General features: G+C 34.6%; 5 protein-coding genes and 2 non-coding genes across 8 annotated transcripts; 2 read left to right on the forward strand and 5 right to left on the reverse strand.

Annotated features, from left to right (window-relative positions):
- The first annotated feature begins 947 nt into the window (after window positions 1–947).
- On the forward strand, window positions 948–1,675 carry LOC110107276 (histone H2B.1). Its single transcript, XM_020837480.2, has one exon. The coding sequence runs from the start codon at window positions 1,029–1,031 to the stop codon at window positions 1,482–1,484; it is 456 nt and encodes a 151-aa protein (XP_020693139.1). The 5' UTR covers window positions 948–1,028; the 3' UTR covers window positions 1,485–1,675.
- A 331-nt stretch (window positions 1,676–2,006) lies between these two features.
- On the reverse strand, window positions 2,007–5,747 carry LOC110107237 (short-chain dehydrogenase TIC 32, chloroplastic). Of its 2 annotated transcripts, none has more exons than XM_028693548.1 (8): window positions 5,528–5,747; window positions 3,502–3,730; window positions 3,338–3,417; window positions 3,102–3,255; window positions 2,860–2,938; window positions 2,648–2,732; window positions 2,512–2,558; window positions 2,007–2,374 (listed from the first exon to the last, which is right to left on the reverse strand). In XM_028693548.1, exons 1-8 carry the CDS (start codon window positions 5,646–5,648, stop codon window positions 2,201–2,203), a joined length of 969 nt encoding a protein of 322 aa, XP_028549381.1. In that variant the 5' UTR covers window positions 5,649–5,747; the 3' UTR covers window positions 2,007–2,200. The 2 variants fall into 2 exon arrangements, with proteins under 2 accessions (XP_028549381.1, XP_020693092.1); XM_020837433.2 differs by having other exon boundaries at window positions 3,502–3,733; window positions 5,528–5,746.
- Window positions 5,748–15,803: 10,056 nt separating this feature from the next.
- LOC110107255 (uncharacterized mitochondrial protein AtMg00810-like) lies at window positions 15,804–17,069 on the reverse strand. The gene has a single exon (XM_020837457.2). The coding sequence runs from the start codon at window positions 17,067–17,069 to the stop codon at window positions 15,804–15,806; it is 1,266 nt and encodes a 421-aa protein (XP_020693116.2).
- Window positions 17,070–24,581: 7,512 nt separating this feature from the next.
- Window positions 24,582–38,670, forward strand: LOC110107247 (probable ADP-ribosylation factor GTPase-activating protein AGD6). Its single transcript, XM_020837446.2, has 3 exons — window positions 24,582–25,669; window positions 27,936–28,025; window positions 37,914–38,670. Exons 1-3 carry the CDS (start codon window positions 24,863–24,865, stop codon window positions 38,397–38,399), a joined length of 1,383 nt encoding a protein of 460 aa, XP_020693105.1. The 5' UTR covers window positions 24,582–24,862; the 3' UTR covers window positions 38,400–38,670.
- A 1,123-nt stretch (window positions 38,671–39,793) lies between these two features.
- On the reverse strand, window positions 39,794–39,990 carry LOC114579393. The gene has a single exon (XR_003700334.1). It is a non-coding gene; the product is annotated as a U2 spliceosomal RNA (small nuclear RNA).
- Window positions 39,991–41,305: 1,315 nt separating this feature from the next.
- Window positions 41,306–41,379, reverse strand: TRNAV-AAC. Its single transcript has one exon. It is a non-coding gene; the product is annotated as a tRNA-Val (tRNA).
- A 2,782-nt stretch (window positions 41,380–44,161) lies between these two features.
- LOC110107261 (ACT domain-containing protein ACR9) lies at window positions 44,162–48,397 on the reverse strand. Its single transcript, XM_020837463.2, has 6 exons — window positions 48,015–48,397; window positions 47,130–47,345; window positions 46,924–47,029; window positions 45,553–45,895; window positions 44,508–44,792; window positions 44,162–44,434 (listed from the first exon to the last, which is right to left on the reverse strand). Exons 1-6 carry the CDS (start codon window positions 48,166–48,168, stop codon window positions 44,288–44,290), a joined length of 1,251 nt encoding a protein of 416 aa, XP_020693122.1. The 5' UTR covers window positions 48,169–48,397; the 3' UTR covers window positions 44,162–44,287.
- Window positions 48,398–55,446: the final 7,049 nt, after the last annotated feature.

A 55,446-nucleotide genomic window follows, 5' to 3' on the forward strand; every position in this document is an offset into this window, starting at 1 on the left:
TGTGTCTTACCTTGCGTACAACACTTTCTCGAACAATCTCGTCGGACGAAAACAGCCCGGCGTCGCCCGAAAATCAACTTTTCCAATCTTTCTCTCGACCTTCTCTCTCCTCAAACTGATTTTAGATGTTTATTTGATTTTCTCTCTCTTCAAAATGACTGAGTTCGTTGATAAATAAATTAGATAGATTTAGTTTTTGTCTAATAAAAGATAAAAAGAAAGAATTATTTCAAATTGGATTCTGTGGAATGACAACTAATTCGTAGGATGCTTAAGCTCGACTCCTTAAAAATTTATGAGCTCAAGCTCAACTCGACCGTTATGCTCGATATCTTAATTTTAAATTAAAATATTTAATTTGTTTTAATTTTTTTAATATATAATTAATTAAAAAATTAAAATATATAATATAATGCTATTTTAAATTAATTATTTAATATATTTTAATTTAATCATCTAATCGGGTCACTAACACCTCTAATCATCTTTGACAATTAGCATAAAAAAATCACCACTATCTCTATAAAACTAACAATATTTAACCTTTTTTTTATATATCAATATTATAATTCAAATTCTAAAAATAAAGTTCTATTATTGAGTGTTAATTGCCCCTTTATAAATACTTGATTTCTACAATCTCTTTTTGCAAGGTTTGTTATGAAATATAAATACTTAGACTTAAAAAGTTAAAAGTAATTTAGTTTTAATTTAATTTTTAAATAAATATTAATAAATAAAAACTAATATTTGTTGTAATTAAATCACGCGGCCGGAGTTGCCCTTCCTATTGGGAATCCTTTCTTACGCCGAAAACTAATAATAGCCGTCCGATGGGTTATGTAGGAATCACTAGATCACCTTCTATTGCGCCGATCCGCACCTTTCACTTCAAACCAATCAAATTCCAAGTCCGCCTCCTATAAATATAAAACAAAGAGAACTCTTCACCATCGTCAAAAACCTTTCCTTTTCTCGCTCGTCTAATTACGTTTCCATCTTTTCTTTCTGTATTCGCGGAATTCGACATGGCGCCCAAAGCTGAGAAGAAGCCAGCGGAGAAGAAGCCAGCGGCAGTTGAGGAGAAGCCGGCTGAGAAGGCTCCGGCAGAGAAAAAGCCGGCCGAGAAGAAGCCCAAGGCGGAGAAGCGTCCGGCGAAGGATGGCGCCGCCGGTGATAAGAAGAAGAAGAAGAAGGCGAAGAAAGGGACCGAAACCTACAAAATTTACATCTTTAAGGTTCTGAAGCAGGTCCACCCTGACATTGGGATCTCAAGCAAGGCAATGAGCATCATGAATTCCTTTATCAATGACATATTCGAGAAGCTAGCTCAGGAATCATCTCGCCTCGCTCGCTATAACAAGAAGCCCACCATCACATCTCGCGAGATCCAGACGTCTGTTCGCCTTGTTCTCCCCGGTGAGCTCGCTAAGCACGCCGTTTCCGAAGGAACCAAGGCTGTTACGAAGTTCACTAGCTCTTAAGCTTCGCGTGATTCATTGATGCGGTTTGTTAGAATCTGAGTAGAATTTGGTTTATGTTTTAATTTTGTAGTTTTTTCTTAATGTTATGGAATCAATGTTATATGTCTCTGTGGCTTAATTTGATAATCCGGTGTATGATAGCTTAAATTTGTAATGAAATTATGCAAATAACGATTGCATCATTTGCTCTATGATTTGGCTAATAGTCTACTTTGACGAACTTCTTTTTCCATGATTTTTGTTCGAGTGAATTTGATTCCAAATTTGCAAAAAATAGTGATTTTTGGCTCAGATTGTAACTTGAATTGAATTTCGGATTTTAAAGTGGGATGAATTTTGATAAATGCGTGATCCGGTTTTTTCAAAGGTGAATCAACCATGGTTGAAACATTAAAATTGCGAATTAAGACTGTACGGTATTCTTTCTCAACGAATCTCAAATCTTTCTCTAGAGAAGTTGGGGGTCAGGGTTTAACAAGTTGGACATCTATAAAAAAAATGATTTCACTGATTTGATAAGAATTTTTCTGGAATATAATTCCATAAACTTGCGCATAGCATCATTTCACTAGGATCAATTGTTAACATATATTACATCATCGAATACCATTTTATTATGTTCTTATAACCTCTAAATGGATTTAACAAGTTGGTAGGGAAAGAACCGATTATTGATTAATAGGAATTAATGCTCTGCTCTTTTATAACTTCTAACATCACAGAGGCTGAGCTGATTTCACCAACTCCTCGCTGAAAGCCCATAGTTGTTTTGCAAGCTTTTCATTTTTCGCAAGATTGCTTGGCTCCTTCTCGTTGCAATCTAGAAAGTATTTCCCTGTTATGCCTTTGAGGCTTGGATGCAGAGCCGCATAGCAAGACGTAGCTGCTCCCTGCAAAATGTCAATGATTTCACGTGGATCATTTGCTGGTGGTAAAAAAAAAAACTCTATCTTTGAATCTTTGATTTTGTATAAATTAAATTTAAAGACTTTGAAACCGATTTAAATCTTAGAGGTGAATTTCGAACCTGTTGAACATTCTTCCAGAACATGTAGGTAAATATTTTTAGCACCTCTACAAAATAGAAAGGAGTTTCGTTTTTAAAACTTGAAAACTTGGATTTTTCACAAAGCCAGAAGTTTCAAAATGCTTATAGGTTTTACTCATTTGAGTTACAGAGTGCCGCATCAGATTTGTCATGATTAGTCCTGGATGAACAGAGTTTACTGTCACATTAGCTCTTTCTTCCTGCAAATGTCAAGATGAGAAATTTATTAGCATCCACAAATCAAGCTGAAAGATGAAGTAAATAAATGAAACAAATTTAGGATTTGTAAATTTCATTGGAATTAAGTTTATTTATGACAAAAATTACCTGCAGACGTCTCGATAGCTCATTTGCATGCAATATATTAGCAAGTTTGGATTGCCCGTAAGCCTTCTTATCATTGTATCTGACAATAAAAATGAAGAAAAGAAAATTCAACTTTTCGAACGCAGGTTACATCTCTCATCAAGAAATTTAAGCCCATGAGAGTTAGCTGAGCTGATTCAGGAAGATGAAAGACAAAACCGTTCATAAATGGCATAACTACTTGAACTTTAGTGTCTACACACCTGGATCGGTCATTAATTCCATCAAATTGTATCCCTTCTGGATAAGTATGAAGGTGAGCTATCGATGACAAGTTCACAATTCGGCCTTCAACCCCACTCTCTTTTGCTGTTCTTTTGATTTTGTCAAGGAGAAGGTTGGTCAAGTAGAAATGGCCTAATCATACAAGGAAACGATGAAATTAACCCATCCAGATATTGTTAGAACCTGTTCATGTTCGTTCAGATAATTTACTAACCAAGATGATTGGTCGCAAATTGCATCTCCACGCCATTCTCTGAAAGTTGGTAAGGACAGAACATCACACCAGCGTTGTTTCTGAAATATTTTAAAAAGGCCTTAGATTTAATCCTAAAATGTTCAAAACAAGGCTAATAAATGCAGAGAAACAATATATCTTACATCAAGATGTTTAATGGAAGGCCAGTCGCGACAAAATTATCAGCAAAAGATCTCACAGACTTGAGAGAATTGAGGTCTAGTTTCATGGCATCAACACGAGCTGCTGAATTGCTGGAAACTATTTGCTCCTTTGTTTCATTAGCAGCTTCCATATTCCTTGCAGCAATAATAACATGGGCTCCTCTAAGCGCAGCTACTCTCGCCGTCTCTGCACCGATCCCGCTTGCTCCTCCTATATTAACAATATCATCATTTAATGATAAAATTTTCGTACTATATTTATAGTTAAGTAAGATTTTTCTTAAATTTAGGAGCTGTGAGAGTTCATCCACAGATTAAACTGATCTAAATTATTAGGAACACTGCATGAATATCATCTAAGATTTTATTTGGGATTGCTGTAGTTTTTAATGACAATGATTGTAAAGCTGTTGTGGAGTGTAATTTTTTTAGAAGTTGCTATAAAAACAACTTTTTAATATATAAATTTTTGTAAAGCAACAAAACATATTAGTCAAATAGAATTATGATTGTGATATGACAAGATAAAGCTGGAAGAAAGTTATCTAAAAAAGATCCAAATTACGACTGTTTTCTTATCGATTGTAGCGTCTTCTTTCTCATCATTTACTAAACACCTAAGAATGAATTGCTAGCAAAATAGCCATTTATAAATGATGATGATGACCTCCATTATCATATCACAAATAAATATTTTTTTCTTCAATCACATATGCTTAGCACAATAGTAGCAAACAATAACTGTAACGAACCACTTAACAACTAATTTTTTGCTAGATTGGATATAACTCTGCATAAGAAGAAATAATCTATGCCTTATTTGCACTTTTACAAATATGTTAGGATTTTTTGGGGAGGAAGGAAGCTTTCTTGAGCTTCATGGATGAGCAAATTATTACGTCCGATGTCTGGATTCGTCCGGACACCAATCCAGACGCGTCACATCACCAAAATATATCGGGTCCCAATGTATTTGGGTGATATGGCGCATCCGGATTGGATGTCCGGACGTCCAGTGACCGGACGTAATAATTCGCCTCTTGGATGAGAGCGAGGAGTGAGAGAGAAGGGTAAAGGGAGAGAACAGAAATCAGAAATTTTATTGCTTAACCATGCCTTCCATGCCTTCTATTACAGCCTATACGTTTATATATAGACACAAATGGTTATATCAATAGCAATATAAGCCATACAAAAAACTGAAAAAAAAACACCTAAAGCTAACAAAAAATACACAAACAGAATAATTTTGATCACAAAAAACTCCAATAATAATATTTTGAGAAGATATTAATTATTTGTTGGTATCAACTAACACTTCTGTAAGAAGTTAGACGAGTAGCTGAAAGTGGGCCAATCTATGTTTAAAGAAAGGAAATGAACCATCCAACTGCTGCAGAACAAAAGAGGAAAGCAAAAATTTGTTATTAATTAAATATAGTTAAATAAAAAAAAATTTCATGAATAATCTCTAGTTATCATTAGAAGAGATGGGAAGGGATTAGAATCAGATATCAAAGAGTTGCAGCAACTGAGATTCTGGAAGAGGAACAGATGCAAATGAATTTCAATGAGGAAATGATACCAAAATCTACCTGAAGAATCATATTATGGCTTATCTGATTTCTCATTAGTACGAAAATATGTTTTATAAAATGACCAAATTTGCTTTAATTGTGTCATTTTAGCAAACAAAATGAGTCAAAACTAGCACTCTTAATCAAATTTTTTATAAGTAGATTCATGGCGATCAAAATTTTCTCTAAATTTAAACCATTACAAATGCACTTGCTGAGTTGTTCTACATCCTACCAAATGAGTCCTCACTTGAAATTCAGAACAGTATAGAAAAAAAGTAGAAGAAATAAGCAAAGGCAAAACAAAAAAAAACCATCATAAATTTAACTAAAAAGCCTTCCAAAAAATCCAGTGAAAAACGTTTAACAGAGAAGGAAAATAGCTTCATTCGATTGAAAATTTGAAGGAAGACAACAACAAAAAATACCTGTAATTATGACAGTGAGATTAGAAGCATCGATGCCCTCAGTAACTTGCTCGGCTGTGGTTGCTGAGCCAAAGCCGCTCGGACCTGGCCATCCAGTCACCAGAGAAAAAATTCCTACCATTTTTATTTTCTCAATTTAAATAAATATTGCAGAGCTCCTGTAAAGAAAGATTGAAGAGAGTGCAGAGAGAAGAAGAAGAAGAAAAAGAAAGAATGTGGGGAGATTATGGAGAGCGTGAGGAATTTATGGGCCGAGAATGGACGGTTGGAGATGGCTGGCCGCGTGAGAGTAATTAATTTGGTTTTTTAATAGTTAAAAACTTAAAATAGCTAGATATAATTAAGTTTCTTTATTTGATTTTTAAAACATGCTATATGAATGATATTAAATTCTTATGAATATTTAATGTAATATTTGTATTCTTATATATGATTTATATATAATCAATAAACATATAAACTTCTATTATTCTTCAATACACTCATTAAAAATGTGCTAGATGAAATTGATCATTTTAACATAAATATAATATCCATTAGAATAATACATTAGTAATTAAAAAAAATAGAGTCATGCAATTGGCAAAAAGTAAAGAAAAGAGTAGCAAAATAATAGGTCAAAAGTTGAAATAAGGATGTAATGATAATTCAATCATTTCGTAAAAGGAGTTGAGTGGATTTATGATAGCAAGAAGTCACAAAGAGAAGAAGAATTGGAGTAGAAATTATGGATTTTAACAAAACAAACCCTTAACCTTCTTCATTCGGGCTAGGGACCGCCATTAGCGATTTTTTTTTGATAATTTTATTATATAAAAAAAATATTTTTTATATAATAAAGAAAAACATACAATCAAGAGCATATGATATTCATACTCTACTTACATGTCACATATAGGAATTCTTTCAAAATTGTTCTTCATGAAGAGACCAGTGAGCCCCTATCGTGACTCCCGATCCAACATGAACAATATAGTAGCCCATTGCTAAGGGTGTTCGTAGGGCTAGGTAATGTAACATTTTACTCTAAGTTTGTAGTAAATATATAATTTGTTGGATTCAATGCAACCACTCAAATCGTAAAGCTTGACATTTTGCAAATCTAGCTCAAACTGGAACTTATGCGGCCACTTAGCGTTATCCATTTTCCTGAAAGTAACATATATCTTGTAAAACTTAATAGAAAAAAATTAAGTTCATGAGCATTTGAAGATAAAATAATAAGTGAACATGAGACTGCATGATGAAACATTTTCTAAGGGCATCTCCAACCGAAAATGTCATTTTTCACTCCAAAATGCAGGGAAATCAAAAAATGCCGTATTTCATCTCCAATCCAACGCCATTTTGCCGCTAAAATGGTTGTTTTCGTTCGCGCCTTTCTTCCCAAGCTGTTCGGTAGAGAGAAAAAAATGCCGCAGATGAACAGTGCAACGCCAATATTGGCGTCGCACTGTTCATCCGCGATCAAATGGCGTCAACAATGGAGATCGGTTGGAGCAAAGCAAGAACGGCAAACAAGTGTTTGCCGTTCGGTTGGAGATGCCCTAAGGGACTACATGAATATAATGCATTGTAATATTAGCTTCATTATCATTTAAGACTGGCACATATTTGAATAAAATTGATATTAGAAGGTAACAACCTAAATGATATGAAATTGAATAAAATGATGATAATAGGAACATTACCAAAATTTCTTGAATTTATGTAGCAAAATACTGATCTCTTTAATATTGTGTACTTATCAAATTAAAATTGCAGAGTTAATAGTACCAATAATTTCCACTAACATCATACACTTTTTTTTTCCTTCATAAAATTAACACAATAACACCTAAATGTTTAATGTGAAATAAGATAATCACAGGTATATGCATAATACAACTAATAGAATACAACAACAACAACAAGCCTTTATCCCACTATATGTGTCCGACAACATGACTCATTTTTTTTCTATTATGTTCTGTTAATAATCAAATTCTCATTTAAATATAACAAAAATGTCATTTTTTAATATTTTATAACCAAGTTGTTTTTAAGTCTATTTCTACATTTCTTAATATAGACCAAATCGAATACATATACTCTCCTAACTGAGTCATTGGAAGGCCAATATTTTATGTGACCAAATCATCTAAGGTGACTCCTCTCTCTAATCTTATATGCTACTAGAGCTACTCTAACATTTTTACGTATATACTAGTTTCTAAGTGTCTTTAAGAGTGAAGTTACTCATCCACTCGAGTAGGGGCGGAACCCCATTGTGTCGAGGGGGAGCAAATGCCCCCCACCCCCCCCTACTAAAATATATAATATAAATTTTAATAATTTGTCTAAAGAATAAAAATTAATATTTTTGAAAATTTTAAATATTATTTTACCATAAATTATTAAAATAGAAAGGCAAAAAAAAAAAAAAAACACACACACACCCAATACTGATTAAAAATATTTTGAAAATCATAAATTTGCCTCCACTAATAAAATTTTATGGCTCCATCCTTCTTGGGAAACTTTAGTCGGGTGAAATGATGATCGGGAGATCATAGTATGGCGATAATGATCAAAGGATTGTAGTCAAACAACAGTGGTTGGAGAACCATAGTCTGGTGATGGTGGTCGAAAAAATGTGGTTGAGTGATGGTAGTTAGAGAAATTTAATTAGCCAAGTAATGATGTTCAAAGGACCATGGTTTGGCAATGTTTGTTGAGATATCATAATTGATCTATGGTGATATGGAAAACATAGTTGTGTGGTGGTGTTTGGAGATCATATATTTAGATGGTAATGGTCGGAGGACTACAAAAAGATGATGGTTGTCAGAGGATAATAGTTGGATAACAGTGGTCGAATGATTATAGTCGGGTGACAACGGTTGAAAGATTATATTAAAATAATTGTGGGTAGAGGGTTGTAGTCAGATGATGGTGGTTAGAAGGCCTTAGTTGGACGACGACGATAAAAGATTCATAATTGGGAGAGAATGATCAGATGGCTGATATCTAACAATGGTGGTCAGATAGTAAGGATTGAATGACAATGTTCTGACAATAGTGGTTTGACGGTTGTGTTTGAACTATTTTTATTGGGGGTCGATGGTTAGATAATAGTGTATGTTGATGGCAATTTGACGTTGGAGCTCTCTCCGATTTAGAACCCATCCTCTTTCATGTAGAGAACAAATACCTATTTATAATTTTTGGGATTGACATTCTCTATAAATACACCAAATCGAGTTTGTTGGTTTCTTCTTATTGAGACCCTCAATCTGATTATAAGCTTATAAGATTTAGAAATCATTTATTCGTGTATGTAATTTTTCTAAATACATTTTATTTGGATCTCTTATGTGATTTGATCTAATTTTTTATTTTTATTTTTTCACTCACTGTGATTAAATAAGATCTCATCTATTTCTCAACGAATAGGTCCCTCTCTTAAGGATCACAAAAACTTCGGCATTGTCAAAGGCTTGAAGGGTGACAGCTGGTTTCCATAAATGTTTAACTCCAATATTTATTTATTGGAGGCTCAGAATTTATTCACATTTGAAGGTCCACCATTTCATTTTGTTCACATTTTCAAGATAATATAAGAGACAGCACCAAAAAAAATATGCTACATTTCACTATCATTTGAATAAATGAATCATAGAAAAAACTTAATAAATGCCAATAAAATGTAAGAATAACTGCTTCTATAATTATTTTGAGTTATTTTAGCTTGAGTGGCTTCACAACAAAATGAGAAACTAGTAGATACATGAAAAGGCTGAAGTAGCTCCAGTACTGATAGTTAAGGTTAGAGAGAGTCGTTTTAGATGATTTGGTCAAAATTAGGGGTGTATAAATGGGTCAACGAGTAACGTATTGGCCCAACCTGAAATTGACTCGACCAGAATCCAATCAACCCAAACCCGACTGGTTTAATAAATTGATAATAGCAACCCAAATCACCTGAACCCGACTCGATAACCCACTTTAATTTTTAAAAAAATTATATATAACTTTTTAACTATTGATTTTAGATTAATTAATAAAAATAAGACAACCATATCAACAACAAAAAAATAAGAAAAAAAAAAATTATTTGAGGCCAAAATTGTGTTCGCGGGTCAGCCTACGTCTTAATAAACAATTCAGAATTTTGAACCCGAACTTGACCCGTTTATTAAACGGGTCGACTTGAACTTAGATTTTTTGGGTTTGCTTCAAGTCGGGTTGGTGGGTGGTTCGGGGTCATTTTTTGACAGCTCCACATAAAACATAAGCTTTCCCATAACTCACTTAGGAGAGTAAATTATTAGACCTTCCCCATGTTAAGAAGGTAGATGCAAACCTATATGGAATTGGCTAGAAAGTATTAGAAATAATTTTTTTTAAAGATTTAAATGAGAATTTAACTTAGATTGAAACGTGTGATAACTTGCGACAGTGAAGCAAACTGTTGGTAGGCAAAGCATCTCTGAATAATATCCACAAGAAGAAATATTCTCTGGGATGCAATTTGAATTTTTTGATCCAATTGAATTGACACCTAACTCCATCCATCAGTTTTTGCCTGAGTGGCTATCCTCGTGATGGTCAAACTTAGGCTTTGTTTGGGACGGCTTTCTTCCTGCTTCATAAAGCAGTTTTTTAGTACAAATTTTTTAATTTTTGTACTAAAAAGCTGCTTTATGAAGCAGGAAAAAAACTGTCCCAAACGAAACCTTAGTTGAGTAAGCTCAAAACTATCCATGCCATGATTAGTTTGGATGGTTAGAATTCTCCCCACCAACTCCTCTCCAAAGCAATTCTTAAGAGCTTCAATATCCCAATGGAGGTTTCTATCAAGGAAAAATCTGCCACTTTATCAATTGCTTATCCAAAATCCATCAATCGTCCCATACTTTGCAATTATAATTTATTATATATATAATTTATCTTTAATAAAAATAAAGAAGATCAACATGGTATTGTTTCTCTTAGTGAGTTGTCATCAACTACATATGGTCCATCAATTTATTAATGTCCTCAGAATGGAGGTGTAATACTATAGGAAGAAGTTGATGGCATTTTAAAGAGCATGGCCCTCATAATTTCAGTGTGATTTGATCTATCCTTAGCTGGAATATCTTCAAGATTATCAAAAATATATCTAATTCAAATACTTTTTCAAGCAAAAAATAAAATAAAACGTTGGTTAGAGTCTTTTTACTGTTAATATATGTGGCCTTCATATTCATATGAAAAGGGTTTAATTTCTTGATAAATAATTTAAAAGATTAATGAGAGGAGGTGGAGGTCTGCGATGTTTGGAGGAGGCTTTAAATAGATAGTGACAGTAGATGACAACATCAATATTTAAATATTGACCATTAAAAATGGACATAATTGACATCTAATGGTGACATGAAAAATTGTAGAAATAATTCCGTGCGGAATCCGGACGGGAAGAATCGTTCTGACTGTGAGTGTACACGTTATGTACAAACAATTTTACAAAAAGTTGATACACATTGTGTACAAATTTATACACAGTGTGTACACTTACATATCCAGATGGTTGTTCTTGTCCGGACTCCGCACGGAATAATTTCTCAAAAAATTGAGAGCCTAATTGTTACTAGGCAAAGAACTGAAGAATGCGATGGCAGAATTAAAATACAGTACTTAGTACTTGTTAATTGGGTGAATTTGCATGCAGTAGAAATCTTTCCTTATCTAATTTACCAGAGATTAAGAAAAATTTTATTGGCTGATTATTGCATTAATTAGGAGATTTGATTGTTGGCAAAATTGGGAGTTTGAATTTGTACTGATTAGGATATCATTAATTAGTCTTCTTTGTTTTGTTTTATTTCAAATCTATAGATAGAGACTTAAGAAAGATTGTAATGTATGCAAAGAAATAAAGATCCAATTGTTATCCTGTTTGTTTCTCCATAATAGTGAAATCATCTTCTTCTCATGAACGTAGTCATCTTCACCGAATCATATAAATCGTCGTATTTGACTGTGTTTGTTCTTGTCGTTTTCACTGATTTTGCACAACATTGCATGCATGTTCCTGTGCATGATCAATACAGATATACAGAATTGCATGATCTTTCTGGTATTCAGACTGCTTAGATTTTTTTTTTTCCCTTACTGGTAGGTGAAGATCTAGGACAATTTTTCACATATTTTTACTGATTATTTTTGAACTGAACTCCTTACAGAATATTTATATACCAGTGATATAATTTTCAGCATGTATAATCAGGAAGAGCTACCCATTATCATGAAGTACTATTCAATCCAGAAATCACAACCACTTTTTTTTAGTACCTTACTGTCAATGTTTTTCTCCCCCTTGAGCGTGTCACTTCACATGCATGTCCTTCTATTATATATAAATGATATTTGCCTGTTGTTATGCAATTAATGCAGTCACCAAAGCTGGACATTTATCTTTTATACAAGTTCTAAGATAAGAACAGCAGGCAATTCAAGTTAAATCTCTCTCTCTCTCCCCCTCCCCCCCTCTCTCTCTCTCTCTCTTATTTGATAAATTGAATGCTTGTCTAGCTTACTGAAAGAAAAACATTATCTAGGTGAAAGTTCTCTTCTTATTAAGATACGTCTAAAACTTCTTAATTTGTTTTTTCTTTGATGGGAGGAATTTTAAGGAATACCATATGATCTCCAGGCAAAAAATTACTACTCCCAAGGATAAAAAGGATACAAGTGTATCTTCTATTTTCACAATTTGAAAATGAAAATGGTATGAAGAATGTTTGATTTCTCCTATTAGGGGTGTAAATTTTGGGTCACTGGTCGGGTTTGGGTCGAACCCGAAACGGACCTGACACTATTCGGGTCAAACTGAACCCGACCCTTTTCCGCCTGAACCCGGCCCGTTTCGCCGAACGTGTCAGTTTTTGGACCCGAACCCGACCCGCTTTGGGTCCTAGTCAACCCGACACAACCCGAATGATCCGGGACGGACTAAAAATTGCTAGTTTTCGGATAAAAAAATAGGTCATTATCCGATTTTCAGGTCAAAAGCGGGTAAAAAATCGGGTCAAAAACAGATTTTCGTGTCAAAATGGGTAAGAAACGGGTCAAATTTTGGATTACTTGATCAACCCGATCCCGACGCGGTTTTTGAAAAGGGTCAATTTGCTGAACCCGAACCCAACCCGATTCGAGTCCGGATTGACCCTAACCTGAAATTTTCGAGTCGGATTCCAGTCGGATTTTCGGATCGTGTCAAATATTGACACCCCTATCTCCTATCTTCTTTTTAGATGGTGTTGGAAGGAAACTTTGCAGGCTCCTACTTGTGGAAAGTGCTTAAGAATACTGCCACTTATTTGAAACACTGGCTATCCAATAGTAATGTCTTTCATTTGTTGATTGAAGCTTGGCTGAGTGGTTGTCTCTATATGAATTTTTGGGGCCTGGATGCTTTTCATGATTGAACTTGTTCACCAACACCATGCTTAATTACATAATGGACAATGGAGGAAACGTGAGACTTTGACATTTTTTAACTCTAACTGTTACAATGCTATGATAAATCTGACCATTGCTACAGGTCCGGTGATGGGATCTTATTCCGATTATCAGAATTCCCACATTCAGAGTCCCAACTCTTGAAACAAAATAAAACAATTGCAGGAAAAATTCTCTCTCGGCATCTCTGCATTAGCCTCTCGGCATCCCTGCTAGCTAATTCTCTTTATTCATAGCTTTCAAAAGAATTACAATAATACAATGTTCAAAATAGAAATAAAAAATTGGTTACAACTGAAAAAAAGACTCTAACAACTAAACAAAAAACTATTCAAAACGAAACAAATTATCTGACATATTACAATACTTAAACTAATTACAGCTTATCTTGCTTGTGCTCTGTGTTCGGTGACTTTAGTATTTGGGTTCATATCAATTTGATAGAATTCTTTGAAAATTGTAAAACAATTTGTTTAATTTCAAAGCCAAAAGGCTATTTTTTGTGATCTCCCTACTGCTGGTTGGTCTCATGGGATTAGCATTAATGGATTGAAAATAATGGTAAGTTTTTAGCTAGAGATTTTTCAGTTGAATCTTTGTGCAAATTTTGTGATCTTAATGATGAAACACAATCAAATCTCTTTTTTTTTTTTCTACTTGGATCGTATGGCCAATAAGAAATGTGTTCCTGACTGATTTTTTTTTTCTGGTTAAGCCTTCTTTGTTGGAGTTTCTGCAAGCAATGTTCAGGCAGGAGTCCGTACTAATGTGTGTGCAGTCGTTTCAAATTTGGATAATGTCACTTCAATGCTGCTTGTCTCACCTATTAATATTGCTGATGATGATTCTGGTGTTCTTTATTTAGTCGGTAATATTGTTGATGATTCTTGTATCAACGGGAAGGGTGTCATGGTGGTTTTTTTTTTGGGACATTTAGGTTATTTAAGGCAAATTCACACACACAACGCATACACATAGACTCGAACCCTGAACCTCTTAGTTGGAAGCCTAAGCTCTCAACCAATAGGTCAAGGAGAGTTGTGTGAGCTCCATGGTTAATTGTGTTTCTTCTCCGACTCCGTTTCCTAATGCGGGAGGTGATGCTAATGTTGTGGTAGATTATAATTCTATTTCTTTGGGAGTTGTGGGCCGTGAAGCTGATGTTCATTTGGTATCTTCTGCCTCGAGTTTACCGATTGAGAATGTTAATGATGGGCTTGCTTTGCCTCTTATCAATGATTCTGATAGGTTGAAAGGGGGAACTTCTGGCCCTCTCTTTGATGTCCCAATATCTCTAACAAGGAACGATGCTTTGTTTGCTAAACTGGCTGCTAATGGGATGGATTTGGAGTTGGCTGAGGGTGACTAGTTGGATGATTGTGATACTCCTATGTGGGGTGCTAAGATTGACTTTGATGTGCATGAGTCTATGGGGATTTATGATCTTAATGTAATCTGTGTTGTTGAGACTGACTCCTCAAAAAAAGCAGGTTTTCGAAAACGGAGGAAATCTAACAGAAAATGATTTTGGGTGTTTCTATATGGTCGCTTGTAGTTGCTTTTGGACAATGATGTGCAATTTTCCTACACGCCCCTAGGACGGCCTAGGCTTGTTTGGCAACCTTGGTGGTTGGTTTTCTCTCAGATTTCGTTGTTTTTTATTTTTGTTGGATTTATGCTAGTGCCTTCTCTTACTGTTTGGATGGCCCAAGCTTGACATTTAGGTGGCGGTCTGAGTCCTGCTACTTTTGGGGTAGTATTTATTTATCTTTGTTTAGACTATTTGGCCTCACTCCTTTATTGTTAAAAAAAAGTGTTTGTTTTAACTAAAAATTACTAGAAGATTACATCTTCTTATCACATCTTCATCAGTTTGTATGATTGGGCTAAAAAAAAATTAAAAAAAAAAATGATAGGTCTTTTTTCTTCTCTTCTTCTTCTGAAACGTGGATCGCCACACAAGTTAGAATTCATGTTGCCTATAAATGCGCAAGCGAAAATTTATAGATTTTAGTTCATTGGGGTTAGAAAGTTGCTTAACACAAGCAAATTTTGTTAAATCTTTCCAGTTTAGCTGTTGGATTTTCTGTATGAGATTTTATCTTCAGATCTTGAATTTGATGTGATTTTGGGCATAATCTAGACTATGCAGTTTTGGCTTGATCTCTATATTAAATTATATATGTGCTCTCTGGATCATAGTATCCTTTGCATTTTATCCTTTAGATGCTTCTCTCATTTAGATCTCTGTTATTTTTGTTTTTGTTCTATTTTTTATCTCTTATTCTAATGTATTTTCAATTTTGTTTTTTCTTATATTTTGAGCTATATATTTACAAGTACATGAAATTGAATGGTTCTATTTATTGAACCACATGTATACATATAACCTTTTTTGTCTTATACATATAAGCTTTTTTGTTTTTAATTTAAGCTTCATTCGAAATGGCTATTGTATTGATTTTAAAGTCTGAAAACGGACGGTGGTAGAAGAGTTTCCCAAATTTTCTCATTTTCTTTCTCTCTCCCTTTCATGTGAAGAATGTGAGTATATTTATATTTTTGAGAGTGTCATGACAAGTAAATTTGGAGAAAATCAAGGCTAAGTTGGGAGTGTTCTATGTGAGAATGACAGGAGACGGGAGAGACCGAGAAAGGCAAACACGGCTAACAGAAATTGAAGAATAGATTTCATTAACGGAGCAGAGTGGTATTTAATACCGTATAATGGCAATTAAGTAATAACTAGATACAGAATGTTTAAGATATGCTAATAGCCTCCCGCAAATTAAGCATTCGAGGATCGAATGGTTAATTTGCTGCGTAATTCGTTGAACCGTGGCGGTGACAAATGCTTGGTAAGTATGTCCGCAATTTGTTCTTTGGATGACAGATGAGTGAGTTGGATTGCGCCTGAGCCGATGTGTTCACGGATGAAGTGATAGTCAATCTCGATATGTTTCGTTCGTGCGTGGAAGACCGGGTTCTTCGCAATGGCCATAGCAGAGGTGTTGTCGCAATGAATGATGGTAGGTTTTTCCTGCGGTAGATTTAGCTCGGCAGCTAGGCGGCGGAGCCAAATGACCTCTGAAGTGGCTGCGGAGAGCGATCTGTATTCGGCTTCAGTTGAGGATTTGGCGACGGTGACCTGCTTTTTGACAGTCCATGAGATGAGATTTGGACCGATGAATGTGCAAAAACCGGAGATTGATTTCCGGTCGCTAGCATCAGTGGCCCAGTCAGCGTCCGTATAAGAGTGAAGTTCCAGATTTTCGGTTGTAATAGGGAGCCCGTAAGAGAGAGTTCCCTTGATGTATCGGAGAAGTCTTTTAAGAGCTTTGAAATCCTGGTTGGAAGGATCTTGCATATGTTGACAGACTATGTTAGTGGCGAAAGCAAGGTCGGGCCGCGTGATTGTGAGATATTGCATTGATCCTGCGAGCCGTCGATACACGGTGGGATCCGAAAATGGAGTCCGGTCGGCTGTTTTCTGCTTGGACGGAGAAGATGTCGGGGTGGGGGCGGGTTTGCAATCCGTATAACCTGCATCATTTAGAAGTTTGGAAGCATAATGAGTTTGATTTAAAAAATAACCGTTAGAGGTTCGGAGAACCTGGATCCCAAGAAACAATGAGATATCGCCAAGCTGTTTTAGCGCAAATTGGGAGCGAAGCTGTTTGAGGAGACGGGTGATAGCTGGTTCGTTGTTTCCTGTGACAAGAAAGCCATCAACATATATTAGAATGTAAATGTGAATGTTGTCTTTGTTAAGAATAAGTAGAGAAGGATCGGAATGACTAAACCGAAATCCTTGATCTTGAAGAAAACCAGTGAGCTTTAGGAACCATTGTCTCGGCGCTTGTTTTAAGCCGTAAAGCGATTTGCGTAGTCTACAGACGAAGTCTGGATGCTGCGGGTTTTGGAAACCAGGAGGTTGACGCATGTAGATATCATCTAGGAGGTCTCCGTGAAGAAACGCGTTCGAGACATCCAGTTGAAGAAGTTGCCATTGGCGGTTGAGTGCGAGAGTGAGAAGAAGTCGTATGGTTGGCATCTTGGCGACTGGGCTAAAAGTCTCGGTGTAGTTGATGCCGAACTTTTGATTGTAGCCGAGGGCTACAAGGCGGGCTTTGTATCAATCGACCTTACCAGTCGGAAGAAGCTTTGTTTTGTAGGTCCATTTGCAGCCCAATATCGGTTTGTTTGTAGGAGCGGGATCCAAAGTCCATGTTTCTTGTTTCTGTAGAGCATTGAACTCGTCGTTCATAGCCGTTTGCCAGTGTGGGAGTTTAGCTGCCTGGTTGTAATTGAGCGGTGTGGTTTGCGGGTTGAAATGTGTGAGGAGGTTGAAGAATTGTTTTGGTTTGGAGATGCCAGATTTTAGGCGCGTTTGCATGGGGTGTGAAGGATTAGGAATGGGCGGGTATGGTGGCTGTGCGAATGCAGGTAAGGAGTGAGTGTTGCTGGAGTTATATGTGTGTGTAGAAGTAGAGCTGCTGCTGGCCGAGTGATTTGGTGAGAGAATAGTAGGAGAGGAATTAGTGTTGCCAGAAATGTGAGGAAGGGATGAGTTGGGTTTAGTGGTGATGGGGGTAGCAGTGGAGTGAGGAGTTAAAATCAGAGGCGGGATATTGGTGGGAATATAGGATGTTAATTCCGTGTGGGGAGGTTGAAGATGTTTGTAGGGAAAATGATTTTCATAGAAAACCACGTGACGAGAAATGAGAGTTTTACCTGTGCTTAGAGTGGAGCATTTGTAGCCTTTGTGCTGAGGCGAATAGCCAAGAAAAATGCATTCGTGTGATCTCGGGGCAAACTTGTTTGGTGCATAAGGCTTCATCCAAGGAAAGCATAGGCAGCCGAAGGTGCGCAAGTGAGAATACGACGGAGGTGTACCGTGCAGACGTTGAAACGGGATTTGGAGAGAAATAGATTTGGATGGAAGGAGATTGATATGATAATGTGCTGTGGAGAGGGCGTCGGTCCAGAACTTGATTGGGAGATTAGCTGCGTGAAGGAGAGCTCGAGTCAGATCAAGAAGATGTCTGTGCTTGCGTTCAGCAAGGCCATTCTGTTCCGGCGTGTGAGGGCAGGATAATTGTTGTGTTATTCCACGTTCTTGGAGAAAAGCCTTGAATGAGTTGCTAATGAACTCACCCCCACCGTCGGACCTAAGAATTTTGGGATTAGTTTGAAATTGCGTATTAATAACGTTACATAAGATTTTAAATTTCGACAACGCTTCTTGTTTGGTATACATGAAATAAATCCAAGAAAAACGTGTGTAGTCGTCGATAAAAACAATATAGTAATGAAATCCATCGATGGAAGGTTGGGGTGCCGGTCCCCAAACATCTGTGTGAAGTAATTCAAATGGTGCAAAAGTAATGGAAAAACTTTTATTAAAAGCTTGCTTGTGGCTTTTAGCCACGTTACATGATGAGCAAATAAAAGAGGAGGGTAAACTAGAAATCTCCGAAAATCTGTTAGCAAGAACAGAGGTGATGTCGTTGCGCGGATGTCCTAACCGGGCGTGCCAGAGATGAGAGGCATTGGTGGTGGCGGAGAAGGCAGTCGGCTTGGTGTCTGGAGCTACTTGTATTTGATATAGACCTTTATGAAGGCGTCCATGAAGCAGTGGACGCTGATCATGTATATCCTTAATAATAAAGCCATGTGCATCAAAAGTTATGGAAACAGAACTATCTGGAGTGAGCTTTGAAACGGATAATAGATTATGTGTTAAATTCGGTACATGAAGAAGATTATGAAGACGAAGCTTACGAGACGTGTCAGGAAGGGGGAGAATTCCTTGACCTGCGTGTTGTATAGGCAGAGAAGAGCCATTGGCAACGGAGACCGAGTCGAGGCCCTGGTATTGCGCGGGGTACTGGATGTTCTGTACATCAGGTGTAAGGTGTGTTGAGGCCCCCGAATCTACAATCCATTCTTGAGATGTGGTAGGCGTTGGGTTTGCGAGAAGTGCCCGAGGTTGACGAGGATCGGTGGGGGCATATTTGAAGTTGCACCTATGCCAGCAATTGAGAGCTACATGACCGATCTTGCCACAGATTTGGCATGTCGGTCGAGCCTTGTTGGTAGCAGCCGGTGTCGTGTTCGGATATACCGTCGTGGGATTGTTGTTCAGTGGATTCTTGTTCTTGATAAATCTTTTGTAGTTTCTTCCTCGGTTTTGAGTGTTTGGCGCGGCGTAAAGAGCAGTGGCCGCGTGTGTCGGCTGCTGTTCTTGGAGAATATCTTGTTGGAGATGAAGATCTTCATTGCAGAGGAGCGCATAGAATGTGTCAAGATCTATGGGTTGGAGGGAGTTGCGAAAATTTGATTTGAAGGAGTTGAACGTGAGTGGCAGTCCATTCAAGATGTGAAGAATTATGTCCTCAGGATCAATCTGAGAACCAGAGGCGGAAATGCCGTCGACGAGAGACTTAATCTTGGTGAGATATTGCTGGATAGTTTGATCTTTCATGCGAACGTGATACAGGTCGTTTTTGAGTTGAATGACGCGAGATCTGCTGGACGGTTGAAGGCGTTTTTCCAGAGCAGACCAAGCCTCATGGGTGGTCTTGGAGGTAATGATGTAGGGAAGAATTTCTTGAGAAACGGTGGAGAAGAGGGCTGAGAGGAGGTTACTGTCGATGATAGTCCAGTTGGCGTGATCGGCGGAAGCAGTGTTGACGGGAGCCATGGTGGAGCCGGTGAGATGACCGGCGAATCCGTTCGCTGTGAACTGCTGTTGGAGCTGTGTTCGCCATATCATGTAATTTTCTGACGTGAGTGAGTGCGGTACCAAGTTCTTGAGGTTAGAGACAAGAAATTTGAGTGGTTGGGGAATGGAGATTTGTGCAAGATAGTTGCCGATCTGGGTGGAAGAGGAGGAGGAGGGAGGAGGGAGGAGGAGGAGAAATGCCAGAATCTTGATCTCCCCTCATGGCTCTTGATACCATGTGAGAATGACAGGAGACGGGAGAGACCGAGAAAGACAAACACGGCTAACAGAAATTGAAGAATAGAGTTCATTAACGGGGCAGAGTACAGAGCAGTATTTAATACCATATAATGGCAATTAAGTAATAACTAGATACAGAATGTTTAAGATATGCTAATATTCTAATGGACGGTCGATATTGGTTATTTTGATCATAGGGCTTTATTCAACATTTAAGTGTCTTAATGATGTCAAAATGAAGCAATCTTGGGCTCGTTGGATTCCTCTCATCGAGACGCTTCATTTGACTATATGCATGCACATTCATTTGATCATCCAATTAATGTTCTGAAGCTTCCAAGAGTATTTTGGTCCTTCGATTTGGGCTTGGATTGAACTGAATTTGGTGTCATTGGGTTCATCTTCTCAAGATGTTCAATTTAACTATAACCTTGCTAAAATTAGAGTTTGGATGATCCATAATTTTAATTGAAAATTTTCCAACTTGGGTGTGCCTCGAGATTCATGTCCGATCAAGATAATTTTTAATGAGGTATCAAAACTAATATGACAGTATCTTTCATAAGCCTTTTTTACCTGCTAAGCAGGAATTCAACAAAAATGAATGAAATTGTGGCATGAATCTTATTTCTTTCTTATCAGCAACAATACAATATTATGTTATTTCCACATCAAAATGCGGCATTCAGTCCTTATAATAATATCTGTATTATATTATATAAGTTCATCATATTATTATTATTATTATTATTATTTTAATATAATTTGATCATGGAATTTTACTATACTCATTATTATTATTATAAATAAGACAACTCAAACATAATGAAATACTCAAAATAAGTCAAGATGTCTTTTTAAATAATAATTGTTTTTTTTTTTAAGTTTTTTTAAGTGTTTCAAATATCCCCCATCAATCATTTATCAATACTTGTCAACAAGTACTATTCAATGCATACAAGCTACTTATGATTGACACTGATCTTCTCATCTACTTTGTCCCTCCTGTTATCAAAAGAATGATCAGCCAACGGATCTTTCACGTTCTTCATTGTTCATCATCCAAACTTTTCTACCAGTTATATTTTTTTATAATTTGAAGTCTTTAAACTTTTTATCATATAGTTATTAAGTTAAGATCATTTTCAACCGAACTGTATATCATCATATGCCGTCCGTCATTAGCTGCATTTGAATTCCAAATCTCACGCCAAAATTAGGTAGGTGAACAGTGCGACGCCAATAATGTTAAAAAAAATTGGATTGCCGAAGAAGAATCCGAAAGAGGAGAAAAGTGTGCGAAAGGGGAGAGAGATTGTTACCTTTGAGAGCTTTGAGGAAGGAAAAGCAAGAACCTGGAGAGAGCACGGAGCACGGTAGAGAAAAGACAGAGACGAAATAAAAGAAGTAAATCTTGTATATCACAAACTAGGTACAAAGGTGAGTATTATATAGCCAGACAAATGGCAACTAAGTAATAACATAATGGTAAATACAGAATATATCTATACGTGCTAATAACCTTTGCAGGAATTGCAGTTCGATTGGAGATGAATTACGGCATTTTAGAGTGGAAAATGGGTTTTTTGGGTTAGAGATGCCCTAAGGCTCTCTTTCCATCAACTTTCTTATTGTTTTGTTTTTCATATTGTACTCATAATTTCTGTTTGGTTATTATATTTTTGCTTCTTTTATAAAAGTTGTATGGTATGATGCTTTTTTTTTTTACATCAACTAAAAAAAAATATCCTTCCCATAATTGTATAAGCACTTTTTCAAAAAAAAAAATGTAGCAGGCTCTAAACTAAAAATATTTGTTTTGTAGGCTTTAAAATAAAAATAATTATAAAACATGTACCCACCTCATTCATTTCAATCAATGAATACGTTGATGCTTCTTCAAATCGTTAGGTTGTGAATTTTGATTTAAAAACCGTTCTAAATTTTAAATTGATTAGTGAATTTATTTTTTTTTAAATATTAAATCAGTCTAATAAATCTGATTTAATTCAATTTAAGTTACATTTATCCAGCTCAAATTCAATTATATATTGTTGCGTTATGGAGTATTCACGGCGGTAGAGAAATATATAATTTAACGTCTTAGCATTGCACGAAGATCCATCACACAAGCAGATTAGATAGAGGGTGTAGCATTCATAAGAGACACCAGAGTTTTTACTTGGAAACCCCTGAAAAGGGGGGGAAAAACCATGGGGCTTGGCCTAATTTGAATGAATCAACTAGTATTTGCAATCGGTTACAAATGAGCCCATTCTTAGGGAGAAGGCCTTGGCTTGATGTCACTAATGTACGTCATATAAAGCGCATTATATGGTGGGAGTTACAATAATCAACATAGACATGTTTGTTTGATTGGAAGGACCATAGTCGGCACGAGACAGGTGTCCGAAAGATTGTAGTTGGCAAAAAACCGGGGTCAGAAAGACCGTTGTCTGGTGATGAAGGTCAGAAATATCATAATCAGCAGGAGACAGGGGTCCGAAAGAACGTAGTAGGCAGAAGATCGGGGTCAAAAAGTCTGTTATCTATTGATGGAGGTCAGAAGGACCATAATAGACATGAGACCGTAGTAGAAGGGCGGTACTCCGGGAGAACTCTTGGCGTCAAGTGGTGGCCCGACAGAAGTCCGAGTCTCAGGTTGTGGTACAGTAGAATTAATTCGGGCCTCAGGTGGCGGTCCGGTAGAAGTTCGAGACTCAAGTGGTGGTCTAGCAGAACTTCGGGCATCAGGTAGTGTCCTGGTGGAGCTCAGGGCCTCAAGTGGTGGTTCGATGGAAGTCCGGGCATCATGTGGTGGCCTGGTGGAGCACATAGCCTCAAGTGATGGTCCAGCAGAAGTCTGAATCTCGGGTAGTGGTCCGGTAGAAGTTCGGGCCTCAGGTGGTGGCCTGGTAGAGCACAGAGCCTAAAGTGGTGGTCCGGTAGAGCAACGACATTAAGCGGTGGTCCGACAGAGGCGAGGGCTTCAAGCGATGGTCCGGCAGAGAAACGACATCAGGCAGTGGGGCGGAGGTGAGGGCTTCAAGCGGTGGTTCATCAGAGCAACGACGTCAGACGGTGGTCCGGCGGAGGTGAGGGCTTCAAGGGATGGTCCGGCGGAACGACATCAGACGGTTGTCTGACGGAGGTGAGGGCCTCAAGCGGTGGTTCAACGGAGCAACGACGTCAGGCGGTGGTCCGGTGGAGGTGATGGCTTCAAGCGGTGGTGGCGGAGGTGAGGGCTTCAAGGGGTGGTCCGGCGGAGTAACGACATCAGGCGGTGGTCCAGCGGAGGTGAGGGCCTCAAGTGGTGGTCTGGCGGAGCAATGACGTCAAGCGGTGGTCCAGCGGAGGCGAGGGCTTCAAGCGGTGGTCCGGCAGAGCAACGATGTCAGGAGGTGGTCCGATAGAGGTGAGGGTCTCAAGTGGTGGTCCGGCAGAGGTGAGGGTCTCAAGTGATGGTCCGGTGGAGTAACGACATCAGGCGGTGGTCGAGGAGAGACGAGGAGGCAAGAGTGATCTCTGATCTCTCTCTTGCTATCTTGCTTGGAGCCTCCTTTTTCAAGAGAAAGGAGGGGAATATTTATAGATTTATGGAGTGACATGATCTATAAATATGTGAGAGATCAAGGGTAAATGGGTAGTGGTTGGATGGACGGCCGATATTGAATCCCTTGATCATGGACCATTTGTTAGATATTTGAAGATCTTAATGATGTTGGAATTCGGCGATCTTGGGCTCGTTGGATTCATCTCGTTGAGCCGCTCGATTCGACTTTAAGTACGTAATATTTGGAAACCGTTTAGTAATCCAAATTATGGTTCGAACCTTCCAACAGCGCTTTGAGTCCTTGATTTGGACTCATTTGAGCTCGGATTGAGTCAAATTTGATGACGTTCGGTTCATATTTCCGAGATGTTCAGTTTAACTATAAGTTTGCTAAAATCGGAATTCGGATGGTTCCAATTTTAATTTTTGAAGTTTCCAACTTGATTTTGCCTCGAGATTCGCGCCCGATCAAGATAATTTTTCTATAACGTATCACATATAAAATTTTGGGGGATTTACATACATACCATTCCATACAACTCTATTTACATATCTAAAACTTAAAATTTTATTAGTACATACATATCACCTATAATAATAATAATAATAATAAAAATACATATCACCTATAGTTCAATTTTATATCAAATATGAGTAGTTGAAATGAAATATATGGGTGGTATGAATGAAATATGATTGATATATTTCATATTAAAATGATATAGGATGATATATATGTAATATTAAAATTTTAGGTATTAAATAGGTAAATAAAATTTTGTTTCAAGGACGGCTTGGAATTAGATTGAATGCCTTCAGCTGATTTGAGCTGCCTTTGAATGGACTCTTAGTCAGATTAATCATAATTATTATTAAATTTACATAATTAATAATTGATAATTTTTTGTTTATATAATCTTATCAGATCAAAATTATGGATCTGCAAAATTTTGTTTTATTTATTTTTGTATAATTTTAACGGAGAAGTAGGCTTAATCCTCGAGAAATTGCCACTGATCAATATATTATCGTCCCGACTGCTGAGCGCACCCAATGGTTTATAGGTGGATTCGGAGCAAACAAGACCCCACTCCCCCGGCGGAGAGAGAAAGAAGAGGAGGCCCGGTCCCAATTGCAATTCTTCAACCTCCTCTCCTTTCCTCCTTTCTCCTCCGCCGACGCCGTCTTCTGTCGCCGGAATTCTGAACCCTAAAACAGCGGAAGACTTTGTTGCGAATCAATCGATCTAGGGTTTGCCTCCGATTTCTCTTCCCTTTATCTTAATTTCGAACCGGAGATCTAGATCCGGTCGATCGCCAGAACTTTGATGGCGGCTGCGGCGGCGGCATCGGCGTCGAGACGGCTGCGAGAGCTCCAATCGCGTCCGGGTAACAAAACGTGCGTGGACTGCTCGCAGAAGAATCCTCAGTGGGCATCGGTTTCCTACGGCGTTTTCATGTGCCTCGAATGCTCCGGCAAGCATCGCGGTCTAGGTGTTCACATCAGCTTCGTTCGATCCGTGACGATGGATTCCTGGTCCGAGATACAGCTTAAGAAGATGGAGGCCGGCGGCAACGATCTTCTCAATGCATTCTTGGTGCAGTACGGTGTCTCAAAGGAGACTGATATTGTTGCTAAGTACAACACGAACGCTGCTAGCGTCTACCGCGACCGGATCCAGGCCATTGCTGAGGGCCGGCCGTGGCGCGATCCGCCGGTCGAGAAGGAAACGATCGGTGTCGGTGCGAAGAAGCCGCCGCTTGCGCAGTCGGTGAATTCAAGCAACGACGGCTGGGATAGCTGGGACAGTAATGACTATCGCTCGGTTGATATGAGGAGGAATCAGTCGGCCAACGATGTCAGACCTGGGACTATTGGAGCTGGGAAAGGTGGGGTGCCGTCAAGATCTAGATCTACGGAGGATATATACACAAAGGCGCAGCTGGAGGATTCCTCCGCTAATAAAGAGAGCTTCTTTGCTAGGAAAATGGCGGAAAATGAATCCCGCCCGGACGGAATCCCGCCATCCCAGGGAGGAAAGTACGTGGGGTTTGGATCAACTCCACCGCCATCGGCCCAGCGGAATGGCACACAAGGGGATGTGCTGCGCGATACGATGTCCGTTGTTTCTCAGGTGAATTCTCTAGTTCCTTGGCGATTACTACTGTATGCGTTGAAGTCATACTTTTTATTATGAATTTATTTATTATTTAATGCATTTTAACCCTGCTGTCATCCCTAAATAAGAAGTTATCGGTAAACGATTTGTAGAAGTAATATGCGAATGAAAGTGAGAGCAGCGTATTTAAGTAACATATGAAGAAAGTTTATGTGATCGTTTACTCATCAGCAAAGTATCCTGATAAAATTTATGCCATTGTATTGCCGGTCAGAAGTTTCTTATCAATCTAGATGCTTTCAGCCATCAGGAGGAACTTGTACGCGCTATATATAATTAACTGGTGTTGGGGGGCTTTACTTTTTTCTTTTACTTCTATGAAAGCTGAGGCGCTTTAAAGTACTTAACATATATTGATAAAAGAATGGTCTTTTATCTTCTCATGTAATTGGTTGTGCTGTTGCTCTTTAGGTTTTATTTCAAACAGGACAAAATGGGGGACTTACTTTTGAGAAATCTATCTTGTAGCACAGTAATAATGCAATCTGCTGGAGATATGCTAAGCAAACGCTTGAGATGAGAAACCTTTTTTTTGCAGGTTATTAAATAAGAGGCGTCCATCTTAAGTCACACAACAACAGTTGGTGAAATGGTTGGAGAATTAATGCAACTGTATATATTTGAAACAACTGTGAGCCTAGTCTGGTGGATTTAAATTCTTATTCATAAAATGAATATATACTATATGTATACATGCTAAGCATATATTAATACCATTTGTTTGTTGATAGAAATCAAAGGTGTAAAAAATTAAAATAAAAAGAGAGGAATTACATATGTAACACTAAAAACTTTGTTAAGTTACAAAACTAAACCCCAAATGATTTTTTTTGAAATGTTGAACCCTTGCATTTGCTCGTGCCACAATTAAACAGTTGAGAATTTGACAAAAGTGAAAAATACAAGTCAGAGTTTTGTTTTAAATTTTAATATTTAGGCGATAATTTGAAAGAAGGATGTAACAGAGTGTTAGTTTTAAAAATAGCCAAATTTTAGAGAACGCTTTTGTTAATGTCTGATTGATTAATGTGAATATATTCTAATTTTTCAAGAGAGCTCATTTGGTAGTTTGAAGTTAGAAGTCATGTTTGAAAAATGATGAAGTTTTTTAAATTCATCATCTGGTTGGATGTGGATGGACACCGGAATTGTTTTCAAATGCTACAATCCTTCTCAAAATTCCTTCAAAAATGATGATTTCATTTTTATAAATGAGTGAAAATGAATATGTAGTTATCTAAAGCATAGTTTTATTTTAAAACAACAAAATGAGCTCTAAAAGAGAAATAATTGTGCTTTGGATGTATTTGTATGCTATGCAAAGTTCTTGGTTTGGAAAGGGCATTTATAAGAATGATTTTTTGATACCTTAGAAATAAAGTTTTTTTTTTCTAGACCATCTTTTGCCTCTACTTTATTTATATTTTCTATTCTCTTCCTTTCTTTGTTTGTACTTGTGCATGTCATTTCAGAATTACTCCTCATCATCAACCCTTCATTTATCATTAAATTAATAGTAATCCATTGATGCATTGGTAAAATGAGAAAGAGTTGAGATGAGAGGTTAAACAAAACGTTTATATATATATGCATGCATATGTGTGTGTTTGCATTTCTCAACCAATCAAAGCAAATTATAACTAAAAAAAAGATGAACAACTCATGAACTAGAGGAAATGCGAATTTGTAGTTTGTTAGCAAATTTGTGAGTTTTGTTTAGGATTTGGATGTTTTAGTTGTCAATTTGGTTTGTAAGTTTGTGATACATAAGTGATATGCTTTGGAATTATAGCTTATGTTTGTTAGTCTTAATTAACATTCACTCATTTCAGCTATGCTTTTCATGTTTTTAAAATCAGTGTTTGAAGAACACTTGAATGCTCCTTAACTTTTTAAATGTCGTTCATCATTTATTTTATTTTATGCTTTATTGTGATGCATATTTCTAAGCCTCCTCATAGTGTATCTTTTGGTCCTAGTTTTATTATTTTATTTTGTTCATTTTTAATCTACATGGTGATCTATCTTTAATTTTCACATTATACGGTGCAAGCACATGCATTCTTTGGTGAAGAACTTTTGGATTATTATATGATGCATTAGCACACCTTTTTTGTTCATCTGTCAAGTGCATTGATTCATTAACACATCTTCTTTTGTGCTCACCTGTCAAGTGTCTTGATTGAGGCTTAAATCTTCTAATTGTGATTCACTTTGCTAGGGCTTTGGTCGACTATCTCTGGTTGCAGCTTCTGCTGCACAATCTGCTGCAAGTGCCGTCCAGGCAGGAACAAAGGAATTTTCGTCAAAGGTACTTAACAATTCTTCCCCTTTGTTAAGATTCAACATTTCCTTGTTTATTTTGCATGTTAATTTCTATTGTTCGAGCATGCAGTCCTGCTTGTTTCTTAATTTAATAGGGTAAATATGCATACCCAAACTGACAATATCGGGTTTCTAGATTTCAATAGTCAAATATCCCATCAGGTTCATGTTTTGATCAAGTTTGGGCTTATCATTTTTGACTAAGGATAGATGGGTTTATACTAGTACATGCATTCGCCAGCCATTTGCTATTTTGGTGGTGCATATTCTTGTAAAAAAGTAAGTCACGTGTCAAGCCAACTCTAATCTCGGTCAGCTTTGAAAAATCAATTTAGCATCACACAACTTAATAAAATACTAATATTTTATATAATTGCTTGAAAGCTATTATGTGATAGGTTGAAATTAGGGGCAGAGCTAGAAAATTCTCTTATTGGTGGCATAACTTAACGATTTTAAAATTACCCAAAACCTTTTTCGCTTGGGCTTAGGGTTGACATTGACAATTTTCACAAACATAATTAAACAAACGAGTTTGTTGACTTATATGATGAGCTTTTAAAATTTTGTTTAAGTTTGTTCAATTATATAAATAAAGTAATAAACAAATATTAGCATGCCTTATATGAATAAGTATTGAGCTATTCATCATATGCATTCATTTATAGCCTAAGTAGATTAGCTAATTCAAAACTTAAAAAGTTTGTTCACAACTCATTAGTGAATTTGAGCTTATTAATATAAAGCTCTCTATAATTAGAAAATGAGCTTAATAAGAGACCCTTGTTTCATATTCATCATCATCGATCAAATACCATAAATATCAAAGCAAAAATAAATCTTATTGAGAGGCTATTGGTTGATCGATTATGATAAGAGGCCCCAAACTGTGAGTGTGATGAAGATTTGAAGCCCATTAGATCCCACCTAAACAAGAATAGCCATTTAACCACAGTAGGGAGCAATCGCTGACGATTTTCCAGCTCCACTGGTATGTCAAGGACACAACATGGTTAAATTTGGCATGATCTTGACATCGATAATGTTGGTCAAAATGCTTGAGACCGCTGTGTTGTCATTGGAATCTTCATTTTTTATTGCTTTAGCCGATGACTCGAGCTTCTATAGGAGAGGGGCAGTGATTTACGCCCTTTGATGGAGATTTCATCTTGATTGGAAGGGATTTGGTGATTTTAGGTTGAATTAAGGAAGTTTCGACGGGTGTATGAGCTTGAGAAAATCTTTGGTTTATCTATTAGTTATGGAGCAATGTTGTTTATACTAAATTTAACATGGAGGCATCATCGGGTTTTGTTTTGCTTTTGTGAGGCTCTACGAGTGATGACTATCCTTATGTTTTTTTTTTTGTTTTTTTTTTTGTGAGCGGGTGGGGGGGCCAAGAGAACGTGAGTTAGGATTTTATAAAAAAAAAATAACTTAAACTACTGGACTGAACCAATGTGGCCAGGGGCAGTTGGAATCACATAAACAACCCCTCTAAAATAAAGATATGGATGATATTGAGTCGAGTTTCAGCTAGTATGTCTAAGAGCAAAACATTATATTTTGAATTTGAGCTGAGACATGTCAAAAGTGGTCAATTTTGTTGAGTTGATTTGAGTATTTTATTTATTTATGAGCTATTTTTAGTCACTAATAAAAATTACTATATTTAAGGGGGGGGGGGGCAAGAGAACATGAGTTAGGATTTTATTAAAAAATAAATTAAACTTAAACTACTGGGCCGAGCCAATGTGGGTAGGGGCAGTTGGAGTCACATAAACAACCCCTCTAAAATAAAGATATGGGTGATATGGAGTCAAGTTTGAGCTAGTAGGTTTAAGAACAAAACATAATATTTTGAATTTGAGCTGAGATATGTCAAAAGTGGTCAATTTTGTTGAGTTGATTTGAGTATTTTATTAATTTATGAGCTATTTTTAGTCACTAATAAAAATTACTACATTTAAGGGGTGGGGGTGGGGGGTTTAGAGAACATGAGTTAGGATTTTATTAAAAAAAAAATTAAACTTAAACTACTGGCCTGGGCCAAGCCAATGTGGGTAGGGGCAGTTGGAGTCACATAAACAACCCCTCTAAAATAAAAATATGGGTGACATTGAGTCAAGTTTGAGCTAGTAGGTTTAAGAACAAAACATAATATTTTGAATTTGAGTTGAGACATGTCAAAAGTGGTCAATTTTGTTGAGCTGGTTGGAGTATTTTATTAATTTATGAGCTATTTTTAGTCACTAATTAAAATTACTACATTTATTATAAATATTCAAACTTTATTTATAAAGGTAAATTATCATATATATATATATAATATTTGTGTTGCATAATTTTGAGTATATATACTTGCATTTTTATATGATTTAACAAATACACATATGTGTATGTATGTCTATTTTGATTTCATGCTAATTAAAATTCCAACGATTTTCAACTTTCAAACTAAATTTATCATCATTGGTTGTATCCAACTATTTGTGGTTGATGTTATGAATCCTTAATTTTCATTCGTTCATATTGAATGTTGTTTGAGGTGTTAAACTCGTACTTCACGAATCATTTTAAACAACTTTTATTTATGTCACCTTAAGTATATACCTTTTACTTCTCAATCTGCTTATACTAATTTTACATGCTCATATGATAAACACATTTTTCTATTTTTCATTATACATTTCCAATCCATCAAAGTCTATTTTTTAATATTTTTTCTTTTGTGTGGAGGATTTCACTCCAGCATTTTCTCTATTGCAATTATTTCTTAATTTATTACTCTTAGTTTTACTATATCTCTATCTTAATATTCTCGTTTTTGTCACACTCAAACACTCAACTTAGAAGTCAATGAATTTTTCCAGGCCGAACATTTGGATTTATGCGACATCATTAGCCTAATGATATTCTTATAAAATTTATCTTCAACCTTAATGATATTATATTCTTATAAAACTTATCTTAAGGCCTTCATGATATCTTCTTTTCACACAAAACTCACATACTTCATTGTAATAATTGAAACTTAATTTTAGAAGTTATATCTTCATATATATCTTTATTCTTCTATATAATTGATTTAATATATTTAAATCTATCACATCTATGACATAATTACAAGTTATAAAGGAAAGTGCAAGGTTGTGCGTCAATCCCTCTACGTGTCTTGTATCAGCAGGATCTCCATCCATCGGATAATATCTTTATATGATATGCTTATTTTTTTATAGGTATATTATTTTCTATTTGTAAGATTAATTTGTTTATAATTTGATTTATTTTAAAATAATATATTTTCCTTATTAAGTTTCAAAACTTTTGAACGGATCAAGGCTAACGGAAAGGTGTAGATGCAACGAAATATCTTATTCTTAGTGAGTAGTCATGCCAAATCACCTAAATAGGTTCTTGGTCAGGTGACCTGATTAGATGTGCAATACTAGACTATTACATGGTAGAACATCTTGGTTTATTTATTCAAATAATTTTGTTGATGTGTTTCCTTTGCACTATCGGATTGCATTAGACTATTAGATAGTTTACACTTTTATCTAATATTTTAGTTTCTGTTTTCTATTACTCTACCTATTTGTTTTGACTCCTTGAGAGTTTCATTTTTGGAAATTTTACAGGTTCAAATAGTATATATATAAGATCTTTTTTATCTAAACTAATTTTTATAACAAATCTTCTTTTTTTTTAATCTTTTCTTGCATATTTTGATTCCACCACCAACTATTTTTACTATTAGAAGCTTTTTTCTTTGATACTCCAAGCACTTCTTTTGCAACATTCTTAATATCACTAGTTACTTTTTCTCACATAACATTAGTTTCTTCATGCACAAACAAAATCATAAGATTTAGAATCTTACTCTCAAAAATTTTTTTTTTTGTTAATGTTTTATAATGCTCCATGTAATCCTAGAATAGCATTTTACTTTATTTTTTATTTTCTACCCTTTCATCTTAAAGTCCAAAACTAATAAGCGATATTGGGTACATAAACTTTCACTCGGAATAACTTTACAATTTTTGCAATCTAAATGATCTATTTTTCTTATATGAAAAATAATCAATTCAAGTTTTACTATATTCATTCTTATAAGTGATGAGATGCTTATCTCTTTTTCTTAAACAAGGAATTAGCAATACAAAATCATAGGCTAATGAAAAATATAATATGATCTTATCACCTTCATTAGTCGCTCCAAATTCGTATTTTTAAAATCATTTACTTCTCTACTAACATGTTCATTTAAATCTCCTTCAATAAAAACTCTTTTTTCAAAAGATATCTTTTTTTATTAAATTTTTAATTCATTCCAAAATTTTAATTTTGAACATATATCCAAATTTACTTGAGTATAAGCACTTATAATATTAATAATCTTAACATCAACAATGTTTTTTAAAACTATAATTATATCTTCAATTTTATTAATTTTTACAATATTATCCTTCAAACTCTTACCTATAATCACAACTACACTATTTTTAGTACGACTCATACTAGAATATCATAGTTTAAATCATTAACTATCAATCTCTTTAGTCTTCTCTCCAACTCATTTAGTTTCCTGAATATATAGAATTTGTTGTTAAAAGGTAAATTGAAATTATCAGTTCAGCTGAACTTGATGTTAGATAAGTTGGTTAATTTCATTAAGAAGATCGCCCCTAAAGTTTTAGGGGAGTCTAGGAATAATTCATACATTAGTAAGGAGATTTGTTGGTGGTGGAGGTACAAGATATTATGTAGGAAAATAATGTGCTATTAAAGAAAGGCAAAAGTTAAAATTCTACTGAAATTTAGAATTGTTACAAGAAAGCTAAATGTTTTGTAGAATGGATGGCGTACGAAACAAAAGTTATAGTTTTTGATAAATATTTTCAAGAGGCTTATTATCAAAGATGGTGAAAAAGAGATATATAAATAGAATAAAATCCCAAAATAGACCCCAGACTAATTGTGTGGCCAATTATGCCCCATAATATGATGCTACTTGAATTTAGTTCATTGCCTATACAAAATTGATCTAAAATGGCCACTCATGTTGTAATTGTGATATAAAATTGATTCCAATTTTGTCCCTTGACTATATAAAATTAATCCCAATTTAGTTCCACAAGGACCATTTTGGATCAATTCTAAATTGTCGATAAATTAAATTAGATATTTTGGGATTAAATTAGTCATATTCGAATAGTCAAAGGACTATGGTTAAGACAATATATAAAAGCCTTGTTCAAGATTGATGTCTTAGTAGCGAAAATAATAGCATAATATTAGTTAAAGATGAAAATATCAAAGAAATATGAATTAGTTTTGAAGAAATGATATAATGCAAGTTTTATGGAATAAATTATTTTTGAAGAGCATTTTGAATAACATAATGAGTTATATATCATGTATTTATCAAAAAAAAAAAAAGCGGATTTAACTCCAATGAAAATACATTAATATAAATCTTTAAGTGCATGAGATACTTGTTATTTGGGGAGTTATGATGTATACTTTAATGGATTGATTAACAACCTGCTCAGTGGAAATTTGACTGCTAAGAAGATGCCAATTGATTAGTGAGGCATTAAGTTGGTGCCAATATTTGCCAGCAAAAAGGAGATTTTAAAGATTATTAATTATTGAGTAATGAAATTACTGAGTCGAATAATGAAGCTATAGGATTGAGTAATGGAAGATAACTTAGAAAAATTGTATCAATTTTAAAGAATTAATTTGATTTCATGCCAAGACGATGTACCATGTAACTGAATTTTGTTTAAGTCAATTAATGGTAAAGAATATAGAGTAGAAAAGGGTTTTCATATGATTTTAATTGGTCTTGAGAAGCATACAATGGAGTACTACGAGTATTGCTTTAGTGTGCATTAAGCAAAAAATGTGCGGGTGCTGAAGTTATAAAATATTTGTATGATGGTGCATTGACTTTTATTATCAACTGTGGAGTGATAAAAAGTTTCAGGTACAATTAGATTTTATTAAGGATCCACAATGAGTTTGTATCTTTTTCGTGTTGGTGTATCATTTGGGTAGTTGACATAAATTTTAATTGGTTTAACATATGTTGAAATAATTAAGAAAAACTCTAGAAGGTGGAGAGTTCAGAATTAGTGAAACAAAAGTTGAATGTATGGTATGCAATTTTTAGCATATGATATTAATTATTATCAGTTAATGTTATAAGATACAAAGTGATATTTATGTATGATAAGATTTAAGTATTTGGATATATTATACAGATAAAGATGGATATAGATAATGATATATGGTTAAAATGGAAAGGTGGAGAGTTTAGAATTAGTGAAACTAAGGTTGAATATATGGTATGCAATTTTTAGTATGTGATATTAATAATTATCGGTCAATATCATAAGATGATACAGTGATGTATATGTATGATAAGATTTAAGTATTTGGATATATTATACAGATGAATATGGATATAGATAATAATATATGGTTAAAATGAAGAAGTATCTTGGGATTGTTATGCGATTAGGGGAATCTTGGAGACTTAAAGGTAATTTAATAAATTTATAATCAGGAATGGGTAGATAAAATTAATGCAAAGAGTCTTGGCAATTTCAATTTTATGTTGTGGAACGCAAGTTGTAGCTCCAGTTGAAGATAAGATTAGAGAGAGTTGCCTTAGATGGTTTGGTCACATAAAACTGTGGCCTTCTGATGACCCGGTTAGGAGAGTAGAGGTATTAGATTTGACTTATGTTAAGAAAGGTAGAGGCAGACCTAAAAAGACTTGGTTATAAAATATTAGGAATGACCTTTCTTTATTAGATTTAAACGAGAATTTGACTTTTAATATGACACAATGGAGAAAAGAGATTAATGTAGCCGACCCCACGTAGTGAGATAAAGGCTTGATGTTGTTGCTGTTGTTGTTGTTGTGGAGCGCAAGTAATCATAGTCATTTATGAGATTGTACTCAAAGATTTTGCCTTGGTTTAGGCCAGGAAGTTGAGGTAAATGCAGCTACTATTCTTTCTTTTTTATCTTTTATGTTAGTCATATTTTATTTCGCTTTGATAGTATATTCACATAGCCGCAAAGGAGATGGCCAAAGAAGCAATTGAATTGAACTTATGTTTGCTCGAAAAATATAGGTTATGTTTCTAATATGTTAGAGGGTTAGCCTGCTTCATATTTAGACTATTTTAATTTTCTCAAGTTCCTTAATTTTTGGGTGGCTATTGGGGTGGGGCCCATGTTGACTCGACCTTAACACACAATATGCTTGGATTATTTAATTTGGGCCAGCCAGTAGGGTTGGTTTTGGGCAGTAGGGTTACTTAATTCACCCTAGCCCAACTGATCCGATGCCCAAGTCTATTTGGTACTAATGCATAAAGACAAATATGATGCTTAGGATGTGATAATTACAAGAGAATCAAACTTATCATATATACAATAAAGTTATGACAGAGTAATAGAATAGACTTATAGATTTATATTATTGTTCAAATCCAATTGATTTTATGCCCTGAACATTCACGAGAAGGCAATTTTTTTGCTATCATAATATTAGTGAGCAATATTAGGAACAAAGAAAGGATCTTTATATGATTTGACTAATTTTGAGAAGGCATGTGGCTGAGTATTATGGGAATTGAGAATTAATTTAGTGTGTGTTAAGGAAAGTACGGGTCATAGTTTGTTGAAGTTATTAGATATATATATGATAGAGGATTTACTAGTTTTAAAAGTAGTTGAGTGAGCAAATAGTTCCCAAACATAGGAGAATAACATCAAGGATGAACATTTTGTTCTTTTTTGTAATAGTAATGAAGATAATAAATGATACTCAAGGTGAGATATCTTGGTGTTTGATTTTGAAAATTGATATAATTGAAGGACCTTTGTCGAAATGAGTCCCAATTAGAATTAGTTGAATTATATAGTTTGTTGTTTTAACTAAGTTGATATTATTTAAATCAGCTTACTAATAATAGATGAAAAATTGACATCTAGGTTCGAAAGATTTAAGTTCCGTGTATTTTTTGATGTAGAAGTATAGGAATATATATATAATGATATAACTTTAGAAAGAAGGTTTGGTAATTTAAATGGTGAAGCATTGAAAGACTACAAGTTGTTAAAATATATCATAGAGAAATGATTGTATTATTTGGATGCAAGATCATTGGATGGTGAAAAATCTACTTATGTGGCTGTGTTTTACAACAAATGGTAATAAGGTAGGTATATAAAATTACCGTTATAGTATTAAGCGAACAAATATTTGCACAAAGCGAACATGAAGAATGACTATCCATAAAGGCGGTCGCAAATAGTTAGAATAAGCCAGATGATGGTGATGAATATGATAGATAATTCATTATTATGTGCAAATATTAGACAAGCTACTTATCTGTGGCCACATATGGTTTTGGATTGAAATTGTGGTCAAAATGGCTAAAAAATTTTCTATTGCTGAAGCACATGCAGCTATTGAAATTGAAGGAACAAGAACTTATTGAGATTAATGTGTCTGATAAACCTAAAAGCAGACTCACCTTACTATGTGTAGCTTAGGGTTCTGATAAGCCCGATACCTAATATGATGGACGGACATAGGGATCCGAACAAGAAATCCTAGTTGATTGTTTGTGTTGATGTTGATTAATTAGATTTATTAATATATTTAAATTTGAGTAGTTTAAACCTAATAGAAGCTGTGATTAACATTGAATTTTGTTATGCTCACACATCAATTTACTTGTATATGAAAGGAAATTATATAGTTCAGATGAAATTGTATTAACTTGTAGTATTCAAACCAACTCCCAACCCACTCCAATGAGTCGCTAATCTGAGCTTAGTTGACATGGGAATGGGGCTCATATGTGTGTCTAGATTTGTAAAAATTAATTTGTATGGAATTAATAATATATATCCTGAAATCAGATTAGTTTTAGGACTCATTGGTTGCTTGAAATATAACTCTTTTAAAATGTTATGATTTTGTTTTTATTCATTTCGTGAGAAAATTATATAACAAGGTTTATTATTCTAACTAGCTTTTTTAAAAAAAAATTATTTCATTAAAATGGTTGGTAGAAGGATTCACAGTCATTTGATACAATGTGAAGGCAACTTTAAAATACTGGAAACTTAGGCTTTATTTGGGACGGCTTTCTTACTGCTTCTTAAAGCAGCTTCCTAGTACAAAAATTAAAATTTTTGTACTAGAAAGCTGCTTTATGAAGCAGGAAGAAAGCTGTCCCAAACAAAGCCTTAGTTGTTCTCGTACAGGTGGTGCGATAAAATCTCCGCTCTAGCAAAAGGCTGAATTGTATTCTCGTCACTTCGTGGGGAGAAATTATTATGTGCGGATGCAGAACGCCTTTTGGAAACCAACCAGAATGAGCCACGTCGGTACTGCGGCATAGTACTGCTAGGTACTGCTCGATAACACGGCTCGGTACCGCTCAACACCACGCTCGGTATTGCTAATATGGCTCATTCTGGTTTGTCTCTGGATGTAGAGCTACATTTGGCGTTCGCACAAAATAATTTCTCCTTCATGGGAGACTTTCATGCGAGAATGTTTGTATGATTTACATGCCATGTGGAGCTTGTTTCTAGTATGTTTGGGAGTCTATGCGTTTAATATTAAATTTACTGCTTAATAAATGCCTTGTTACGCATTAAATTTTATGCGGGCCCCTTATTTCATTAAAAAGTAAGATCTACTCTCATCCTCTAATCTGTTAATACGAGACTTCTTAACTTGAAACAAGTTTTGTGGCTCCTTGCCTACTACTGAGTTGAATTTCAAACTATTTTCCTCGTTTACATTCATTAAATCGGAAGTTCTGTTCAGGTGAAGGAAGGAGGATATGATCAAAAGATGAACGAAACAGTTAGTGTGGTGACAACAAAAACCACTGAGATCGGGCAGAAAACATGGGGAATCATGAAAGGTGTCATGGCAATGGCTTCACAGAAGGTTGAGGAATTCGCAAAGGAAAGTAACTGGAAAGCTGATGACAGGCAGCAAAATGATGGGCTAAAGAACGCCTATTATCAGGATTTTGGAGGGAAGGGTGGTGATAGTTGGGGTTTTCCAAATGAACAATCTAGCCTGCAATACAATTCTGCCAGCTCCTGGGATGACTGGGATGAGAAGGATCGAAAAGTCGAGTCCGGCAAGAGTCGGCAAAATGGTAATGACTGGGCTGGGTGGGATGATGTGAAGGACGATGACTATGAGGACGATAAGCATCACCACAGCTCGCCGTCGCCGGCCAAGGGTTCCAATCAGCCCGGAAAATCTGCTTCTCGGTGGACCGATGGCGGTTTCCTTTAGTAGTTTAGCTTCTCCTCTCCAGGCTTTTCCTTCTTCATACAAGATCTTTGAGAAAGGATTGTGTGCTTATGGGAAATTTATACTGTTTGTTTAATTAATATTGGGTCCAATAGACTAATAAATATTGTATATGGTGCGAAACTTGGTCTTCTACTCTGTTCCCTTATTCCATGACTTCATTTTAAATTTATGTTCTGATAACTGAACGTCCATGTTATGGTTTTTGCTTATATTTAATTATAGCTTGGTGCTCAAATTGGCTGATAAAAAATTTGTAATTCTGGATTGTTGAATTTAATGATTGTTGGTTACAGCTTTGCTTAATTTTTTTTTTCAATAATTACGCTATTTGGATGGCAGCCTTTGGACATTGGCATTGGTTTTTTTTTTTATGTCTATGATTGATCATTAATTTGTATTAATAAAAGTTACAGGAGCGATCAAGGATTTTTTATTACATGGAGTCTGTATAAAGGATCCATACAAAATTGTCATATTCTGTATTGAAGTATGAATATTATTGTAAAAGATATTAAGTAATTCTTTTTTTGTTTTTTTATAAATATCATAGTTTTTATTAATCTTATTTTTACGTGTAAATAAAGATTGTAGCAATTTATTATAGCCATGAGTTAAGTGAGACTAAGGCTTTTGTTTGGGACAGCCTTTACTGTTTTTTAAAATTGATTTTTAATTTATTGTACTTCAAACAAATACTAGTGAAACTATTTTAACTGGATGTGATCCCATGATTTTTCCTCTTTTAAAGTTTTCCTTGTAAAAATCCTGGTGTTACAATTTCTCTTTTTTTTTGTACTAGATATTCCTAGAACATTAAGACAGAAATATTTTAATTCTATGGCCGCATATATTCTAGGCCGCAACAAGAGTATTTAAAAAAAAATTATATTGTTTTTTAAAATAGCAATTTATTTTAACGTTGAGAAAACTATTGATTAAATGTATTTATTTATTACGAAAGAACGCACGAGATATCAAAATTTTTTGAGTAAATTATTAATGTAAGGGTTCGAACAATACTTAATTGAATTTGCACATTTTCTATTTATAATATATTAATATTTGATATTTAAGATATTCTTAGTTAAAATAGACCTAAAGAAGTAATAATGTATTTAAGAGTAATTTAATATTTTAAGCCAATAAACAAAAATAAGATATAAATTCGTACATTAATTAAACATTCAATTGTGTATGAATAGGGTTGCGCCGATCCTTCATTTCTAGTTATAATATGTTCTCTATAATATATTCTTAGTTAAAATAGACCTAAAGAAGTAATAATGTATTTAAGAGTAATTTAATATTTTAAGCCAATAAATAAAAATAAGATACAAACTCGTACATTAATTAAACATTCAATTCTGTATGAATAGGGTTGCGCCGATCCTTCGCAGCAGTGCAACGCAAAGGCGACACTCGAAGGCCCCAATAGCAAGCTATTGTAATGGGCCCTCACCCAACAAAAAATAAATTTAATATCAAGTGGGCCCTTGGCCCACGTATCAGATATTAAACTGATAAGAACAGATACTTCACTTGATCTTAGCCATAAGGCCGAGAAAGGTATGAGTTAGGCGCCGTAACTCCTGTTTGTTTTAAAGCCTGAGCTAACAACAATGTAAATTCTTAGGCCATGTGGGACTATATTTTTTTACAATTGCGTCAGAATGGTAAAAACTCTACGTATTTTTAATTTATCAAATAGGATTGAAAATTATTTACATTTTTTATTAAATAGTGGTCATTGTTTGGATATATTTGGTTTGTATTGTTAGAACCTTATTCGAAGTTATTTATTAAATATTTATTGAATGATTATATTATACTTGATATCATCAAATTATCTTGATCAAGCACGAATCTTGATGCAAATATATATTGAAAACTTTTAAAATTAATCACCACGGTCCTTTCGACCATTGTCGCCCATCTACGGTCCTTCCGACCACTATCACTCGTCGACTACGTTCCTTCCAATCATATTCAACCAAGTATGATCCTTACGGTCACTGTCGCCCTACTACGGTCCTTCCAACCACCAACACCCGACTTTGATCTTTCAACTACTATTGTTCGACTATGATCTTTTTGGCCACCATCACCAAACTACGGTTCTTTCTATCACTGTCGTCCGCTGACTGTGATCCTTCCAACCTCTGTTAGCTGCTGACAATGGACCTTTTGACCATATTTGCCCAACTACGATCTTTTCGAGCACCATCGCACGACAACAATCATTTTGACCATATTTGCTCTACTACGGTCCTTCCGACCATCGTCGCTCGACCACAATTCGTAAAATGTTGCTCGACCACGGTCATTCGGACCACTGTCTCCCAAACTACGGTTTTTTCGACCAACGTCGCCTGACTACGGTTCTTCCGACCCTCGTCGCCCGTCGACTACTGTCCTTTCGACCACCAACGCCTGACTACAATCCTTCCAAAGATAATTTAAATTCAAAATTTTTTTTAATATATCTTATAAATTTGAGTAGAAGGATGTGTTGAGTTAAATACTTTAGTTTCAACATGCGTTCATCTTCCTTTTATTATTATTATTATTCTATACATATAAGTTCCATGAAAAATGAATTTGAAGCTTTGGTAGCAGAATCAAATATGAAATTAAATAAATTAATTTTAGGGGGATAACTTATTGTTTGTCACTAAAAAATTGCTTATATTTATATTATTAAGTTATTAACTGCCTTTATTTTTAACAGTATCATTAAAATCCAAAAAATAAAAATTTAAGTCATATTTTAATTTCATCAAATCATTTACAGTGAAATATTTTGTTAATTTATTTTTAATTAAAAGTTGTTAGTTATTATCCATACAAATAAAAACTTTGAACGCTTTCAGAAAATTGACTGAAATTGGCGTCGCCCGGGTTCGAACCGGAGACCTTCAGTGTGTTAGACTGACGTGATAACCAACTACACCACGACACCAATTTGTGTGGATGATTATTTATTAAAATTATTAACAATCAAAACAACAAATTTTTTTCCTTACAAAGCAAAATATAGTTTTAGCACTGTTATTTTTTTAATTTTTAAAAAATAATTTTTATCATCATTTACTTATTTTTTTAAAAAAATATATTAATAATGCCTGTTCTCCTTTTGTTTTTTAGTTAATTATTTCACTATAATTTTATGAAAAATATGACTACATTTCTCATATTAACTTCATTTCTTGTATTTTAATATTCACATCTTCACTAGTTGGATTGGAAGATTTTGTTAATTGAGATATATTTATCTATGTATCAACAATTAATTTGAAATTATTCATGAGTCCAACTTAGTCCAAATTCATAACAATTCATATAGACCAAATCATAACATAAAATAAATTTCCCATAGTCACAAATGTTGGAAAATAGACAATGTTTATAAAAAAAAAAAAAATCAAACTCATTTTTTACTTTGAATAACATAATATAACATAAAGTTTAGGGGTTCAAAATGAGTTGATAAGTTAGTTTTGGGTGCAGTTCAAAATTGATCTGATCGGATTCATGTCGATCCGAATTTGACCATTTAATAAACATGTCAAAAAGGTGGATCCGAACTTAGCTCGCTAGCAAACCTAATGACTTGAAACACGATAACTTATTTTGATTAAAAAAAATTTAACTTGTTAACTATTAAATTTAAATTAATTGATCAAATAAATAAAAGAGCAGACAAATAAAAAAAAATCAATCAAGTCAAAATCAAGTTTTTGTGCCAACATGGATTATTTCACCAATTAAACTGGTCAGATAAAAATATTTAAATAGTCAATCCCTTATTCCCTTAAATTAGCCACCGATCAGCTAACATTACTTCATGCCGCTCATCTTGATTTATTGATAGAAAGTTTTAGAATAATTTGTGGGTTTTGAAGTACAAAGTGATCTATATTAGTTTGACTTAATTTATTTAAATATTTCAAAAAAATAAAAAATAGAGCTATCTTTACTTCGCAACTCTTTCACCATAAATATTTCACTTGCCGTATAAGGTATCTTTGTAAAAGTGAAAGGCATCTTTGATTTCATTATATAAGATAAAATTATTTGAAAATGAGCCCCACCATAAAATAAAAATTGAAATGTCTGATTATCTTTCATGCCATCAAACATTCAACGGTCGCTATGATTCCGACTCAGATAGATAATTAATGAATGGGCTGTAATTATCTGCTAATAAACGCCAACGGGGCCCCACCCTATCATCATTTTTCAGCCACGTTTTCTAATTAATTAAGCACGAGAAACATCGCAATTCCATTCTTCAGAAATGCGAATCTTTCGGTTCATCGCATCATGATTAAAGTTTAATCAACATAAACTTTAAATTTTATTTTGATAATGATATGTCACCATTAAATTTACCTCCATAAAAAAAAAATCTTTTTTAATAAATCTCAAGATAATATTTAAATTATTTCCGGTATTTATAAATTTATAATTGAACTAAATGCCTTTATACGAGACAGATACAATGATACAAAAAAATTCTAATGAGAGTCTAAATCAAACAAAATTGAACATTTGAAAATTTTGTGGCATTAGTTAAATGATCGAATGGTCTATGAAGTTTTTATGCTTAGATGAATACACTTAGTTCAAGATCATACAATTTTGAGGTTATTACATAAATCAAATGTTAAATAAATAATTTATGGTCAAAGAATTCAATATCGATTGTCTGATAAATTGTAAACAAATTTTGGCCAAACTCATGAAAACCCAACTCTCAAAATATCGTAAATACCTTTATTTTTCACAAGAAGGAGACCTAAACTTAAGATCGAAGTGGACTAAGAGATTCAAAGAACTCTAGAATTTCACTTGATGTTTTCGGCCAATGATTGTTACTGACCACCATCATTCGAATAAAGTTGTTAGATTGTTATGTGACGCCGGAGCTGAGTCGTTAATTGTATTAAACTTCAGCCTATATTAAGTTCATTTGGTATTTATAGGGCTATAGAGGTGTAATGCTTTCTTATTTTGTATGTAGCCTATTATGATGCTTCCTTTTTGGCTATAAATAGATAGTCAATGCTTGTAATAAGAGAGATTTTGGAGATTAATAAAATTAGAGTTTTACTCTCTTTGTGAATTTATATATCCTAAGATTGTTCTTAGGTGGTGGTTCTTGCTCCAATGAGTTCTTGGAGTGGTGTCCGGCGACCGCCACTGGATCATCAACGTGGATTCATCGAGCCCGCTCCGATCCGGTGTCATTATGGCCCAAATGTTATCGTATTATTATGATTTTCTTATCACAATTGCATCATTGTCCTAGTCCATTCGCTATTATAAATCTATCATTTTTTTTTTTTTTTGAAAATTAGGGACTTCAAATATGAGCCATCAGAAGAAATTGCTTCGCTTCTATCATTATTCGATTGCTATCGCCTTTCTGCCTTGGTTTGATAAGGTCATTCAAGCAGTATTACCAACTAAGAGCATTTACAACCGAGTTTTCCCAAAAGAACAAACTGTGAAGAATGAGGACAAGTCCAGCCAAGATAACCATATCACGTTTAATAAAAACCATATCTTTGCCTTTTTTTTTTTTGAGAGGATGAGCCTTAAAATTGTTAAATTTATTCTGAGATATCTACTTCCATGGATCATTCGCACGTCAAATCCAACAACTAGAGATGCTTCTGAATGGAGAAATGCTCGCGGGAATGGACGGATAGGAAAAAAAAAAAGTTGAAGATAGGAAGTGAGAAGCTCTAAATAGATTGATATATTAGATTAATAGAAATTATTCTGCTACAGCTGATTAATAATAACTCTATTACTGTACAAACATGTATTAGTTTTGTAGGAGAGCGAAGAACCAGATTTGTTTACCAGCCCATCAATGCTCGTCGCACGCCATCGACAATCTGGTTTCTGACTTTTCTACTTGAGAGTGGGAAATCTCGCCTTTCCTCCAGGAGAAATCTGTACACTTCCCACTGCCTCTCTGCAGTCCTGTGCTTGCCGATCTCAGCCTGTACAAAAACCAGACGATCAGTCATGAATAAAAATCTTACATTGGCCAATGGATTTGTTTCTGTTTCTTACAGAGAAAATGCAAATGTCGAGCATTTTAAGGGCTAAGGTGACGTCGAAGAACACGCGCGGCCTTCCCCTACCGCACAGCTCGACGGAGTTGGCAACCAGGAGTTCGGTGTCTGGGCCGCGGCTGACTATGATCACCTTCAAAGGATGAATCACTTCCAGTTTCATTTTGGAGCACAAAGCATCCTGTTTTTCTGGATCCAAGATCTTCTTCCCGTCAGTTTGTTGGATAAAGAGGTCTATTTCTCGATAACCATTCATGTCCGACAAGAATCTCCCATAAGAGATCTGATGTCAGGAACCACAGTACAATTTGTATCAGAAGACAAAATTGGCACTTCAGGCGTGAAAGTTTTTATAATTTTACATATGGTAAGTTAGGCCGTTTGTAAAGAAAAGCGGAGACTTACAAAGTAATGCAGTCAGCATCAAATCAATTTTTATTTAGCAAGTTGCTGATAAAGTTAATCAACAAGTGCTTGTACAAATGCATAAACAAATCTTCTACAACAACAGCACGAGGCATTAAACAGGAAAATACTTTTCAAAGGCATCTTGCCAGTAAACAAGTTGGAGTGATATCATTTAGTACTTCCCCCAATCCCCAACCCCTATATAAAGTTTGAAGTTGTCAACTGTGAAAGAAAAGCAACCAATTGGTTAAAGGAGAAATATCTCACTCTAAGGTTTTGTTTTGGGACAAATTTCTTTATGATTCTTAAAACATTTTTTTTAGTACAAAAAATTTTATTATTGTACTTAAAAAACAGCTTTAAGAAGCAGAAAGAAAGCTGTTCCAAACAAAGCTTAAGATGATGAATTCAAGCAAAATTTTTGATGATTTATTGACCATTATCGGAAAAAAAAGAAGCTACCGACCATTTAATCAAAAATTTATGTGACATTAATTAGGTGTTTTTCGTAAGAGCAGGCATGGCCCATATTTCAGATATGAAAAGTCAACAATTAGAATTAGAACAAAGAAACATTGGATTAGTAATATTAACATGCGAAGTTCAATACAATGAAAAATACAAGAGAGTGATACCTGAATGTTATAGTCTTTTAAAGTCCTTAAAATGTCATAGAGAAGTCCCTTCTGATCGGCACAATAAATTTGCAGTAAAGTGTGGCAAGGGCTCAAGGAGTTGTCAATGGTTACATTAACCTTTTTCATTTTGGCCAAGTCTGAACTGAGGGCCTGTGAACAAACTTGACTGTTTGATAGCTCGGGACTGAAAAGTTCCTCAGCAACGGTAGGAGGAAGTGACGAGAATCCCTGCTGAAAGTCTTCAACTAACTCAATCTCACAGGTGATAGATGAAACTCCAAGAACAGAACTTAATTTTTGACGCGTTTCATCTTGTCGTTTTCTAGTATGCAGTTGCTCCCTAGAACAAAAGAGTATAAATACACTCAGTTGCTTAATAAAAAAGATTGTACCATTTTGGCTGAGAGAATTAAAGAAGCAGGGGATATTAAAAGAAAATTCATTTGCTTAAACTGTTAATTCTGTGTGAAATCTTGTTGTGTTAATCAATCGAGCTGTACTACTGCCTCGGACCTCAAATCAATTTCTCGTGCTAGCTGGGAGTTCCTCCCCCTGCTTGGATTCAGGTGCTTTGCACCCAATTTTTTTTCTTTGTACAATGTCCCGATGCTTGAGTACCCAAGCACCCTTGTGCTGTGTTTCGAAGCCTGCAGAGTTTTCTGGGAGAAATGATAGAGAGCGGAGCGCCACAACGCTATAGATTCGGTGCCGGAGTGCTGTGTGATGCCTCAGCGTTGCGGGTTTGAGCGCCGCAACATCATGATACAGAGGCTTCAGCACCACAGTGCTTCAAGGCGGTTCTTTCTCGTTTTTCTTAAAGGGTGACATCCCTCGTTATTATTAACTTGACTTTCTCTTGTGTTTTGAGTATGAGAATAATGTAAAAGAGAAGAGAAGCAAAGAGAGAGTGAGAGAGAAGAGAGATATGTACTTATTTCTCCCAATTTTCATAATGAATTTCTTAGTGTGGTGTGGCTCCATGATTTTTTTCCGATTTCGGATTTTCCCATGTTAAATCCTGGTATCCTGTACTTTCCACTGTATTTCTATTTTTCTTTTTTTTTTGTCGCTTGGTTTTACTTCCATATCCTACAGGCCCTACACCGAGAATTGTTTCTTCTTGTCTCCTTTTGCATATCTTTTGCAGTTCCCAGGAAATGAGCACAATATTGGAGAAGATGTATTATAAGGAATCATGCTAGAACTTAATTATCAAAGATCAAGTAAGCACTGCTATGAGAGCACGAAAAATATTCAAACTAAATTTCAATTAAGAACATGTTTCCTGGACTACACTAGTAATTTCACATGAAAACAACAATACAAGACAAATTAAAAACACAATAAAATCAATAATTTTCTACTCACATGCCATCCGTTATAAAGAAAAGATCCATGACTCTTCCATCTGGTGTTGTAGAGACCTTTACTCTATGGATACAGAGATCAAGCTCGCAAAGAACATGAGTGATATCTGCATCAACTCAAAAAATCCATAAACAACAATATATGAATAGCCAAACCCTCAATTTGCAACTGTTAGATACGCCAATAAATCAAAATCGCTTATTTACCGTGTAGAAGCCCCTTTCGATTAACTGAGAAGAGCTTCAGGAGATAAGTCTGAGTTATCTTGGGCAAGCTTCCAAGGTCCAAATAGAATGGAATGGCAAAAGTTGGGCACTCTGATAACAACCGGTTCTTCAAACTTGTCCATTGGATGTTAATTTTTGGAGAGCACGGAACAACCCATAGCACCACAAAGCACCACTGCCCATCGGTTGATACATCTACAAAAAAATGGCAGAAGGAAGATTTTTTTTTTCTAAGGGCAACTTAGCAAAAAATTAGCCTTACAGACTGAATTTCCTATCATAATCGATAAAATCTCTGCATTCCAATTTAATTTGTCGCCAAAATAACATTATGTTTTACAGATAAGTATATGAATGCATTTAGGCTCTGTTTGTATCGAAGCAGTTGAAGCAAATGAAATGTAAATCCGAATAGTTTATGTGCTAATCATGAACTTTAGCCATTGATTTAAATTTTCTTAATCCATTTTCATGTCCTTTCACTATTAGTCCCAACATCCAAACATAGCTTCAACGATTCCAAAGTACTTGACGCGTTTCCACCGCAATCATTCATTCCAAAGGGACAGAAAAATACGGGAAAATGTTATGCCTAACCATATGACAAAGATTTATCTAAAAAACGTAACTGAGAACATGGTGAAGAATTTCCCTTTCTTAAGAACCACAAATAATAATTTCCTAAAAAGCCAAACCCCAAACCACAAATTTCCCAAAAAAAAAAGGCCAGCCGGATTCAAAATAGTAAAATACACATGAAAAATCAAGAAATCGTCATATCGACTTCACATAAAAAACCCTGATCGAAATGAATTCGCGAAAAAAAAAAAAATGAAGAAAAGGATTAATAAAAAACTCTCTTACCTCCTCTCGTAATGCAGAGTCCAAACTCTAGAATAATTCGGCAGAGGTCGCAGCCAAGCCCGGTCTTATCGGGGCAATTCACGGTGACGACGCTCGGCTCGCCGGCATTTTTCCCTAACTGGATCTCCACCAACTCGTCGCTCGCGAGCCCCATCCCTACACCGTCTGATCCCGATCGAACGGCACACGACGCCACGGCCGCCACTTTCCAGTACTCTTTTACGGAATATTCCCTCGAGATTCCCCCACCGGCCACCGTGTCTCTCTCTCTCTAGCCCGACCTCTGTGTCTCCAGCGTGGTCACCGTCTTAAAAGTTAAAACTATATAGCACGGGAGGACGACCATTGTCCTTCCACGTCAGCTCCAATTGCGAGACCTATCTGAAGACGTGGTGAGCGATCTTTGGCCTACTTATAAAGATGAGAAGTTAGACAGCAGCCGTCGGATCAGAATCGGACGGTCAATATGATGATTTCCGGTTACCGACAGCGAGGCTTTGCCCTATCAGCATCTCTGATAACCGTACTTTTCCATATTTACAAATTAAATTACCGTATTTACATATCGGTTAATGTTTGCAGACATTAAAGAAAAAAGTTACAGGTTGTCGTTGTTTTGCCTTTGCTTCTTACAGCTCCTCTCTCGAACCAGCCAGCCAAATGTATGGCTGTTTCTTTTGGTTTTTTTGGGGTTTTTTAGATCAATTAAGGTAAATTCGTAAGCACAACATATATTTAAATAAATAATTTTTTTGTTGATAGTTAAAGGTCCCAACTAACATATCAAAATAAGCTAATTTTTTCTTATTTTGTAATTACCTATTTTAACATAAAAATATGCAAATATTTTTCCATAAAATTTTATTTTAGGGATGGTATTAGAGCAACCCAACTTGATTTTTTTTGTCCCTATTATGGTTTGCTCTCTCTGGACTCTTTTGTCTAACCTACATGCTCACATTATTTTAGACTAATTTATAAACATGATTGTCATCATTAGGGGTGTCAATATTTGACACGCTTTGTATGCTCTCTATATCACTTCTTGCTTGGCCACTAACATTGATTGTTAAAAAATGTTTATATATATCCCATAAAAAAATCATTTTAATTGGCCACAAATTCAAATGGATATTTGAGTTGAAAACATATTGAATAAAATTTATGGTCATTTAAACTGCAATTTCTAGGAGCTTATAGTCAAATTGAATATTTTGATAAGATGAAGATTGTTTAATTCTAAGATTATTAAAACACTTAAATATTGAAATAATGAAATATGATCGATGAAATATAATATTACTTCATGTACAAATTTGAATGATGTTCACAATCAAATTGTTGGAAATAATCAAATGCTTGTTTTTGTATAAGAGTAATTAAGATTTATCCAAAAAAAAAAAAACTAAGTCATATGATTTTTTAAGACATCTCAAATTTTATACATTCGAGGCATATGATTATGCCTCATGAGGTCATTGAAAAATTGGAGAAAATAATATTTTTTTTGGGTGTATTCCTTCTAAGGTTTTAGGTATGCATATACCTTCTAAAGTTTCTATCTTCTAAGATTTTTGACACATATATAACTTTTAAGACTTGTGTCTTATGAGATTTTTAGATGCTCCTATTGTTTGATACATTGGAGATGAAAAACTAATTTCATTGCATTCAATTACATGCTAAATTATTGAGAAAATATATCAAAAGCGTACTTGAATACATTGAAGTGCAGAATCAATGTTTTTAGTCTTCCACATTTGATGCGAAGTTCTCTAAGAGAGGAAGAGACCCATTCTTTTCACTCTAGATGTGAAATAAGGAAAAAATGAGAACTTAACTATTTAAACTGGGGACCACAATCCTATTTTATACTTTAAATTTATATTTATTTCAGTCCATCATTAAAATAAAATAAATACTTGACCACTACAAAATATTTAATTCCATCTAAATTTAATTGAGATGTTATATAAGCCAAATAACAATTTAATACTTAAATTGATCACGAATTTAATTGGCTCAAGTTTAGATTGCTACTAATGTATAATACTTTAAATTATATGTATATATTTATATAGGCCCAAATAAAAAAATTTCCCAGCATCTATACCTTTTAAAGTTTTGGATAAGTAGAGAGTATGTCAACCACTTATTCTCATAGGATCTTTCTAGTGAGAGCCCTCTCTACAATTAACTTTATATCAAAGCTACCTTATGGGTGCACTTTCCTGAGGTTTTGAGTGGATACCCTCTCTATCACTTTCCCTCATTGGGTCATTGTAGTGAGGATTATGTCCACTACTACTTTTCCATCAAGGCTACCTCATAGGCATGCCTTCCAAATATTTTTGTTTAATACAACATTATTTATAAAAAAGAAGGATTTAGTAATAATTCACATAAAAACTTAAGATATTTTTATCTCTAGCTAATAGAAATCAAGATATACAAAAACTAAGGAGTTCAACTTCTTTGGATTATTTAAGTGATGGAATATTCCAGTGTGATGACACTCTTAATTTAAATAATCTTCTTATCTCAATTATTTTGATCTTTCCTGTTTTGGAGTTGATGATATGTATGTTGTGCTTATAAAGAATGACCCATATGCCTTTGGTGAATTAGATGCTCCAACTTTTCCTTCAATTAAAATCAGTTTTTAATGAAATGCCCTCTTGAGTAATAGAAGTGACAATATTGAGTCTCATCTATGTCATTTTGATTCTTTAGAAGTTTTAGTCATTTTATGTATTTAGAAGTTTGGATATCCATTATAATGTTAGTCCTAGATATATTTAATGAGATGTAATTAGATGACTTAAATTGACTTTTAGTGAGAAGGTTGTCTTTGATCTCTTAACAGTTATTGAATAGGTAGATCAATTTATTGTCGTAAAATTCTTATGCTTATTTGAGGAGTATTTAATTTGCTTTTGATAAGCATTGATGGCCTCATCAACAAGATTTGTGCTTCAAATCAATGAATAAGATCAATTTATAAGTTAGTTGTCTCTCATATCTATGAAGTGTAGAAAGTTTTAGGGTGAAGTTGTGATGCCCTAGAATCTAAATATGAAGAAATACACAAGTTACTATCTTTTAAGCATGAATAAGAGATCAGAGAATTCAATGCAAGCAAAAACATAATTACATTACTATTTATAGAATATTTATATATTTAACAAGTTCCTAAAAATATATATCATATATAATTGCCAACAATAGGCTATAAAATAACATATAAAATCAAACAATGAGAAATAAAATGTAAACTATCACCCACTAACCGACCTTACTCCATAGGCTCCTTATCCTTCTATGAAATAATGTAAAAACTACACAATGCATGAGCTTATAGCTTAGCAAATAATTTAAATTTACCACTGCATTCAATGCAAGGCAAATAAATCAATATGTTTGATTCAGTTCTAGTTAATATCACTCAATAAGCTTTCAATATTAACAATGAGTAATATATGAAAATAATATTAATCAAAAGCAAAATTAATAGAGTCAGTAAAACTATATTATTCAATAAGAAAAATAAGTTTATCAATCTATTAAAAATTTGATAAAAAGATTATCAATTAATAATATGTATTGCATAGTGAAATAAGCCTTCATTATCTATCAATTATATTTATGTTGATGGTTCTATCACATGTTTCCTTAATTCTATATGTCATATATAACTATATATCAATGTGCCATATTAGTATGTTATATCAATATACTATATCAATAAGCTTATCAATGCAATGTATCAATATGCCTATCAATATCTATCAGTGACCCATATCATATGCTATATATAAGTCATATTATATTAGTCTTAATACTGGTTCTATCAATTCTACATTAGTTATATCTATTAAAATATTTAATCAAATCATATGATGTTATATAAATGGAAATATGAATATAAATATAACTCGTAAGGTGGGAATTCCAATTTTAATGTGGTGTTTTCAAGATCTTCAAACCTAATAGTTGACCAGTTGGTTATTAATCTTTAATTTAATCCCAACTCTTGACCACTTGATCATAAATCTTTATCTTTTTTTTTTAATCTTTATCTTATTATTATTATTTTTTTTTCATAAATCTTATATCAATTCTTAAGTGGTTCTTAATAAATCATTCAGAATCACCACTCTTTATCTGTAAGCATAATTTGATCAATTGCTTTATAGGCTACAACCATGATTACACCGTAAATCTTTATTTTAAGGAAATCACATAGGCCCACCCTCATGTATCAACCCATATTAATTATAGTGTTGACAATCAACCTTTCTTGCTTACATGCAAATGACATATTTATCTTATATTAGTCATATCATTTTTTTCATGCAATATTAATATCATGAATGAAATGCATTAATCTATGAAATATAAGAAAATCTAAATACTATTTATTTACTTTAGGAAATCATAACTATCAATTTACTTAGTTAAATTTAACAATATTACAATTAAAAAACTCATAAGATTTATATCTATTATATACACAAACTTACATTATGAAAGTTTGGTAAATTGTGAGAAAATATATTTTTGGTAGATTCAAGAGAGCTAAAAATCTTAGAAATAAAAATCATCAAAAAATAAGAGTAACATTATAATTACTTACATCAATTAGAACAAAAGCCATAAAAAGAGCGATATTCGAAAACACCTCAAAGCACTTCCTCTCTCTTCTCTCTCACTTCTTATCTCCTCATTTCATTCCTTCGCCAACAAACCAAATGAATGAGGGGATGTAAGGTAGGATGATAGGGATATTTAAATGAGAATTATTAAAAATATATATTTTAGTGTCTAGCACCTCTGTGTCTAGCACCTATGTGCTACATGCCTCCTCAGAGTTACTGTAGAATAGAGAGCTCAGCGCTATAGCGACGTTTTCTTTGCGACACTGCTTTAAGCCCCGTTGCGCTTGCCAGTTCAGCACCGTGAAACTGCATGTTGGATTAACTTTTTATATTTTGAAAATAAATTTATTTTGAACTTTTAGGTTATTATAATCTGCTTACCTTCAAAAAATATCATCCTCAATATTTTTATACCAGCCTAAGAGAGTATGCTTAAAATCAATTCACATGTGACTTTCAATAAATCATTAAGAGTCACCACTACCTACTCGTTGGTGTAATTAGATCAATTGACCCTTGGATTACAATCAGGATTACATGACAAATCTAAAGAAAGCACGTCGATCCACCTTCATGTACATAATATTATGTTTAAAGAGTAAACTCCTATGAATTATAGTCATGAAAATCATCCTTTCCTACTTAGATACAAATATCACATTTATCTTATATCAATCATATCATTTTTATTATATAATATCAATATCAGTTGTGAAATGCATTAATCTATAAAATGGAAGAAATTTTAAATACTATTCATTTACCTTAGTAAATTATAACTATCAGTATATTTGATGAAATTTAATAATATTATAATTAAAATACTGATAAGAATCATATCTATCAAAAAATTATATAGTAAAAGTTTGATCAATATGTAGAAAATACATTTTTGGTAGATTCAAGGGAGATAAAATTTTAGAAATCAAAATCATAAAAAATGGAAGTAAGAGCATAGTTACTTATATCAATTAAAATAAAATTCATAACATAAGCGACATACGAAAACAACTTGAAGCACTTTCTCTCTCTTTTATCTCCCTTATTCTCTTCTCATCCTTTCTTTCCTTCCCCAGCAAGACAAATAAATGAGGGGAGGTAAGGTGGGATGGTAGGGATATCTAAATGAAAAATATAAAAAAACTATTGCTAGTGTCTCACACTGCGATGCCCAAGATCTAGCTAGCGTTGCTGCGCGCAGTACACATCAACCCCAGAGTTACTACATAATATAGAGCTCGACGCCACGGCGGTGCTTTCCCGACGTCATTGAGCTCTAAGCGTCGTTGCGCTTGCTAGCCTAGCGCTGCCTACTGGATCAAATTGCATGTTTTTCAAATAAATTTATTTTAAATTTTTGGGTTGTTACAGAAGTTCTCCAAGAAAAATTTATTATAATAACTATAGTTCCACTCTTAACATTTTATGTGCTTAAGAAAATCTTTAAAAGTATTCTTTATAGTCCCTCCCTCATTTTAGTGAATCTTTGATAGATAGGAGGAGTCATTGATTATTCTTGATTAGCGATGAATTATTTAATAAAAATTTTGGCTAGATTTTTAAAAATGTATAATTGTATTTAAAGAGAATAGAATCACGTGCAAGCTTATCCCTTAAGATGATCAGTAAGAAATACTTAGCAAATGACTACATCCAAAGCATGTTGAATGTGTACAATGGTCTTGTAGTGGTCAATGTGCTCATAGGGGTTCAACAATCCCATCATATGGATCAATTGTAGGTAACTTAAATCTTATTAGAATTGGATGCTAGATAATTGCATGAGTTAGGGGCGAATATTCTTGAATATTAAGGTAAGGGATAAATTAGTTCCCTTCTTTTATGCAAAATTTTCAGGAATAAGACATTCTAACATATTTCTTATAACATTATGAGGGGTATCAATTAATAATATGATGTTGATTTAAATCTTTTATGATTGATGTGGGATTACAAGTTGGCCATACAACATGAGAAGGATGTGTTGAATTGATAGGGTTTGAGAAAATTTAATGGGGCCATTATGGAGTGGAAATTGCAACATTAGAAGGCACTGCATTTGTGAATCATCATTAAACTATTGTTGATTTTATGGTTGGAGAACTTCATCGGACTGTGATGATGCTCTTTATTTTTCAAACTCCTCTAAGAGTTACAGCATATGCATATGATCCTCCAAAGTGAGATTTGACTAATCTCAACCACCTAAATTATTATGTATTTGAAAGAGGGATTTATCATCAGACATTGAAGAAATATTTGCATTATGTCGGGTATTACTCTTATAAACGATGATAAATTATTGCGTACGTGCTAGAAAATTTATGACAATAGAGCATATGCTTATAATCATAGCTTTGTACAAAAAGCACACATAGATAAAAGTTGTGAGATGACATACTTTGTTAGATCGATGAAAATTCCAAGAAGGGGAAAATTCATGAGCCTCAATCTGGTTGAATGAATCAACCAAAAAAATATAAGATATAAAAAATCTCCATTCCTCACAATTGAAGCGAAGATGAGACTGTATGACCTGACGACACAAGATCGCGGGAATGCCTAAGAGGTGAGGACTTACGTCATAACTAGACGAACCGCCTCAGACCCTAGATCTAAGGTGAGCTCCACCAAAGTAGGTAGAGGGCTCGAACCTAATAGTTGAGAATACTATGACTTCAATTATAGGGATTACAAAAATCTAATGTCAACAAAATGATAATTAAACCTGAATAATGGAGTTAGAAGTTGATAGTCAAGTAACAACAATTGCT

This window comes from Dendrobium catenatum, unplaced genomic scaffold (genome assembly GCF_001605985.2).
Source record: "Dendrobium catenatum unplaced genomic scaffold, ASM160598v2 fragScaff_scaffold_43, whole genome shotgun sequence".
Taxonomy (NCBI): Eukaryota; Viridiplantae; Streptophyta; class Magnoliopsida; order Asparagales; family Orchidaceae; genus Dendrobium; species Dendrobium catenatum.

Excerpts from the sequence above, each read along its gene's own strand:
- LOC110107276 (XM_020837480.2), top strand. The coding sequence starts at position 1,029 with ATGGCGCCCAAAGCTGAGAAGAAGCCAGCGGAGAAGAAGCCAGCGGCA.
- LOC110107237 (XM_020837433.2), bottom strand. The coding sequence starts at position 5,648 with ATGGTAGGAATTTTTTCTCTGGTGACTGGATGGCCAGGTCCGAGCGGC. Across the intron at positions 3,256-3,337 it reads ATTTGCGACCAATCATCTTG|GCCATTTCTACTTGACCAAC; the intron begins GTTAGTAAATTA and ends TTGTATGATTAG. Across the intron at positions 2,733-2,859 it reads AGCTATCGAGACGTCTGCAG|GAAGAAAGAGCTAATGTGAC; the intron begins GTAATTTTTGTC and ends TGACATTTGCAG.
- LOC110107255 (XM_020837457.2), bottom strand. The coding sequence starts at position 17,069 with ATGCCAACCATACGACTTCTTCTCACTCTCGCACTCAACCGCCAATGG.
- LOC110107247 (XM_020837446.2), top strand. The coding sequence starts at position 24,863 with ATGGCGGCTGCGGCGGCGGCATCGGCGTCGAGACGGCTGCGAGAGCTC. Across the intron at positions 25,670-27,935 it reads CGATGTCCGTTGTTTCTCAG|GGCTTTGGTCGACTATCTCT; the intron begins GTGAATTCTCTA and ends TCACTTTGCTAG. Across the intron at positions 28,026-37,913 it reads CAAAGGAATTTTCGTCAAAG|GTGAAGGAAGGAGGATATGA; the intron begins GTACTTAACAAT and ends AGTTCTGTTCAG.
- LOC110107261 (XM_020837463.2), bottom strand. The coding sequence starts at position 48,168 with ATGGGGCTCGCGAGCGACGAGTTGGTGGAGATCCAGTTAGGGAAAAAT. Across the intron at positions 47,346-48,014 it reads ACTCTGCATTACGAGAGGAG|ATGTATCAACCGATGGGCAG; the intron begins GTAAGAGAGTTT and ends ATTTTTTTGTAG. Across the intron at positions 44,435-44,507 it reads TCGACATTTGCATTTTCTCT|GCTGAGATCGGCAAGCACAG; the intron begins GTAAGAAACAGA and ends GTTTTTGTACAG.